This window comes from Marmota marmota, unplaced genomic scaffold (assembly GCF_001458135.2).
Source record: "Marmota marmota marmota unplaced genomic scaffold, marMar, whole genome shotgun sequence".
Taxonomy (NCBI): Eukaryota; Metazoa; Chordata; class Mammalia; order Rodentia; family Sciuridae; genus Marmota; species Marmota marmota.
The window spans coordinates 344077-416165 of record NW_025999875.1 but is presented as its reverse complement, the minus strand read 5'-3'; the positions used below and the strand labels follow the sequence as shown (position 1 = coordinate 416165).

Here is a 72089-nt window from a genome sequence, read left to right as displayed (position 1 = left end):
TGAATTTAAGATAAACTATGTACGATAAATGGATGTCAATTTCTCTTAAGTTGAAAATTTGAGGATACAGAAAAATAAACCAAGTATCAAAAGGAAAAGTATCCACGAACAGTTGCAAAACAAGTAATTCAAGAGAAACCCAGACCCTCCCCAACTGCCCCTGGCCCAATGGCCTTTCTAAAAGTAACCACAGGAGGGTAATGTGAAAGCACTGGAGAAACTGGCTTGAAGTCATGAAACCCTGCCTTGCCTCTATATCCAGTTCAGCCCCTAGTTACTGTCCCTCTATAAATATTAATACCCAAGACTAAGAGATCGCACTTTCTCTTTCTGGAGATGACTCACATTCTCCCTTGAATGTCCTTTGTTGCTTTGCCCCCAAAGTTTCTCACTCTCAAGATGACTGGTGTTGAAGCCAGTCCCGAAGGCACATGCCTATAATCTCAGCGGCTTGAGAAGTTGAGGCAGAAGATAGCAAGTTCAAAGCCAGCTTCAAAAATTTAGCAAAGTCCTAAGCAACTCAGCAACACCCTGTCTCAAAATCGAAAATATAAAAAGGGCTGGGGCTGGGGCTCAGTAGTTAAGTGCCCCTGGGTTTAATCCCCAGCATACACATAAGAAAAGTTGACTGATGTTCTCCCAAAATAAGACTCCCATTTCAGAAAAAGAAAAAAATAGGATTCAAGAATGTCCCCTAAGATGTTGGACAAAATTTCAGTTAGACAAGAGAAGTATGATTTAGTGATCTATTTCATAGCATGGTGACTAAGTTAATAAGTATTGTATAATTCTAAATTTCTATAAGTATAGATTTAAAATATTCTCACCACAAAAAATGATAAGTATGTTAGGTGATAGGTTTGTTAATCAGCTTCATCAAATCATATCATAATATCATATCAAGTATTATTTGTCAATTGAAAATAAATATATTTTTTAAATCCCTTAATAGAAATTGGAAAACTATCAGGTAAAGACAAAGAATATTGACACAGAAATGATAAGAGAGTATTTATGAACAGAAGGAAGCAGGAGTGAGATACCTAGGGGCCTACAGTCATGATCAGATTCTCAGATATGCTTATGTCTCTGGAAAACCTGGGAGTATGTTTACACATGCAGATTCATTGCTCTGCCCCCTGTCTCCCCCAAGGTTCTAGTTCACTGGATCTGGATGGGACTCTGCAGTTAGTTATTTTTTAAAAGCTCTTCATCCAGCAGTTCAGGAGGCTGAGGCATGAGGATTGTGAGTTCAAAGCCAGCCTAAGCAACTTAACGAAGGCTTAAGCAACTCAGTGAAACTCCGTCTCTAAATAAAATATTAAAAAGGGCTGTGGATATGGCTCAGTGGTTAAGCACCTCTGGGTTCAATCCCTGGAGGGGGGGGGGAGGAGGAGAAAAAAAGCTCCTTATGTAATCCTGATGGGCAAATAGACTCACATAATTGGTTCAGAGCAATGTGGGTACATAACTCTGTTCTCTTTTTGGCAGAGGTAAGGAAAGCTATCTGGAGTCAAAGATTGGAAACAAATATGAAAAAGTAGAGGACACAGACCCAACACATTTCCGAGATATGCTGGTAAATGGAGTCAGAGCAGGCAAAGAGGTAGAATCCAAGTTCAGCGTAGGCCAAAATGCATAGAACACGTGGCCAGGAGGCAACAGGCCTATCCACTGGACTTTGAAACTCAGTTCAGAGCCTGGAGAATGATGATAACAATTTGCCTAGGAAACTAAGATTAACATCTTCCTGGTTTCCAATTCTGACAACGTTTGTGAAGTCTCCATGTCCAGCCTGACACTCTCCAGAAAGCCTGAAGCTGAAGCTTCAAATCACCCTAATTCCTCCCAGTTCCAATCACCTTCAGACCGTCATCTGTCAGGTCCTCCCTCACCTCCTCAGTGTCTATCAATCTATTGATGTTCACCTTCTACTTTACCTCGCAAATCCTTGGCAATGTGTGAGCCAGTGGTGGCCTGGGGAAGGCTCCTTACGCACACTCTTCCCCCCAATTTCAGGGGCTCCAAGTACAAATTTATAGAAGTAACCATCCAAGATGTTCTGTTTCTTACAAAATTGATAATGAGCTCAGGTCCCAGGTTATACCTCCAGTTATAGGGCAGATGTCTTGGGACACCAAACACAACTCTTAATGAGCCTGGGGAATAAACAGACACTCTGCACCAAGAAGGAAATCAAAATAATGAATTGGCTTCAGGACAAAACTCATTCCCTATAGTCCTAACTCTGAAAACTACCCCATACTCCCATCTAAATGAAGAAAGAGACTCCCAGGGGACATCCCCCAACATAACCCTTGTACACTTCCCTAGGAGGTGTCTCCATTCTAACCTTACCCTAGGCACTGAGTGTTAGAGTGAATATCTTTTTATACTCTGGGAGTCTGGGGAGTTTTTTGTTTGTTTGTTTTTGTTGTTTTGTTTTGTTTTGCAGCACAGTGGATCTAACCCAGGGCTTTGCACATGCTTTGTGAGTGCTTTACCAATGAGCCCCACCCGAGCCCTACCCTGGGAGTTTTGCTAATGGATAACAGGAAGTGGAAACTGGTCAGGTATTACATGCCCTCAGTTTATGTCCTATACTTTTATACACTTAATCACTGGTTGATCATTGCTCATTCAACAAGTAATTATTGAGCAACGTGGAAATAAAGGAAAACCTACCGAATAAAATCAAAGCCTATGTACCCAGAGTTTTCTATAGCAAGGGAGTCGATCACTATCATTTGACCATTTGGTAGAGACTCAAAGACAGAGGAGTGGGAAAGTTTTCAATTAGCAAAAATCATGCCTCATATGAACTCACTGGTTTTGATATTGCCTCTGCAGAAACCTGGGATGGGAAAATTTTAAACTGGACAAAAAACAAGAGAAGGTGTGTTCTGACTGGAAGCTGTTGGCTTAGAGAAGCTAGAGAAAGGCTAACTAGAAGCAAGCTCTCCTATTCACAATTGAATATATATATATATATATATATATATATATATGTATGTATATATATATATATATATATATATATATATATATAGTCAATTGTGAAAAATATATATATATATGGCTTTCTCTGGTTGATCCTAAGTTGGAAGCAGAGGAATGAATTAGAAAAACAGCATTTATTAGTCAATTCCTGGCCATTTAGTGCCAGTTGTTGCAGAATTTATTCTTTAGCTTCCTACATTACTAAAGATAGCAATCTGATTTCCTACAAGTCAGATGCATAGCATTTGACTTCCTGAGCTTTTATTGTAGATATAGAGGTTGTTTTCCTGAGCAGGTTGCTGTAGACTGTGGTCAGAGTTTCATTTTTATACATGATCTATCCATTGTTTATATTTAAAGTTTCTCAGTGCCTATAAATGTGAACATCTAAAACTGATTATTTATTATTATTATTAGTAGTAGTAGTAGTAATAGTAGTAGTGGTAGTACCAGGGTTTGAACCCAGAAATACTGACCACATCCCAGCCCTTTTTATTTTTGATTTTGAGACAGGGTCTCACTAAATTGCTTAGGCCCTTGCTAAGTTGCTGAGGCTGGCTTTGAACTTGTGATCCTCCTGCCTCAGCGTCCTAAATCCCTGGGGTTATGGGCATTCACCATTGTACCCATCAAAGACTGACTTTAAAAATTTGTTTATTAGGGCATAACAATTATACAGAATATTGGGTTTCATTGTGGCATATTATTACATGCACATAACATAGGCTGACTTTTGTATAGTAAAACACTCACGAGTTTTATACTTACTTCTATACTGCTGGATTTGATTTACTAATGTTCAATTTGTGATTTCTGCTTCTTTTCATGTGGAGCTTGCCTGTTGTTTTCCTTTCCAGGAATATCCTTATTAGTTTATAATGTCAAGAAGAGGCTACTCTAATAAAATGAGTTGGAATTTCAGAAGATATGTTAGTCAGCTTTTCTTTACTATGACCAAAACCCCTAAGGAAAGCAAGTTAAAGAAAGGAAATTTTATTGTTGGCTGACAGTTTCAAAGATTTCAGTTCATGGTCAATCAGCTCTGTTGCTTTGGGTCTGAACATCATGGGAAAGGGGTGTGGCAGAGGAAAGTGGAGAGGGAAAGGAGCTGGGGAAAAGGTACAGTCCCCAAGGGCTGTGATCCTTCAGCCAGACCACACTGCCTGTGGTTTCTACCACCTCCCAAGAATGCCATCAAATAAGAGTCCCTCAGTGGATTAATCCATTGATGAGGTCAGAGTCCTCATGATCCAATCACTTTTCAAGAGCCTGGGAACAAGTGAATCTTTGGGGGAAACTTATATCCAAATCATAACAGAAGATTTTGCTCAAATTGGGATTGTAATTGTTTGGAAGAATCCCAGTGACACATTCTTGTACCTATTACATGCTTTCAAGTATATATTTCTACGATAAAAGTCTGAAGAGATGAAAATGCTAATTACTCTGATTTGATAATTGCCCATTGTATATATGTATATATATAATTATTAAACTACACCCATAAATATTTACAAATATGTCAATTAAAATGTTTTATTTTTATGTAAATTTTTTTATTTATATATGACAACAGAACGCAGTACAATTCTTATTACAATTACACATATAGAGCATGACTTTTCACATCTCTGGTTGTATACATAGTATATTCACACCAACTCATGTCTTCATACATGTACTTTGGATAACAATGCCCATCACATTCCACCATCATTTCTAACCCCATACCCCCTCCCTTCCCTTCCAACCCCTCTGCCCTATCTAAAGTTCCTCAAATCCTCCCATGCTCCCCCTCCAAACCCCACTATGAATCAGCCTTCTTATATCAGAAAAAACATTTGGCATTTGGTTTTTTGGGGATTGACTAACTTCACTTAGCATTATCTTCTCACTCCATCCATTTACCTGCAAATGCATGATTTTATTCTCTTTTATTGCTGAGTAATATTCCATTGTGTATATATGCCACATTTTCTTTATCCACACATCTATTGAAGGGCATCTAGGTTGGCTCCACAGTTTAGCTATTGTGAATTGTGCTACTATAAACATTAATATGGCTGTGCCCCTGTAGTGTGCTGTTTTTAAGACCAAGGAAAGGGATAGCTGGGTCAAATAGTGGTTCCATTCCCAATTTTCCAAGAAATCTCCATACTGCTTTCCATATTGGCTACACCAATTTGCAGTCCCACCAGCAGAGTAAGAGTATACCTTTTCCCCCACATCCTCACCAGCACTTATTGTTGTTTGTCTTCATAATAGCTGCCATTCTGACTGGAGTAAGATGAAATCTTAGGATGGTTTTGATTTGCATTTCTCTAATGCTAGAGATGATTAACATTTTTTCATATATTTGTTGGTTGATTGTATATCATCTTCTGAGAAGTGTCTGTTCAGGTCCTTGGCCCATTTATTGATTAGGTTATATGTTTTTTTTTTTGGTGTTTAGTTTTTTGAGTTCTTTATATACTCTAGAGATTAGTGCTCTATCTGATGTGTGAGGGGTAAAAATTTGCTCCCAAGATGTAGGCTCTCTATTCACCTCACAGATTGTTCCTTTTGCTGAGAAGAAACTTTTTAGTTTGAGTCCATCCCACTTATTGATTCTTGATTTTAATTCTTGTGACAAAGGAGTCTTATTAAGGAAGTTAGGTCCTAATCCCACATGATGGCAATTAGGGCCTACTTTTTCTTTCATTAGATGCAGGGTCTCTGGTTTTATTCCTAAGTCCTTGATCCATTTTGAGTTGAGTTTTGTGAATGATCAGAGATGGGGGTTTAATTTCATTTTGTTACATAAGGATTTTCATTTTTCCAGCACCACTTGTTGAAGAGGCTATCTTTTCTCCAATGCATATTTTTGGTGCCTTTTTCTAATAAAAGATAATTATAATTTTGTGGGTTAGTCTCCAATGCCGCAGTCTGGCTGGGCACAATCAGGAGCCATTTTTCAAAAGAAACTAACTTTATTTTTAGAACCACACACACCAAACAAAACAGCCTCTCAGGAAAAATCCTCAGAACCTCAACTGCCACCACCGGCTTTCCACAAGCCTCTCTCTCCCACACAAGCCTCTCTCCACCTCCCACAATCCTCCTGCTCTTGAGGCCGATTGGCTGGGTCACGTGGGCGGAGCCAAAAAAAGTCCCCCAATGAGCAGCTCCGTGGTCTGAAAGGGCAGGGAAACAGTCCAATGAGCATCACCGCAGAGGAGCCAATCAGCTAGATGTTGCTGGGGCCGAGGAGCCAATCAGCTAGATGTTGCTGGGGCCGCTGTGAGCCAATCATCAGCCGGCAGTTGGAAGTTTGCTGGCAGCTGGAAGTTTGCTGGGGCCCCTTTGGCTGTGGCTCTCAACACTCCATGTCCTCTGTTCTCTACCATTGGTCTACTACTCTGTTTGGGTGTCAAGACCATGATATTTTTGTTACTATTGCTCTATAGTATTGTTTAAGGTCTGGTATATTGATACCACCTGTTTCACTCCTCCTGCTAAGGATTGCTTTAGGTATTCTGGGTCTCTCATTTTTGTCTTTTCCAAAATCTTTCCCAGGCATGCCTGTAAGCCCAGTCCCTCAGGAGACTGTGGTAAGAGAATCACAAGTGCAAGGACAGCCTAGGAAAATTAGCAAGACCCTGTCCCTAAATTTGAAAGAAATAAAAAAAAAACACTGAGGTTGTAGCTCAGTAGTAAACAAGATATCTACATTGCATCAACATATCTGTACATAATTATATATTAAAGAAAGAAAGCATAGCATGAAGAAACCAGAGAACATTTTAAGTGATCAAAGATACTCTCAATAGTAAAGGAGAAAATGTAATCCACTCAGAATGCTCTTCTCTGAGAAGCAAACAACACTTAAATTTCAGTAAATTCAGCACTTCAGTATTCTAAGAAAGCTGCATTGTCTGAATATAATCATAAGGAATCAGAGAAACCTAAGTGGTGGGTACTTGGTAAACTATTTTTCAAAAAGCTTAACATCAGCTGGGCACAGTGGCACAGACACAGAAGCACACTCTTGTAATCCCAGTGAGTCGAGATTGAAACAGGAAGCTTGGAAGTTTGAGGCCAACCTCAGCAATTAGTGAGACCCTGCCTCAAATTTTAAAATAAAAAGGACTGGGGATGCAGCTCAGTGGTACAGCACCCCTGGGTTCAATTCTCAGAATTAAAAAAGAAAAACAAAATAAAACAAAAAAGATCAACACTAAGAAATTACAAAGAAATGCTAAGGAAGTTTGGGGTTGCTAAAAAGAAATTACTTGGGACAATTGAGGAAATTGGATTATAAACTGTAGATTAGAAAAAATATTGTGTTACATGATAAGTGCTCCAAAATAGTAAATCTGGGTAAAATACATAGTTCTGTGTTGCAGGAAGCCACCTGCGAATTACATGAGGGTATTCTCTTGGTATGGCAGCCAGGGAGATTTTAGGTTTAACCTTGGGAACTATCCATGGCTCTCCCGTGAAATAGATTGCCCAAGGCATATGAGCTTTATTTCGGCTCTACTAGGAAGATCTCTCACAGTAGCTCAGGAGATGGGTGTTGGGAACTGGACAATCACCTATAAGCTTTTTTGGTGAACAACAGTCTATGGAAGGCCTTTGATGTTGCCCAATATAAATAAAGCAAGTATGGGCTCCATTTTGCCCTTTTAGTCTAGAAGCTCGATCTGTATGAGCAATTAGTCCATCCTGTCCCCCCTTGTCCCTCCCCCCCACCCCCGCTTTCTGAAAATATTTTCTGTGTCCTGTGGTTTTTTTCATTGTTCTATTTTTCCTAGCTTTTATTTCTCAGCCAGCCCATTCCATGGAGAGGAACCCCATTTCTATTGCCTACATCCCAAGTCTTTGTATTATTCTTCCTTTTTTGTTTTTGTTTCTTGTTTTTGTCTTTTGCTTTTCTTTTACCTATGTTTGGTTGGTTGGGTTTTGTTTGTTTGTTTGTTTTGTTTTGTTTGTTTGTTACTAGTATTGAGCCCAAGGGACAGTTTACCACTGAGCTACATCCCCAGACTTTTTTCTTTTTTACTTTGAGACATGGTGTCCCAAAATTGCTTAGGGCTTCACTAATTTGCTGAGGCTGACTGGGAACTTGTGATCCTTCTGCCTCAACCTTCCATATCACTGGGTTTACAGGCATGTGCCACCACACTTAACCACTATTCTCCCAAATTTTCTTTAAAATTTGAAATTATTTCAGAAAAAAAAACAAACTTTTCTTTTTCTTGTACAGTTTCATTGTTAACACAAATTTCAGCTCCCAGATTCACTTGAAATTTTTGAAATTACGTGTGAGATTAAAAGTCTTACTTTGACTGGAGTGGCAGGGTAACACCCATAATCCCAGAGACTCTAGTGGCTGAGGCAAGAGGATAGCAAGTTCTGGAGCAGCCCCAGCAACTTAATGAGATCCTAAGCAACTCAGTGAGACCATGTCTCAAAATATTTAAAAAAAATTTTTTTAAAGGGCTGGGGATGTGGCTCAATGTGCAAACCCCCTGGTTTCAATCCCCAATACCAAAACAACTTTTGAACCATGACTCAAGGACCACTGACTCAAATTTTAAGTCAAATAAAGCAATCCTGTATTGCATTCACAAAAGCTGGCCAGCAACTGTCTCACCTGAAACCCCGGGCCAGAGAACAGCCCCCCAGCTCTCCAGGAAAAAAAAAAGGGTTTATATCACAAAAAGTTGCAAAGGGAGGTGTCTTGAGAATTTACAGCTACCAGGATTTTGACAAGCACAATACAAAGGCAGATAGTAGGTTAATGATCTACATGGTTTAACATTTCAAGGTAGGGAATAAATTCAGATCCCAACATCAGAATTTATGAGGTGCCGCTGAGGTTTCAGAGTGGGTTGTTTGTGTGGGCTCTCTCTCATCCAGCAAGGAGGTCCAAGGAACAGGGTAGAGGAGAGTGTGGCTGCACAGTAGCTAATCAAGACCTCCAGAGACCAAGCAGGAAGCAGGTCTGATTTTATTGTGCAGTTACCATGTATATATACTCAGGCAGTAGCTAAGCAAATTACAGGCAGCCACCAATGCAATTTCTGCTAACTGTTCTTGCAGAGACCAATCGAGGAGTGGGCCGTGGAGCAATTGTAGGGACTGCAACACATGGCCTCACCCCCAGGACTGTGCCTACGGGGTAAGCAGCCTGCCGCTCAGTGCCTAGCACAAGGGAATGGTTTGCCACTGAGAAGCCCTTAACATATGCCATGTATGCAGTACTCCATGCACTTGTCCCCACAATTGTTATCTGGTCAGGGGGAGCCAGAATTTATGAGGTGCCACTAAGGTTTTAGAGAGGGTTGTTATCTGGTCAGGGAAAGTCAGGCATGGGTGAGTTCAAGGCATGGGCAGGAATTCCAAACAAGTTTAGAAATCTCAATAATTGGGCTAGGGATGTGGCTCAAGCAGTAGCGTGCTCGCCTGGCATGTGAGGGGTGCTAGATTCTGTGGTGAAGCCCCTGGCCCTGGAATGGGAGTAAGTTTCCTGCTCTTTGTTCCGCATGTGGAGGCGAGTACCACTGAAGTATGAATCAGCCTTGTGGGCTTCCTGTCAGCCCTGTGGGCTTCCTGTCTATCTGCCCTCCTGAGAGCCTGGGACAGATTGTACTTGCTGATTAGTTGGCCCAGCTGGGCCTTGCATGACCGACCTGCAAAACCTGACCTAGTTTGCCTAAGGCTGCTCGAGACCGCTTCCTGTAAAGTGTGTGTGTGTGTGTGCTTAACCCTGAGGGTGGGAGGATATATAATAGGGGGGTAGAAAAAATAAAAGTTGTCTCCTGGATGAAGAACCTTGGTGTCCTGTGTCCTTTAACCTCGCCGTCCCTCGCCGGACTCGGCTCCTTTGGCCGGACGCGGCAAGATTCGATCCTCAGTACCATATAAAAAAATAAAGATGTTGTGTCCACCAAAACTGAAAAATAAATATTAAAAAATTCTCTCTCTCTCTCTCTCTCTTAAAAAAAATCTCAATAATTTATAGTAAAACAGGAAAGTTAATTTCATGACTTTGGCTCCCAATCTTAAAATGAAATTAGGCTGGGTTCAACAACAACAATAATCCAAAAAAATGCTAAATGAATTATAAAAAATATTTTTAACCCCCCTCCCCACCTTTTCTCTCTCTACTTTCTTTCTCTTTTTCTGGTGTTGCTGGAAGTGGAACCCTGAGACTCCCACATGCTAGCTCAAGGTTTTACCACTGAGCTACATCCCAGCTCTTTTCATTTTTTTTTCCTCTTATTTTTATATTTTTCTGTCACGCCTCTGTAGACACCAAATCTGCTAGAGAGAGAGAGAGAGAGAGAGAGAGAGAGAGAGATGCATGTGAGATCTTACTAGGTCCTATTAATGTTGTGTGAATTAAACCATTTATTCCTAGTTACAGGAGAGCCAGATATACACATGGGGAACCATGGCATAAGGCTAGGTCAGATTAAACTCAGAAATTTACCAATGCACATTGGAACTAAGAATAGTAGAAAAGCAGTTTTTTGTTTGCTTCTGCTGGGAATCAAACACAAACCTCATGGGTGTGCTAGGCAAGCACTCTATCACTGAGCCACAAACCACCACCACCACCCCATAAAAACAATTGCAACACCCATAGTAATGTTGTTTTGGACAAAACCTTAGTTCCCAAGTTTTGGATTTTCCCTGGAGGTCTGGTTCTCCTTAGATGTTGATTGTGCTGTTTTCTACGTCCTCTTTTGAGTGGAAATAGAATTGGAGACAATCTAAGCTTTGGGACTGATATAATGGAGGATAAAAGTCCTGAGTCCTCAAGAAAAGCTGACCACTTCCTCTTTCTGTTGCCCTGGTACGGACAAATGCCTACAGGATTGTGACATTGGATTGAAGAAATTAACATAGTCATGTGATCCTGGGACGGGCAGTCCTCCGTATTGTGTCCTCCTGGGGCACAGTGTCAGCCCCTCCAAGTCTCCTCCAGCCGCCTTGGCCTCCCGGGATGGCTGAAGCTCGGTGGACTCCATCTGGCATTGTCGCGCTAGGGAGGGAGCTCCAGCTCACCAGCTGGAAAGACAGCGCATGTGGGTCGGGCGGGCCACTGGTGCTTGGGAGCTGCGGCTTCTGTAAAGGTGGAGAACCAGGCCACCAAGGCCAGGATGGGTCTCAGGGCTTGTTATTGTCCTCCATTAGGAGGCGCCTTCCTGCCTAAACCCTGCAACCCCCCAGGATGGGGACCTGAGGTAACCACGTGGGGGTCTCTTATCCAACCCAACCCCAAGCTCCTCCCGGTAAGTGGGATGCCATATCTAGGAGATTGGATCTGTGCTGCCCTCAGCTGCAACTTAGGCCGTGGCTTTCCCAAAGGTGCTGGTCCAGCAGGCTGGGCGGCTTACTTGTTTTTTATTGCAGAGATTAGACAGAAATTATGCATCAAGAGGCTTCCCGGCTTCCCTACCACGGGAAACTCCCTATATTTCTTGTCTAATGTCACTCTGTCTTGGTGGGAAGGAGCTTTGATTAAGATAAGGCAGCTGGAGTAGGAAGAATTTGGGGCCTCCTTTTTTCTCTTTTCATTTCCACCTCATTTTCCAGATCTGAACCCCACTCTCTTCAGTTAGGGCAAGACATCATGATCATATGACCTTGGAGAAAAGGGGCTGCTGTCCTGGGACACCTATCTTCCCTCTGCTCTGGCTGTAGACAGACCTATCAGCCCCAAGTATGTATGTGTGCTGTGAGGTAGGTGAGGGTTCAGAAGTGGGTGTGGGAGAGTTTTTTACAAAGTTTTTACAAAATTTTAAAAAGTAAGCCAGACATCACCATAATTTTTCTTCACTACACATAACAGTACCATAGGTATTTATTGTCACCAGGACAACAGAAAAGCGAGCAGGAGTCACTTCAGGACTTTCTTTCTCAATTATTTCAGTTCCAGTACTAAACGTTGTCCTCAATTCTGTTTCAATTCAAAGAAGACAGTAAAAACAGAATCATTTATCTGATTCAAGATCAACATTTAAGGAAAGCAAATTTTCAAAAAAAGGAAGACCTCCATCCTCCCCCACAGGCCTCCAGGCAAAATTAAAAATCATCACCATAGTTGTCCAAAAAGAGGTCCATAAAATCATGCAAGACGTTTTCTTTAAATGAGGACTAGAAAATTAGAAAGTTCCCTTCCATCTTCTATTCTGAAAGTTGAAGAAGGGATGGCTGAACTCATTTTGCAAATTTAGCTTGTCCAGGAGACCAGAAACAGATAGTCCTGTTTCACAGATGGGCAGAGATTTTGGAGAGTTATCATAAGCCATGACTGTGCCACTTCTTAGAAAGTAACCATAAGCAGACAAACTTTAAAAATTGCCTTACCTCTATGAATCTTTGTTTCTCTTGTCTGTCAAATTGGGACTAAAAAGATGATGGAAAAATCTTCCATGATCTTAGATAGACAGAATTATGTCAAAATGGCCATACTCCCAAGACTTTTGTACAGATTTAATGCAACTCCTTTTAAAAATCACAATGACATTCTTCATATAACTAGAAAAAGCAATCATGAAATTCATTTGAAAAAATATGAGACCCAGAATAAACAAAGCAATCCTTAGCAAGAAGACTAAAGCAGGAGACATCACTATATACCAGAACTTAAATTATACGACAGAGCAATAGTATCAAAAACAGCATGGTATTGGCACCAAAATAGACATGTAGACTAATGGTACAAAATAGAAGACACAGAGAAAAACCCATATAAAATGGTTATCTCATACTACACAAAGGCACCAGAAACATACTTTGGAGAAAAGATAGCCTATTCAACAAATGGTGCTGGAAAAATTAGAAATCCATATGTAGCAAAATGAAATTAAACCTCTCTCTCTCACTTTGCACAAAAATGAACTCAAAGTAGATCAAAGACATGTTCATCATCTCTAGCAGTTAGAGAAATACAAATCAAAACTAAAATTTCATCTCACTCCAGTCAGAATGGCAATTATCAAGAATACAAGTAACAATAGGTGGTGGTGAGAATGTGGGGAAAACAATACACTCATACATTGCTGGTGGACTGCAAATTGTTGCTACCACTATGGAGATCAATATGGAGATTCCTCAGAAAACTTTAAATGAAACCACCATTTTACCCAGCTGTCCCAGTCTATACCCAAAGGACTTAAAATTAGTACTACAGTGATGCAGCCACATCAATATTTACAGGAGCTTAATTCACAATAAATTATGGAACCACCCTAGATGCCCTCCATCAGATGAATGGATAAAGAAAATGTGGTATATATACACAATTGAACATTACTCAGCCTTAAAGAATGAAATTATGGCATTTGCAGGTAAATGGATGGAGCTGAATATCATGCTAAGCCAAATAAACCAAAGGCTAAATGTTTTCTCTGATAAGCGGATGCTAATCCATAATGGTGGGATGGGTGGGGAAGAATGAAGGAACTTTGGATTGTGTAGGGAGTGAGGGAAGGAGAAGGGATATGGGGATGGAAAGGATCGTGCAATGAGATGGACATTATTACCTTATTTACATGTATGATTACACTACATGTATGATTACACTACCTTATATACATGTATGACACATGTGTCATAATTTCCTTGTGTGTATGGGAATGCTGGAGATCAAACCCAGGGCTTCATGCATGTTAGGTAAGTGCTCTTCCATGAAACTATATCTCCAGCTCCTCTCATCTGTTAAATTGAGTCAACAACCACTTATCATGGGATAATACTGATGAGTGTGTGAGATGAGATAAGGCACCAAGGAGACATATCCCTTCAGAGGTCTATTGGATTGGCGCTCATGACTTCACAGTCATTGGCTATAAATAATACCCCTCTCACAGTAGTGGGGGAACAAGGGAAAAACGGAGGAGCTTTGATGGGGCAAAGGGGAGTGAGGGTGGGGAGGGGACATGGGGGCAGGAAAGATGGTGGAATGAGATGGACATCATTACCCTAGGTACATGTATGACTGCACATATGGTGTTATGCGTTATCATATACAACCAGAGAAATGAAAAGTAGTGCTGCAATTGTGTACACTGATTCAAAATGCATTCTGCTGTCATATATACTTAATTAAAATAAATTAATTAATTTTTAAAAGTCCCTCTCATATTCCTTATACACATTTTATAACATTGAAAGGGGGGTTGGTCTATAAGGAGAAAGAAGTAAATCCTCCAAAAGAGGAGATCTTGGGATTGAAATTGACCAAATTATGTGTATATCTGAAAATATGACAATGAATCCCATTATTATGTAAAATAATAATGAATCAATTTTAAAAATTGAAAAAGAAGTTACCCTCCCAAAAATTTACCTTTTTGTATTCTCAGATAAAATGCAAGAAAAACTAGATGAACTATTAATGGCAATGTGGACTGGCATGTCAAATTAGAATCTAGAAGTCCCCCAATATGAATATAAGTATCTTGAATAATTCCTCCACAGAGAAATTTTGCTAATTGACAGTAGAGATGGCACTAAAAATAGAAGGGAGCTCTCCTAATCACACTTTAGCCAGGGCACTGGTAGAGGTGAATGCAGATGTGAATTTATAATGGAATTCAACCCCCTTCTAACTGAAATCCTAATATGAGTAAATAAATATCCTTAGTTGAGGGGCAATATAAGAAGTCAAAGTTTAGATTGGAGACCAATAGTCTCATATTAAAACAGAATTGAAATTGGCCAAGCCTCCAACTCAGCTCTGTTAATGGTGGGATCTAAATCTTATCTCAGCTGCCTGACAAAAGTAAGGGTATTCTCTCTCTCAGAAAAGAAAATAAACATAAAAAAATATCTAATTCAATCTGCAGTGTTTTCTTTTATTCAAAATGCCCAACAGGAAATTATAAAACATGAAAAAAGACCATAAAAATGTTACCTGTCAACAGAAAGCATTATTAATACAAATAGACATATAGATGACACAGATTTGGAAATAGATCATACTTTAATAAATTTAGAGGATAAGACAATGAGAATGGATGAACAGATGGAGAATTATAATATAGCAATGGAAACCTTAAGAATAAAATTGAAATTCTATACCTAAAAATGCAATATCTAAAATTATGAAATCATTGAATGGGATCAATAGTATCTTGAACATAAAACAAGAAACTCAGTGACCTAAAATGGAGGTAGACAAAACTTTTGTTAAAAAAAAAAAAAACTAGATAGTAATAGTTTAGGCTTAGTAAATCATATGCTCTCTGTCACAACTACTCAACTATTGCTGTTTTAGCACAAAAGCAGCCTTACACAATATATAAAACTATAGAATAAATAGTAAAACTATAAAAACAGCCAGTGAACCATATTTGATCTGTGGGTCATAGAATGCTGATCCCTGAATGGTAAACTAGTCAATAGAAATCCCAAAATCAAAGTACAAAAAGACAAATGAGTGGGAAAATAGAACTGTATCAGAGACAATGTCAATCTATCATTTGTGTCTATGAAAGAGAAAAGGAAAGATTAAAAAAACTTGGTAAACCTAAATTTTTTTTCCAAAATTATGACTATATCCCAACAGACAGATCAAACAATCTCAGGGAAATACAAGTAGAATGATAAAAAGAAAACTACACCAATGCACATCATTATCAAGTTTCTGAAATCAAAGATACAGACAAAATCTTTGAAGTAACTAAGAAAACAAAGTTACAAGGATATCCATTAAAATATACAGCTGACTTCTCATCAGAAATTACAGAGAAAAGAACCAATGGAATTACATTTTAAATACTGAAAGAAATAAAAACTGTCAACCAAAAATTTTATAACCAGAAAAAAAAATAATTCAAGAATGAAAAAAAAAAAGTGAGGCATGGTGGTGCATGCGTGTGATCTCAACAACTTGGGAGGTTGATGCAGAGGATCACAAGTTCAAGGTCAGCCTCATCAATATAGTAAGACCCTCAGCAATTTAGTAAGAACCTGTCTCAAAATTTTAAAAAAGGACTAGGTATGTATCTCAGTGGCAAAGCACCCTTGGGTTCAATCCCCAGTTCCAAAAATAAAAAGAAATTTAAAAATATATTTAAAAGTTAAAATAAATTTTTTAAAAGTTATATTTAAGAAATATATATTTTTTTAATTTTTAATATTTATTTTTCAGTTTTCGGCAGACACAACAGCTTTGTTTGTATGTGGTGCTGAGGATCGAACCCAGGCCGCATGCATGCCAGGCAAGCGTGCTACCGCTTGAGCCACATCCCCAGCCCAAGAAATATGTTTATAAATATATTTTAAATATGTTTAAAAATATATTTAAAAGTTAAAAATAAATTTAAAAGTTAATAAAGGACTGGGTGCAGAGGCCCACATCTGTAGTCCCAGTGACTTAGCATGTTGAGGCAGGAGTATTTCAAGCTTGAGGCTAGTCTTGGCAACTTAGACTCTGTCTCAAAATAAAAAAGGAAAAGGACTAGAGATGTAGCACATCCCTGGATTCAATCTCCAGTACCAGGAAAAATAAGTCAACAGAGTGATAAAATGGAATACCAAATAATTGTATTGATTAGTACAAAAGAATGGAAGCAGGAAAAAGTGTTGGAGACAAATACAGATAATAAAAGTGGAAACTTAAGAGTAAAATGGTAGAATTAAGTCCAATCAGAGAAATAGTTACACTAAATATAAATGGACTGAACACTTCAATTGAAAGAGGTTGACAGACCAAGTTATTTTTAAAAAACTATAATGTGCTATATTTCATAAAAACTCGCTTAAAAAATAATAGGATAGACAACAAAGATATACACTGCAAACATTAATCATAAAAAAATTCGGTGACACTTTTAATATCAGAAAAGTATTAGAAGTGGCTGGGGCTGGGGCTCAGTGGTAGAGTGCTCACCTAGCATGCATGAGGCACTGGGTTGGATCCTCAGCACCACATAAAAATAAAGATACTGTGTCCACCTAAAAAAATAAATAAATAAATAAATATTTTTTTAGAAAATAAATAAATAGATAGATAGATTCCACCAGGCATAGTGGTTTATGCCTGTAATTCCAGCTATTTAGGAAACTAAAGTAATGGAATGCAGAAAGACCCCAAAGAAGAGGGCAAGACTTGGGACAAGGTGGCTGTCCTCAGGCATGGGTATTTCCTGGAGAAGGACAAAACAGCTGTCACCTGCTGACTCTCCTGGTAGCTTCTGTCTTCTGCTCTTTGTAACCTGGTAGGCCCAGCCTTTCATACTGAGCGTGAGCATGATAGATTAAATTGATGTGTTAATTTGATTAACTCTGATCAGAAAGTTGTTTTTTCAGTAGGTCACATCTGTTTCTCTTCTAATCAAACTACAATTGGCTGATCCAGGTCACCTGGCTGCAGAGCCCACATCATCAGATGGCAGCATCAATTTAGTGCCCACAGGGGCACCTTCCCAGGAGTTTCCTCAAAGCCCGGGCCACTTCCTTGTTCCTCAGACTGTAGATGAGAGGATTGAGCATGGGGGTGATCATGGTGTAGAAGGCAGAGACCACTTTGTCCTGCTTGGAGGAGTGGTAGGCCTGGGGTCGCATGTAGGTAATCATGGCTGCCCCATAGAAGAGGGAGACCACGGTCATATGGGAGGAACAGGTAGCAAAAGCCTTCTGCCGGCCTTCCACAGAGCGCATGCGGAGCACTGCCACCAGGATCCTCAGGTAGGAGGCCGAGATGACAGAGAAAGGCAGGAGCAGCATGAGGACACAGCAGACATAGATCATGGTCTCATAGAGGGAGGTGTCAGCGCAGGCCAGCTTGAGCACTGCAGGGACCTCACAAAAGAAGTGGTCTATCTCCTGGGAACCACAGTAGGGGAAGCGGAGGGTGAAGACAGCCTGGATCAGCCCATCCACCAGTCCAAAGAGCCAGGACCCCACCACCATGAGCCAGCAGACTCGGCGACTCATAACCACTGAGTACCTCAGTGGGTTGCTGATGGCCACGTAGCGGTCGTAGGCCATGAAGGCCAACAGGAAGCATTCATCCCCCAAGAGGGTGAGGAAGAAGAGGATCTGGAGTCCACAGCCTGTAAAGGAGATGGAGCCACCGCCAAGCAGAAAGTCAGCGGCCATCCGTGGCACAATGGTGGAGATGAGCATGAGGTCCATGAGTGACAGCCAGCTGAGGAAAAAGTACATGGGGCTGTGGAGGCTGGAGTCGACATTGATGAGGAGGATCATGAGCCCATTGCCAGAAAGGGCCACCAGAAACATGATCATGATCATGGAGAAGAGGAAGAGGTGTAATGGCGAGTGGGTGAAGAGGCCCAGGAGGATGAAGTGGGAGATGAAAGTCTGGTTTCCCACCCAGGCCATTGTTCCTGCAAGGCACTGGAGAGATAGTAGGGATCTGGAAGCAGAAGGTTTACACTTAGTGTAACAATGCAAAGGACATTGCAACTTTGCCCAATGTGTTGTCCTTTTTAAATGTGACTTGGTTTAGGAAAAAAATGTGCGGGGCCTTAAAGAAAAATGCAGGTGATGGTGGTTGTTAAGTTTTAGGACCTTCTGTAATAGTTAAGAAATTAATTTTAAGCTCTTTAATATGTGGGAAACTGCTTCTGCCTCTGCTAGAAATTGTTCTTTTCTTTGGCACACAATCAAGAATGCGTTTGGTTTTTTGTTTGTTTGTTTTCAGGAAAAGTATTTAAGCAGCAAAATTTATTAACCACATGAACCGGGCAATTCAGTTTTATTGTCTTAAATTGAAATGACATATTATAATATAGGATGACAGAAGTAATTGAATTGAGAACATAAGCAATGCTTAGTAGTTTAAAATTGATAACAACTGACATTACTGGAGTATTTCTTACATGCCAGATATCAAGATGAACACATTGGTACATCCTCAGAAAGGGATGATCATTATCTTCAATTCACAAATGGGGAAACTTAGGCAGAGAGAAATTTATTTTTCAGATATGAAAGCTTAAAGTTTTTTTTAAAGAAACATAGTAAATGAAAAATTGGAGACAACCCAAATGCCCAACATAAAGAAATAACTAAGTAAATTATGATATAGTCACATGGTAAAACAATATTTAGTCAATTACATATTTATAACATTTTCATAGATCACAAAAAAATTTACCAAGTATTCTTAAGTGTTTCTAAAGGCTGGAAGAAAATATACTAAGTTATTAACAGTGTGATTTCTTCTAGGTAGTAAATAAAGGTTATCTCCTCTTAATTTCTTTGTACTTTACATATTTTCTGTAAAAATATAGAGGTATGGTTTAAATTTTAAAATAAAGTTACACTATACATAGGCTCAACACACAAAAATCATCTGCTTTCTCATAAATACTACCTACCAATTAGCAAATGTAACTGAAAAAGCAAGAATATTTTATTCACAATTGGAACAAAAGCTATATAAGTTATAATGAATGTAGGAAAGAACCCTAAAGTTAAACATTATGATACTTTAGTGAAAAACAATTTTAAAGGGCTCAACATTGTGTGCTTTTAAATTCTTCATAAAATTAATGTGTAAAATCCATGTGATCACATTTAAAATATTAGGGCTGGGGATATAGCTCAGTTGGTAGAGTGCTTGCTTCTCATGCACAAGGCCCTGGGTTCAATCCCCAGCACCACAAAAAATATTTTAAAACTGGAAGGATAGAATTGGGGTTCTTTCAGAAATCCCCCAAAAGCAGATTTATAGTTCTTGCTGCACAAAGTTTTAATACTTAAAACAGAAAACACAAACTATCTAGAAGGGACAAAACAAGTAAAGACTGGGCAGGGGTGAAGGAGAAAGTAGAAAAAGGACACCAGGACACCCTCTCCAAAGAGAGGGGCAAAATTAAAATTGTTATTTTATACTAGCAGATACAGATGCATAGGCTACTGCAAAGAATCTCTCGGGACGTGGTTTATTCCAAGCAGCAGAGAAGAAGAAATGGAGCAAAGAATCACACAGACAAAACCATATTTACAGAAAGAATTCTGTCTTCATGGCAGGGAAAGGAGAGACAATTTGCCTTAAGGATAACCCTAGAGTTTCTTAAGGATAGCCCATCTCATTAGCCTGAGAATTACAACAGTTAACCTAAATACTTAGAGACTAAAAAACTCCAATTCTGGGTTAAAATGAATGATTAGATATACCTGTCACTGTTACCTCCAAAAATCCCACTAGAATGACAGTAACCACAGATACAATGAAAGGATAATTAAAACATTCTTTTAGACACTAGAAGTGGTTGGACACATGATAACTTACTTGCAGACCTTAAAAGGCTAATTTCTACACTGACAGTGGTGAAAAAGAACAGTAACCACAGAACTGGTACAAGGGCTCAAGAATTGATGGCTTGAAAGCTATCCATATGGTCTCACCTTCACCTCAACTTATATTAGTGTCTCCAATAGAAACACACTAATGTAGAAATCTCTCCCCACTCCACCCAGGTGGATCTTGCCCCTCCCTTACCCTGGCAAAAAAACACAAGACAGATTCCCCAGGGAAGGTGATGGTGCCCTGAACATTAATAGAAAAAGTGATAAATGTGAAATGCCTGCCTTCTTCTCCCTGTTAGCTCTCATAACCATATTTATTCCCTTCAGAAGGGAAATTAAAAGAACCCCTCCCCACAGCTACAGATCTGGACCAGGAAATATCTAAAGATATTAATGTTGTAAAACTTTGTAAAAACCTTATATCACTCAAAGTGAAGGCTTAGTTAACATGCCCTACCCACATACTCAGGGAACCCTAGTTTTTTGATACCTCACAACCAAGCAGTAGACAACCAAAATATTTTCTACACTTAAGAAAAGGAAAATCAGCAAAGCAATATGAATTAAGAAAGAGACTCTTCAAGGAAACAAGTTTTTTAAAAATTATTTTCAACATGAATGAGATAAGAAAAATAATATCTAATAAAACAAGAATAAAATGCTATAGAAAAAGCTGCATTCAGAGGACAAAGAGCTCTTTTCAAAATAAAAATACATTTTGAGCAGTTTTACTTCTAGGAATTCATCTTATAGATATATATGCACATACGCAAAATATATCAGGCATAGATTTATTTTCTACTAGAAGTAGAAAAAACTGTAAAGGTCTAATCATCAGCAAAAAATGAATTTACAATGGAATGATGCAAATTAAAAACAGAATGAGATTACTTCTTATGTATTGATTTAGAATTTTAAATAATATTGCTTAAAAATATAATGAAAGAGGCAATACACAGAAGTGTGTGTAGCATGTATATATGTACAACTTACATAACATGTTATATCACATACTAGTTATATATCATAATTATAGATTACATGTTATACAAATTATAAATCAAAAAATCATGTAATTGTACTTGATTGGGAGTGTAGCTCAGTGATAGAATGTAAGAAGCATGAGGCCCTGGTTTCTATTCTCAGCACCACAAAAAAAGAGAATATAATTATATTAAATTACATATCTATTATATAATATTACATTTTACATATATGTTTGTAAAAAAGTGTGTGTGTGTGTGTGTGTGTGTGTTTGTGTGGCTTTTGAACACAGTAACTATTTTAATCTTCAGTAACTATACTTATAAATACATGTATCCATAAATAAAAAATTTCTGAAATAGAAGAAACTAATAATACTTCCCCAGAGTAAAAAAATCAGAAGAATCAGATTACTATGATAGGGTAGAAAAGAGAGTCTAGATGGTATGTACGTTTTCACCTTTAGAATTTTAATCTTTGTGGAACAATAATATAAATACAATGTTGAAATGATACACCCAATAAAATTTATTGTAAAAATTGATAAGGCAAGAACCAATGTGTATATACAGTACATTATAGTTACTTAGTAAATATCTACTGAACAAATGGTTAAAATAACTTTGGGGGAAATTACCTTCTAAAAATACAGTATATAATGCAACATTTATCTCTCTCCCTCTCTCTCTCTTTCTGGTTGGAGATAAAACCCAGGACCTTGCACAGGTTAGGAAAGTACTCTATAACACCCCAACCCTGTATTACAACATTTTTAAACACATAAACAAATAATGATTAGAAAATATTTTGAAAAAAAAGTAAAAGTAATAAGTTCATATTTTTCAGGAAAAGTTAACATTGATTGCATACTAATTCAATTTTCACCTCTGGAGTGTGGGGAGGTGATCCCTTTGTTGCCAAAGCCGCCTGGGCACACGCAACCAGTCATAGCTCCTAGAAGCAAATAAGAGTCCCATCCTAGGGAATAATGGTGAACCTCAGAGAGCAATGGGACAGAATGCAATTAAGAGAGAAAACACAAGAGAAAGAAGGGAGGAATCAGATTGGAAAAGAAAGAGGAGAAAAACTAACATTACCTCAAGAAGGGAAGGGAGAGGTAAAAGGAGTAAAAGGAAAAGGAGACAAGAGGAAAAGATGTGAAACAATGGAAAAAATGAAGAAAAGTTAGAATGTCAGAAATTACTTTTACCCAAAAGACATAGAAGGATAACAAGGAGACAGTGTAACAGAGTGCAAAGATGTAGGCATCATGCAAAAGGAGAACAAACATGCTGAGAAAGAAGGGTCAGAAGAAAGAACAACACAGATGGGATCAGAGACAAGAAGGGAACAAGGGTACCCTGTGAAGGGGCAGCCAGGCAGAGGGACAGAGCACTCCTCTCGCTAATATTATAAGGAGCCCTGGGACTTCAGAGATGCAGTAAGAGCTGGCAGCTCTCTGACTCTTCCCATCCTTCTGGGAAAGGCTATAGAGAAGCTTGCATTGCCTTCAAACCCTCTCACCCTCAACCGCTGATGTTGATGGGGAGGTGAATTGGACCGATGGACTGAGCAGAGGGTCTACACAGGGAGCCGTGGAGGGCAACTGGTACTGAATGCCAGGCTGAGGAGTTGGGACCTTACATGTTACCAGGAAATGGTTAAGAGCTAGGGCTTGACCAGTTATTAGATCTGAGGCCTTGAGCATGTGCTCACTGAGCTTTTCATCTCATCTGCTAAATGAAGACAAGAATAATCATTTTCTAGGGTAGTCGTGAAGACTAAAGAAGTTACTGTGTTCAAAAGCTCCAGACACTAGCTTCCCATACAAAAAGCTCAACAAACAGGGACCATTGTCTAAGACCATTCAACAGATGGCTGACAGACAAGGAGACTGAAGAAGAGGAGAAACCGTTAGGAAGCAGCCCTGATGTCCAAAGCAGGAGATGGCCACTCACTGTGTGACCAAAAGAAGGGAGAAAACACACCAAAGTATGTTTCTCCAAATAAGAGCAGAATACTGACTCTCCTTCAAGAAGAAGGGGTACATAAGAGAATGAGAAGAGGAAAAAAATACATGGGTGGCAGAGGAACAGAAAGCAGTAACTTGTTTCAGATTCCTTAACCATTCGGAGCTTCAGTTTCATCATCTATACAACTAGGGTGATAATTGAACATGAAATAGTTCCTTATATGCCAACTAAGGATAAAATAAAATAATGTATAGTAAAGCCCCTACTGCATGCCTGGTGCATAGTAAGTGCCCACTATATCATGGCAGATATTGTGTTGTCACAATCATTTATTAAGCTCTGAACAAAGGTGATAGTAGGAAGTTTGTAAAAGAGGAGGGTATTTTAAGCATGTTGCATGGGTAGTCAGAATTTCTGAATTGAAAGGGAACTTGGGCACTCTTTACTCTGACTTGCATCTATGAAGTGATTGGTTTTCAAAATGCTTTTAAATCAAGTGATCAGACAATCTAATCTTTATTAATAAAGAAAACCCCATTCTAATGTAATCTAAGCCCTTGCTTAGATCACCAACAAAGCTTTACCAGGTAACTACAACACATATACTTTCTGTTGGGCACCAATGGGAGATATTTTAGGGCAGAAAGGTCTTCCTGCATAATTTCCGGTCAGACCTTGCCACAGCCCACGGCTGTACATTAGAGATTCCTGAAGAAGCACAATTGAAAGTTTTGTTGGAGAGCTCTGCACCAGAGAGGAGGGAAATCAGATCCACAGGAGAACTGTACCACAAAGGGGAAAAAACCACAAAGTGGAAGAGAAGGAAGCAAAGACACCAAAGTATGTTTCTCCAAATAGGAGCAGAACACTGACTATCCTTCAAGAAGAAGGGGTACAAAAAAGAATATGAGAAGAGGAAAAAAGACATGAGTGGCAAAGGAACAGAAAGCAACAACTTGTTTCAGAGAATGAGAAATGTAGATGGATGGAGTAGGTGGACAGGGGTGAATTTGACTACTGTTTTTCAGACCAAATCTATTAACAGGGATAGATAACTCTCCCAGCACCCTGTGGAGTGAAGGAAAACATCCATCAGTTTTAGGGAATTCAGTCATTGTTCAATCCTCCCTATACTTGAAAAGACAAAATAGTGTTCACTCTTCCCAAAACCTATAATGAGACCCCAAGGAAGTCATTTCCTCTTGGTGCCCCCAGTTATAAAATGACTGGATGGGAAAAATAAAACTTAAATCTTCTCTAATTTTACTCAATGAATGAAAGATGAGGATAAAGAACTCAATGTTTTAGAAGCCAGATATAACCGTTCTAGAACTTTCTACCTCCAGAGAAATAATAAGCAAAAAAATATCAAGAATAGTTGTAGGGTGAGGAAACGTTACTAAGCATTTGGTAACAGAGAGAAGATATATGACACAAAGAGGGAGAGTATTACCTGAAATCACAGAACTGGTGACACCAGGATGGACTGGGGATCAGGAGATGGGCAGACTCCAGCACCACCCAAGATGGCTGCTCTGATCAATAAGTTAGGTCTGCAAGATCTCTCTGAGTCCAGGGAAGCTGATGTACCTCCATCTCCTTGAATGAAATTGATTTGAAAAGAAAGCAGGAGGAACCTAGGAGAAATAAGAGAAATTTGTAGGAAAAAGAAAATTTCATGTTCAAAACTACTCCAGAATCTCCTGTGTTGTGAAAATGGAGTTGATGGAGGTGTTTGAAGCACAATCCACACACAGGAAATACCGAATGCCTTCCATGAGGCCTGTAGAAAGATTTTGAGGAATTAATTGAGGTTGGTTAAAATGGGGGAGAACATGGATGGTAAGGAAAAAGAAAAATCTGGAAAAGAGAATTCCATTCTAAAACCTTGGCAGAATCATTAGGAATTAAAGAAAAGCTTTCCAGAAACAACCATTGTAGCACGGAGAGAATGTTCATTTCTCAACCCAAAAGACAGCAGAGTGGGAGTGAGCTGGACCCGGATGGGAGGAGACACTCTCTGGGAGCAAAGGTAGAGCATCTCACCTGCTGATGAGACCCTTTGCTGGGTCAGGTCCAGTGCCCAGCCAAGAAGTTTTATTCACTGTCACCCCTCACTACCACCCACTGTTGTCTCCTCTGCTGTGACTAAGGAAAGTCACTTCTGTTTTCACAAATCCTTGGAGACCCTTCCTTTGCCAAACCTTGTCCCCAGTCTCTGGCAATTAAACCTCCAAGGGAAGAGAGCTTCCTGAAAAGTTCTCTGATAATCTCAGCTACTTCAGCAAACAAAATCTTTCCCAGGGGAAGGTGGAAACAAAAACAAGTTTTCTTTGGGCCAATCTGGGAAGAATCAGCTTTGCCTCCATTCCAAAAGGAAACAGGAAATGTTAGCCTGAGGTCTGTGTTTGTGGTCTACCTTGGTGTGACAGCCATTAAGTGATATATATAGGTGAAGTCAACAGGACATCTTCTGGAATATTCCAGAACCACACCCCTCTGCATCCTTCTGCCTGTTCCCATTACCTAGACTAAATGAGAAAAGTCCCATCTAAGGTTACACTGACCCTTCTTAACTCTAAGAAATTCTCTCTGAGTTTAATTCTACTAAAATTTGGTTCAGTCCCTAAAAATATGTATGCTATGGTTTGGAGATGAGGTGTTCCCCCAAAGGCCCTGTGTTAATGCAGGAATGTTTGGAGGTGAAGTGATTGGATTGTGAGAGTGATATCCTAATCAGTCTATCTCAGTTTGAATGGACTGGGTGGTAACTATAGGCAGATGGGGTATGGCTGAAGCCCCGCCCCATCCTCTGCTTTTAGCTGCAATAAAGTGAGCAGCTTCGCTCTGCCATGCCCCTCCACCATGATGTTCTGCCTCACCTTGGGCCCAGAGCAGTGGAATTGGAAAACCATGGACTAAACCCCTGAAGCCATGAGCCAAAATAAACTTTCTCTTTCCTAAGTTGCTCTTGCCAGGTATTTTGGTCTGAGTGACAAAAATCTGACTACATAACAACTGAGTGACAAAAAAACTGACCACATACAACCAAACTCACCAAAAGGTTATTTGTCCCTGGTGCAGACCACCTTCTTCCCACTCTCCTGTCAGCTCTAAACCAAATGGGTTTCTCTCATACTAAGAATTTTTCAAAAATAAAGATAGCATAGCACAGAGATATTAGGCTTTGGAGTCAGACAAAGTTGGATGGGACTCTTATTTAGACTTGTCCTTGTTCAAGGGTCTAACCTATTCAAGTCCCAGTTTTCTTATCTGTAAAACAAAAAGGGTGCATCACAAAATGTTTGTTGTGAGAATTAAAATGAATGGACAATATAAAGCCATCTCATCATTATAGATCCTAAGAATTGTAGTTACTAGTGTCACTGTCCTTCATTCTCTACAAAGGCTGAAAACAGAAACAAAAATACACATTTGAGAAAAATAATCTATAAAACTCACAGAAAAAAAAAACACCTACAGGCTGCAGCAGCAACACAAAACAATTGCTGAGGAGGGAAAAGAATCTGATTTACAGAGTTACCACATTATAATATTCAAAATGTCCAGTTCTCAACAAAAACATTACAAAGCATGAAAGAATTAAGAAAGTGTAGCCCACTGCAGAAGAGACGAACAGAGGCCATCCCTGGGTAAACATTAGGCTTACTAGACAAAGACTTTAAATCCACTGACTTAAATATTCCCAAAGAGCTTAAGTAAACCATAGACAAAGAGGTAGAGGAAACAAGGACACCAATGTATAAATAAACAGAATGTCAATAAAGAGAAATTATAAAAATAACTCAAATTCTGGAGCTGAAAAGTACAATATCTGAAATACAGAATATTTCATGAGAGAGTTTTAGCAGGTTTTAAAAGGTAAAATAAAAATCAGCAAATGATTCAGATCAGAGTATCAACTCTGAGGAACAAAAAAAAAATGAAGAAAAATGAACAGATCTTGAGACTTGGAGGTCACCATCAAGCAATTGGAAATCCATAAAGAAGAAAAGAAAAAGTGGCTGTGAGAACATTTGAAGAAAAATGGCCCTAAATTGTTCAAATGATATTTAAAAAAATGAATCAATACATTCAAGAAATTCATGAAACTCCAAGAAGCACAAGCACAAAGATATCTACGTTGAAACACATTATACTTAAATTGGCTTTCTTTCTTTCTTTCTTTCTTTCTTTCTTTTTTGGTAAACAAAATTTTAATCCCAAGGATTCTTACAAAATATTACAAATGAAAATGACAGCATGAAGAAAAATATATTCTACAATATACCTTTAAACTAGAATTGGTATTTTGAATAATCTCAAATTTAGAATTAAAGAATGTTAAACAAAGATATGTATTCATATATATCAGTTACATAAGCACCTTGCATGATCTAAAGTAAACATAAACTTTCCTGAAGCTTTTCAAATTCTATATCAACTGGACAACATCAACCAAATATGAAGACTAGTTGGATTTTTCAAAAAGCTATAAGCTATTTTGATGGTATAGCTTTTATTCTAATCTCCTGGCTTGTGTTCACAGCAGCTTTTGAAGACTGCTTTATTCTTTTTTTCTTTCTATTACTCAAACCTAAGAGAGCAGAAAGAGAGAAATGACTTATCACATACATATACAGTTATAACTATAGCTATCTACCATATCCCATCTATGGAAAAAAGTAAATCTTAGTTCAGTGTTTGCCAGCTTTATTTCTATAATATTAAAACATCACACTTTAGTTGGGCAGAATGTAGAAGTTTAAAATTACTCTATGCAAGACTTTAGTTCAAAACAATTTCAATTTTGCTTAAGAGAACAGTATAAAATAACAATTCTTGGCATTACAGGTCTCATGATCCATTGTGAACTACAACTTATTTTTTCAACAAACAGCTGGATGTGGTGGCACATGCCTGTAATCTCAGTGGCTTGGAAAGCTGAAACAAGAGGATCACAAGTTCAAAGCCAGCTTCAGCAACTTAATGAGACCTGTCTCTAATAAAATATTAAAAAGGACTGGGGATGTGCCTCAGTGGTTAAGTACCCCCTGGGTTCATTCCCTATACCAAACAAAACAAACCCCAGACAAACATATGAACAGCTAAAACATCTTAAAAATACAGCAAGCTCATGAAATCTCAAACAAAACTTGAATTTTATATACATATATACTCCTGCCAAATTATTATTTCCTGTACACTACTCCTTTTGCAAATTGATCATTTCCTTTCATTTAACCTACATAGGCTGTGAGACCTCTAGAAGAACTGGGATGGCTTGTGATTTCCCTCTTAAGACAGTGATATCTTTCTTCTCTTTTTTTTTTAAATATTTTTTTTAGTTGTAGTTGGACACAATACCTTTACTCTTATTTATTTTTATGTGGTGCTGAGGATCTAACCCAGAGTCTCGCACTTGCTAGGTGAGCGCTCTACCGCTGAGCCAAAACCCCAGCCCCTCTTCTCTATGGAAAGGTACCTGCTTCAGCTTTGAAAGAAGTTTCTTATTCTTGGAATTCTACAGCAAAGTGAGGGACTTCTCTGATAGTCACCTCAAGAGGGAGGTGGGCCACAATTTTTACTTTTTTCCACCATTGATCTAGATCTTGAACAGCATCAATTGCAACTCAAGGATTTTAAACTAAACAGATGTGAAGTTGGAAGTGTTTCTAGCAACACACATAATTCAGAGTGTTCTATAATCACTAAAAGCCCATTTCAATTCAGTATTTTTTATTTATTTATTTATTTTTTATACCAGTGATTGAATTCAGAGATGCTTTACCACTGAGCCACATCTCCAGCCCTTTTTTATATTTTATTCAGAGACAGGTCTTGCTAAATTGCTGAGGTTGGTTTTGAACTTGTAATCCTTCTACCTCAGTCTCCTCAGCCACTGGAATTGTAGGCATGTGCCACCACACCACCCAATTCACTCTTATTACCACTGTTTACAAGATCATCTATATACATGTGTAGACCAATAGATAAAAATCATGACTCATTTTGAGATCTTGAGTAAGAAATGTAAAGAGTCAAATTCACACGTGTTTTATTGCTCCCTCTGGACTGACTCCCACAGATGCCCTAATTTACCTTGTTTCCACCTATTTAAAAAAAAGAGCCCAGGAGAAAAGAGAATCTTAAAAGCAGAAAGAGAAAAGTGATATCACATACATGAGATCAAAAGAATAACAGTAGGACCTACACAGTAGCCCAGGCCCAGGGTAGGCCCAGGTCCATCCCACCACTGGAAGACCTCTACTGGAGCTCAGGCCTCAGCCCAGATCCTCCTCCACCAACCTCTGCTGGAGCCCAGGACCAGTGTGGGCCCGCCCACACACCTGAGAGTCCAGATCTAACCATTTCACCTTAGGACACTGCAGCCATCGCCATAGCCTTCCTCACACAGTAGCCTTTACCTTGAAACAACAGACAAGGCCTAGAAGCAGCTGCATCTCGGAGCAGGCAGGCATCCCAAAGCCAGTATGAGGTCCATCCTTTCAGCCACATCTCTGAAAGACATTGCATACATCTTGGGGCACCTCCACTGCTATCTCAAGTTACCTCTGCTATTGCCACCACCGACTTTAGTTGCAGTAGCATCCATCGCAGGACACCAGCAGGGTCTGAAAGCCCAACACCTACATGAGGTTCAGATAAGCTGCACAGATACTACAAGAGTATGGGGTAGAAACTGTAATACCTCAGATACACACTACAAGAAAGGAAGACACATAGACAACATGAAAAAACAAGGGAGGAAAGTGCCTCAAACAAACCAGGATACTACAATAACAGAACCCATGGACAGCGCAGTTGATGAAATGTCAGAGAAGGAGTTCAGAATGTTCATAATTAAAACTATCTGTGAATTAAAGAATGACCTAAATGAGCAAAAAATGATACAGGCAAAAAAATGATCACTCTAACAAAGAGATAAGAGAGCAAATTCAAGCAACCATTGATGACACAATTAAACAGATAAGGGAGCAAATTCAGGCATCCATTGATCACACCAACAAAAAGATAAGGGAGCAAATAAAGGTAGCAAAAGATTACTTCAAGAAAGAGATAGAGATTCTGGGGGGAAAAAGAAAGGTAAACAATCAGAAATCCTTGAAATGAAGGAAACAATAAACCAAATAAAAAACTCAATAGAAAACATCACCAACAGAATAGATCACTTGGAAGACAGAATGGAAGATAATGAAGACAAAGTATACAATCTGAAAAATAAAGTTGACTACCCAGTGAAGATGGTAAGAAACCATGATCAGAACATCCAGGAATTATGGGATAGCATCAAAAGACAAATCTTAAAGAGTTATTGGGATAAAGAAAGGCACAGAGTCTCAAATAAAGGAATGCACAATCTCTTCAATGAGATAATATCATAAAATATCCCAAACATGAAGAATGAATTGGAAAATCAAATACAAGAGGCTTATAGAACACCAAATGTACAAAATTACAATAGATCTACACCAAGGCACATTATGATGAAAATGGCTATCATACAGACTGAGGATAAAAATCTTAAAGGCTTCAAGAGAAAGGAATCAGATCACATATAGAGGGAGACAATTCATATCTCAGCAGATTTTCCAACCCAGACCCTCAAAGCCAGGAGATCCTGGAACAACATATACCAAGCTCTGAAAGAAAATGGATACCAACCAAGAATCTTATATCCAGAAAAATTAAGCTTTAGATTTGATGATAATATAAAAACCTTCCATGATAAAGTTAAAAGAACTTACAACTAAAAAGCCTACACTACAGAACAACCTCAGCAAAATGTTCCATGAAGAGGAAATGGAAAACAAAAATGAAAATCAGCAAAGAGAGGTATTATACTAAAAGAAAAACTAATCAAAGGAGAAACCAGATCAAGTTACATACCAAAAATAAACAAAAATGGCTGGCAGGACAAATCATGTCTCAATAATAACCCTGAATGTTAATGGCCTAAACTCACCAATTAAAAGTCATAGGTAGGCAGATGAGATTTTTTTAAAAAAACCCAACAATATGCTTCCTTGCTACCTTCAAGAGACTCATCTCATAGGAAAAGATATCCACAGACTGAAGGTGAAAGGTTGGGAAAAATCATACCACCCATATGGACTGTGGAAGCAAGCAGGGGTTTCCATCCTCATATCAAATAAAGTAGACTTCAAGCTAAAGTTAATCAAAAGGGATAAAGAAGGACACTTCATACTGCTCAAGGCAACCATACCCCAACAAGACATAACAATTATAAATATATATGTCCCAAACAATGAAGCATCTACATTCACCAAACAAACTCTTGTCAAGTCAAATAGACCACAACACCATAATTCTGGGTGACTTTAACACACCTCTTTCACCACTGGATAGATCTTCCAAACAAAAGATGAACAAAAAAACTATAGAACTCAATAATACAATCAATAACTTAAACTTAATAGACATATATAGAATATTTCATCCTTCAACAAGCAAATACACTTTCTTCTCAGCAGCACATGGATCCATCTTCTAAAATAGACCATATACTATGCCACAAAGCAATTCATAGTAAATACATAAAAGTACAGATACTACCCTGAATTCTATCAGATCATAATAGAAATGAAATTAGAAATCAATGATAAAATTTAAAAACAAAAGCTACTCCAACACCTGGAGACTAAATAATATGCTACTGAATAAACAATGGGTTGCAAAAGACACCAAGGAAGAGATTAAGAAATTCTTAGAAGTAAATAAATTGTATCAAAATTTCTGGGACACTATGAAGGCAGTACTAGGAGGAAAGTTCAATGCATGGAGTTCATTCCTTAAAAGAAGAGGAAATGGAAAAGTCAACAAATAAGTGACCTAACATTACATCTCAAAGCCCTAGAAAAAGAAGAACAAATCAACACCAAAAGCAGTAGAAGACAGGAAATAATTAAAATCAGAGATGAAATCAATGAAATTGAAACAAAAGAAATAATTGAAAACAATGACAAAACAAAAAGCTGGTTCTTTGAAAAAATAAATAAAATTGACAAACCCTTAGCCATGCTAGTGAAGAGAAAGGAGAGAGAAAACTCACACATGATGAAAAAGGAAATATCACAACAAACATACAGAAGATAATTAGACATTCTGAAATATCACTACAGAAATACAGAAGATAATTAGAAATTATTTTGAAAACTTGTACTCCAATAAAATAAAAACTATTGAAGGCATCCACAAATTTCTAGAGTCATATGATTTGCCCAAATTGAATCAGGATGGAATACACAATTTAAACAGATCAATTTCAAGCAATGAAATAGAAGATGCCATCAAAAGCCTACCAACAAAGAAAAGCCCAGGACCGGATGAATACACAGCTGAATTCTACAAAACTTTTAAAGAAGAACTAATTTTGGCCATGCAATCACATATATATACACAGTAATAATAATGTCTGTTTCATTCTACTATCTTTCCTATCCCCCATCCCCTCCCCTCCCCTCCCATCACTTCTGTCTACTTATTGTACTGTCATGTATAACTAATTAAAACAGAAAAATTAATTTTAAAAAATATTTTTTAAAAAAATAACTAATACCAATACTCTTCAAATGATTTCGTGAAATAGAAAAAGAGGGAGCACTTCCAAACTCATTCTATGAGGCCAATATCACCCTGATTCCAAAACCAGGTAAAGACGCATCAAAGAAAAAACACTTCAGACCAATATTTCTAATGAACATAGGGTGCTAAAATTCTGGCAAATCAAATACAAAAATAGGCCTGGGAAGCCAGGTAAAGCATAGCAGGGTTGGAATCCCTACAGGCTGCCCCTGAGAGGACAGTGCATAAAGATGTCAGAAGGAATCCAAAGCTGCAGTGAAGACCCCTTAAAATTAAGAGATATCAGTAACATGGGATGTCTGTAGAGAAAAACTGCAAGAATCCAGCAGAGACAAGCCAAAAGAGAAGGCATATGACCTACAACCAGCAAAGCATATGGGAAGAGCTACAAAAACCCTTTGGAGATAAAATGACAATTCCACTTGCTCCATATGCCAGACTTGGAGCTATAGGGCTTATTTGCCCAGCTGGAGTTTGGTCTTGCTTTGGACCCAACCTTTTTTCTATGCCACTATTTCTCCCTTGTAGAATGGAAATGTTTACTCTGTGCCATTATGTAACTTACTTTGAATCTTCACAAGGCAAAATATCCATGAATTTGCCTTCAGTCTTAGATGAGATTTTGGACATGGACTTTGGGCAATGCTGGAACTGTTAAGACTATGGGGACTCTAGGAAATGTACTAAATGAACTAAATGTATTTTGCATCATGAGATGGCCATGAACTTTTGGGGGCTAAGAGTGTAATGTTATGCATTAGACATAAGATGTTCCCCAAAAGCTCATGTGTGAGAACAATGCAAGAAAAATTAGAGGTGAAATAGTTGGGTCATGTGCATTCACTTGAATGATTAACTAGATATATATCATTAACTAGATATTAACTGAGAATATGTAGGGCATGTCTGAAGGAGGTAGGTCAGTGGGGACATGCCTCTGGGATATACATATTTTTTTTGTCCACAATGGGTGAAGCTCTCTCTCTGCTCCTTTGTGGCCATACCTTGAGCTGCTTTTCCTTGTCTCATCCTTCTGCCATGATATTCTACCTCACCTCAGGTCCAGAGCTATGGAGGTGACTGAATCACAGTTGGCATAGAGAAAAGCTATTGATTTATGAGTGTTCATCTTTTTGCTACTTCTTTTCATAAATTTTCATCTCTCGCCTGATTCCTCTGGCTATAGTATGGAGAACTGTATTGAATCAAAGTGGTGAAAATGGACATCTTTGTCTCATTCATGATTTTAGAGAAAATGCTTTACATTTTTCTCTATTCAGAATGATGTTGGCTTTAGGTTTGTCATAAATAGTCCTGTAATTTTTAGGTAAGTTCCTTTTATCCCTACTTTCCCACCCTTTTTAACATGAATGAGAGTTGAATTTTATCAATGATATTTTCCACATCTATTGAGATGATCATACAATTCCTCTTAATTCCATTTAAGTGGTAAATTGCATTTATTGGTTTGCATATGTTGAACCGACCTTGCATCCTGAGATGAAGCCCGCCTGATCATGGTATATTATCTGTTTGATGTATTTCTAAATTTAGTTTGCTAATATTTTTAAGAAATTTTGAATTTATGTTTATTAGTGATATTTGTTTGTAGTTTTTTTTTCCTTGATGTGTCTTTGCCTGGGTTTTTAGTATCAGAGTTACACTGGCTTCATAGAATGTTTTTGGGAGTGTTGTCTCCCCTTCAAATTTATGGAATAATTTGAGAAAGACTTGTGTTAGTTCTTCTTTAAAGTTCTAGTAGGCTCTCTCCTCCTGTCCACCAAAATGCCGAAGGGAAAGAAAGCCAAGGGAAAGAAGGTGGCCCCGGCCCCAGCTGAGGTCAAGAAGCAGGAGGCCAAGAAGGTGGTGAACCCGCTGTTCAAGAAGAGGCAGAAGAACTTCGTCATCAGACAGGACATCCAGCCCAAAAGGGACCTTACCCGCTTTGTAAAATGGCCCCGCTACATCTGGCTGCAGCAGCAAAGGGCTATTCTCTATAAGCGGCTGAAAGTGCCTCCTGTGATTAACCAGTTCACCCAGGCCTTGGACTGCCAAACAGCCACCCAGCTGCTTAAGCTTGCTCACAAGTACAGACCCAAGACCAAGCAGGAAGCAGAGGCTGTTGGCCCGGGCTGAGAAGAAGGCTGCTGGCAAAGGGGTTGTCCCCACAAAGAGACCACCTGTCCTTCGAGCAGGAGTCAATACTGTCATCACCTTGGTGGAGAACGAGAAGGCTCAGCTGGTGGAGATCGCACATAATGTGGATACCATGGAGCTGGTTGGTTGTCTTCCTGCCTGCCCTGTGTCGCAAGATGGGAGTCCCTTACTGCATCATCAAGGGGAAGGCGAGGCTGGGACATCTGGTTCACAGGAAGACGTGCACCACTGTTGCCTTCACACAGGTTAACTCGGAAGACAAAGGAGCCCTGGCTAAGTTGGTGGAAGCTATCAGAACCAACTACAATGACGGATATGAGAGATCCCTTGCCACTGGGGAGGCAACGTCCTGGGTCCAAAATCTGTGACTCGCATTGCCAAGCTGGAACTAAACTGGGATAAATGTACCTGTTGCATTTCTGTACATAAAAATAATAAATTGCCCTTCATCCAGTGGGAAAAAAAATAATAATAAAGTTCTGGTAGAACTAAACGGAGAATCCATCTGGTCCTGGGCTTTTCTTTGATGTCAGAATTTTAATTGCTGTTTCAATTTCTTTACTTGACATTGGTTTGTGTAGGTTTCTGTATCTTCCTGTTTGGGGCAGGTCATAGAAATTTCTCAATCTTTTCTAGATTTTCCAGTTTATTGAAGTATAAATTTTCAAAGTAGCTTCTGATGATTGTGTGGATTTCAGAAGTGTCTGTGGTCTTTTTCATCACTAATTTTGTTAATTTGAGTCTTCTTTCTCTTTATTTTGGTTAATATGGCTAATGGTTTATCTGTTTAAGGAACTAACTCTTTGTTGCATTGATCCCATGTATTGTTTTTCTATCCCCATTTCATTAATTTCAGCTCTTAATTATTTCCTGTCTTCTATGAGTTTTGAATCAGTTTATTCTTCATTTTATAAGGACTTGAGTTGGAGCATAGGCTTATTTATTTAGGATACCCAATGCATAAATTTTCCTGTTAGAACTGCTCTTATACTGCTTCAAAGATTCTGATGTTGTACCTCTGTTCTTATTTGTTTCTAAGAATTTATTGGTTCCTTCTCTCACTTCTTTTATGATCCATTCTTCATTTAAAAGAGTTTTGTCAAATCTCTGTGTATTTATGTGATTTATATTATTTTTTCTTGCTATTTATTTCTAATTTCATTTCATTATGATCTAATAGGGTACATTACATTATACCAATTTTTTGTTTTTGTTAGATTTACATTGTAATCTAGAATATGGTCTGTTTTGGAAATGTTTCTATGAGCTGCTGGTAAAAAGGTGAATTTAGCTGTTTGGGGGTGAAATATTCTTTTGTGTCTATCAGGTCCATTTCATTTGCAATATTATTAAGGTTAGAAATATATTTATTGATTTTATGTTTAGATGACCTGACTATTGATTATAAAGGTGTGTTAAAATTATCCAGTATTAAAGTGTTGAGGTCTATCTGGGATTTAATGTCAAGAGGTATTTTTGATGTAATTAAGTGCACTGACATTTGGAGAATATGTGTTCGTATCATTATATCTTTTTGTTGTATTGTTTACGAGGATGTAGTATCCTTCTTTGTCTCTTTCAATTAATTTTTGCTTGAAATCTGCTTTGTCAGATATGAGAAGAGCTACTCCTGCTTGTTTTCAGGCTTCATTTGCATGGAATATTTTTTCCCATCTTTTACCTTCAGTCTGTGAGTGTCTGTCTATGAGATGAGTCTCTTTAAAACAGCATAAAGGTGGATCTTGTTTTTTGATCCATTCTGCTAATCTATATCTTTTAATTGGGAAGTTGAGACCATTTACATTTCATATTATTATGGATGTTTATAGTTTCTTGCCATTTTTGTTTGTTTGCTATATTTCATTCTGTCTTAATTATCATTTATTTATATGTTCTTCTAGTGATATTCCTCTATTTGGGAGCTTTGGGGTTTGTGCACAGTTTATATTTGAACATTCTTTGTAGTTCTGGATTAATGGTCATTAATTCTTTGAGTTTATCCTTGTCATGGAAAGTTTTTAGTTCCTTATTTATTGAAAGAGAGCTTTGCTAGATATAGCAATCTTGTCTGGAAATTGTTTTCTTTTATAGCTTGTGATATTGCATTGTATGTGCATGCACTCCTTGATTTTAGTGTCTGAGAAGTCCGAAGTGAAACTTAACTGGCTTTCCTCTAAATGTGACCTAAAATTTTTCTCTTATAGCATTCAATAAAGGGAAAAAGTAAAATACCATCATCAGAATATAATTTTTTATTTTCTATATTAAGCATTTCGATTATGATATGTCTTGGATAGGTTTTGTTCTGATCTTATTTATTAGGGGTCCTATGTGCTTTCTGTATGTGGATATCTCTCTCATTTCTGATATGGGGAAAGATGTCTGTTACTATTTCTTTGAAAATATTTTCAATACTTGTGCCTCCATCTTCTTTTCTACCCCAATAACTTTTATATTTGTTCGGTTGATGATGTTCCAAAAAAAATTTTTTTATATTCTGATGGTGGTATTTAACTTTTTCCCTTTATTGCATACTGAGTATTCAAATTCATATAACCTATCTTCAAAGCCTAAAGTTCTATCTTCAAAGTCTGAAGTTTTATTTTCTATGCAATCTAATCTGTTCCTGATACTCTCAAGTGATTTTTTTTTTTGGAGGGGGATACTGGAAATTGAACACAGCAGCACTTAACCACTGAGCTTGATCTCCAAACCTTTTTATGTTTTATTTTGAGACAGGGTCTCACTAAGTTGCTTAGGGCCTCACTACATTGCTGAGGCTGACTTTGAACTTACTATCCTCCTACTTCAGACTCCCAACTCGCTGTCAACTCAACCAGGCATTAAACAACAGTTGTGTACTTACATCATCCACTGTAATAATAACTAAAACAATATGAATGAGCTAAGAAATACATAAACTATAGTTCTATTAGATAGTTGGGTTACAATTTCTTAAGTGAAGATAAAATAGTATAGGGAGGCCAGAAAAAGTATGAAATTTTAAAAATTGAACAGAGGAGAAGCAGGAGGTAGGTAGCAGATGTCAGTTGCTAGGGAGGAGGAATAAAAATTTAACTAAAAATAATTCTTAAATGAAAGAGAAGAAAAGGACGCTATGGGTGGGGGAAGAGAGTGAAGAAGGATAAATTAGAGGGACAAAAACCAACATACAGATAAATGTAAGATCAAACAACTCAAACCCACATGTAATTTTACCTCACCTAAGTCAAACCAAGGATAAATAATAGACAGATATATACAAAATCAATTAATGTGAAAGTAAAATTATATGATTTATATATTTTTAACCATTCTGTGCTGTGAGAACACACCCATACACATGGCATGCACACACGCCACATCTTGCAGAATAAAAAAGAAATTTTAAAAAGAAATAATATTTGAAAAAAGTTGAAATTTTTAAAAAGAGTAAAAAACAGGGAGAGAATATGGAGAAAAAAGAAAAATAAATGAGGAAAAAAGAATAAAAACACAGAACAAATCTTAATGAGAAATAAAGTCTTATTTCAGCTGAGGTGGTTAAAACTGTTGGCAGCAATGGATTTTAATGCTTGATATTTATTTTTGGCTCTATAAGCCTTGGTTCAAGGGATGGGGGTTGCTGAGTCCAATGTCTTTTTTTTTCTCACCTAGCTGCCAGCCATTGTGACTAGGAGTAGTTTTCAACTTCCAGTTTCTCAGGATAGGGTGGGATAGACTGGGGCATGTTGATGGGTATTCTGTGTATTTCTGTAGTGGGGATGGGTGAGAGTTTTAAATTTGAAGTTCCAGTTCCAGGATGAACTTTGGAAACTCTGTGGTGGGTATTTGAGATTTGATCCATGACTGCTATTGCTGGTCTCTGCAGGATGTCTGGCTCTCTAAGATCTCCAGTAGAATCCACTTTTGGAGTGTGTGAACTAAACCTCCACATTCACATGCACCACTATTAATATGAATTACCAGGTATTTGCCCTAAAGTACAGAAGTTCCTGTGTAGTCATTATTGACATCATCCCAGTAGCTCTTACAGGGCACCAGGAACAAAGGGAGCTGTCTTTTTGATATCAGGAGGCTATATGTTTCAAGTATAATTTTCTTTGTGTCTCTTCTTCAGGCACGCTCTGGGAGTCATATTAGGCAACAGTTAACAACTTCCTTTGTGAGTTCCCAATCTTCTGTCTCTGATGCTCACTGCCACACTGATTATAGATGATTTCTGCACTGATGACTGGCTTGCATGTCAGTGATCCCTGATTTCCACTGAACTATCTACCCATGGTTTGAACAATTTTTGGTTAGATTTCACTGAACCACTTCTCCCCTACCCCATGCCACTGACTCTAAGTTCGTTAAGATCAGACTTTTTCTCGATTAGAAGGTTTTTCCACACCAATTTTAAAATATTTTTTTTATCTGCATGCTGTCCTGTCCCTTTGCCTGTATTCACCCTTCCCCTCACTACTACTGCTGCCACAGTTGACCCCAGTGAAGCAGGCACATCTCTAACATACTATTTCTTATATTGTGTTCAAAGTTTCTGTGTCTCTAGGGTTTCTTTTAAAGTCCAGTATTAAGTTTCAGTGAGTTCTCTCCATTACCCATATCACTGAGAAGCAGTCTTCTGCCTTGTAAATCGGGTGCTAAGGAACTGTTGGGAAGAGCATCTTCCCTCTAATCCATCATCTTCCAGTTTTACTTTGTTTCTTTTGGGTAAATACCCAATTTAATTATATATGTTATATATAATCCAAACACAGATCCAAACACAGAAATAATTTGAAAATGAAAGAATGAGAAAACTTACATCTTGCATATATAATCAAAACAGAACCAAGATGGCAACACTAATATTGGGGGGGAAAAAAGACTTTAGTGGAAAATATTACAAGACAAAAAGGACATTACATACTGCTATAAGTGGTAATCCATCATAAAGATATAACAATTATAAATATGCACCAAACAAAGCTCCCCAAGATATAAAGCAAACTTTAACAGTACTGAAGGGAGAAAGAAGTTCTTATTGTTATCCTAATACCCCACTTTCAATAATGGACAGAACATCTAGACAGAGGATAAATAAGAAAGAGAGGATTTGATAAACAATCAAACTATAGCTAATAAATACATCCAAAGCACTCTACTTACCAACAGCAGAACACACATTCTTCTCATGTGCATATTAACATTAAATCACATATTAGTCCATCAATATGTTTTGAAAGATTTAAGTAATACATTTTGAAAGATTTATGTTTCTGAAAACCTAAAAATGAATCATTAAAAACTGCAAATTTTTAAATATATAGAAATTAAACAACATGCTTATGAAGAACAAATGGCTGAAGAAAGATACCACAAGGGAAATTAGAAAATAACTTGAAACAAATGAAGATAAAAACAAAGAATACCAAACTAGGACAATAGGGAAAAACATGCTCAGAGGGAAATTAATAGTTATAAAAGTCTACAATTAAAAAAAGGAAAAGATGTCAAAAAATAACAAATTTTTATATGTAAAAACTTTAAATAACTGGACAACTAGAAAGAGTGAAACAAGCCAAGGGTTTAGTTTGGTGGTAGAGTTCTTGCTTACCATGCATGAAGCTCTGAATTCAATCCCAAGCACAAAAAGGAAGAAACAAAAAAAAATTAAGCAAAATAAAAATTGGTTCTTCAAAAGATTAACTAAAATGAGCAAAATTTTAGCTAGGTTAATGAACCAAAAAAGAGAAAGAATATACAAACAACTAAAATCAAAAATGAAAATAAGGACATTATCACTGACTTTGCAGAGATAAAATGGTCAATAAAATAATGCCATGAGACTAAACACAACAAAGAGAGGACAACTTGCATGATTTTCTCAATTAATGCAGAAAAAACATGTGACAAAAATGTGATACCCTTTGATGATGAAAAAAGAGAAACACTCTGTGAACTACAAATAGAAAGAAACTTCCTCAGCCTAATGGAGTCCTAGCTAGAGTAATTAAGCAAAAGTAGTAAATAAATAAATAAATGGTATTCAAATAGGAAAGAATAAAGCAGGATACATACATAGATATCATGATCCCCATATACAGAAAATTACAGATAATCCACACACAAAAAAAAATACCAGAACAGTTTTAGACCATTTATATTGCTACAAGAAAATGGCTCAATATGAAGAATGTGAAATTGCAAATGTGTGGTCAAAATGAGCACTAGCACCAATGAGCCGAAATGAAATGCTGAACATTTACCAATCCCTTTCTGTGGATGAAGTGAGTACCAGCATCTGGAACTATCCAGCCACTAGCAATTCACTGCTGCTCCTCTAAGCCATTTTCAAAATGCTCATAACCAGCCATAATGAGCCCTGGCCTTAACGGGATGATAAGAAGAATGTGAACCTGTTGCTGTCATGGTGGACAATTCCCAATGCCCTTTCTTTTTTTCTATAGTACTTTCTGTTATTTGTACTTTCAGTTATATATGACAATAGAATGTATTTTGATGTATCAGTCATACATGGAATATAACTTCCCATTCGTCTGGTTGTATATGATTGGAGTTTCATTGGTCATGTATTCATATATGAACATGGGAAAGTTATGTTTGATTCATTCTACTTTCTTTTTCATTCCCATCCCTCCTCTCTTCTCTCCATTTCCCTGTCTAATTCAGTGAACCTCCACTCCTCCCTCCCTATACCCTGCCTATTGTGAGCCAACATCTGCATATCAGAGAGAACATTCAGCCTTTGTTGTTGTTTTTTTGGTTTTTTTTTTTTTAGGATTGGCTTCTTTCACTTAGCATAATAGTCTCCAGTTTCACCCATTTATTGGCAAATGCTATAATTTCATTCTTCTTTATGGCTGAGTAATATTCCATTGTGTATATGTACCACATTTTCTTTATCCATTCATCAATTGAAGGGCATTTACATTGGTTCCATAGCTTATCTACCCAATTCCCTTTCTGTGCATTAAGTAAGAACCTGCCTCTAGAAAGGCCCTGCCACTTCCATTTAGTAGTAACTGCTCCTATAAGCCATTTTCAAATGACCTCTGTTTGGCCACATTAAGAAATGGTACTAACATAACAGTGTAAAACTGGTGTTGTACCATGGGACAATTGTTGTTGTTGTTGTTGTTGTTGTTCTTCATAGCATCTTTATTCAAATTGCCAAAACTTGGAAGTAATCAAGATGTCTCTCTGTAAGTGAATGAATACATTGATTATTATACATTTAGACAATGGGTTATTAGCACTAGGTAAAAGTGCCATAAGGCAAATCTTAATGCCATTTCTGTAAATTAAGTGAGAACTGCTGTCTGTAACCTCCCTGACAACTGCATTTCACTGCTACTCTACAAGCCAGTTTTCATATTGCACATATTCAGCCATAATAAGCACTGACACTAATGGACACATAGGAAGAATGTGAACCTGGTGCTACAATGGAACACAATTGAATAAGGCCCCATTGTGAACTGTGTTTGAAACGTCCTCTGGAACCCCCTTACAACAACCCTTTCACTTCTTTGCTGCTACAAGCTATTTATAAATTGCAAATGTGTGGTCAAAATGAGCACTAGCACCAATGAGCCGAAATGAAAAATGTAAAGCTGGTACTGCAACAAATGACAATTTCCAACGATTTCTTTGAGAGTCAGATTTATTCCTTCCTCTGGAACCTTTCTGTCACTTGCATTTTGCTGTTGCTTCTATAGGCCATTTTCAAATTGCACACACTTGGCAAAAATGAGCATTTTACTTCTTGTGCTTTAGGAGTTTTGTTAACAAAGTCAGTGCCTATGCACTATGTTGGAGTATGGCAGTTGCAGATTTTCTGACCTGATTTCTATGTCCTTGATTCACTTCATAATGACTAATGTACAGGGTAAGTATATTAATCAACAATATAACTGCTGTGATCAAAAGACATGACAGAACAATTGGAGGAGGAAACACTTATTCTGGGGGCTCACAGTTTCCAAGGTCTCAGTCCATAGATGGCCAACTCCATTGCTCTGGGCCAGAGGGCACAAGATCATGGCAGAAGGATGTGGCAGAGGAAAGAAGCTCGGGATGTAGCACCGGGAAACAGAGAGAAAGCATTCCTCAACAGGAACAAAATATGTATCCCAAAGACATACCCCCAATGACCAACCTTCTTCAGTCACACTTTATCAGGCTACAGATACCACCCAGTTAATCCCTGTCAGTGAATTAACATGCTGATTAGGTTAAGGCTCTTATAACCCACTAATTACACCTCTGAATGTTGTAGTATTGTCTCACACATGAGCTTTTGAGGGACACCTTGTATATAAACCATAATGGTGAGACATAGGGATTGAGTCTTATTTTCTACATCTGAATATTATTTATTTAAAAGGCTATCTTTTCTACAATGTATATTTTGGCACCTTTGTCAAGTATCAAATGTCTGTCTTTATGTGGACTTGCCTCTGTGCCTTATATTCAATTCTGTTGGTTTTCATGTCTGATTAGGTGCCAATACTATGCTGCTTTTATTACCTCAGCTGTGTAGTATAATTTGAGATTCTAGTTTTGTGATGCCTCCAGCATCATTCTTCTTGCTTAGGATTGCTTTGATTATTCTAGATCTTATTCTTCCAAGTGTGCCACAGTCTGGCTGGGCAGAAATCATGAGCCACTGAAGCAGGAACAAACTTTATTTCTGAACTCCACCAGCACACTCAACACACGCTCCCAGGAACTCCTCCCGAAGGCCACGTGGCTCCTCCAGGAACCAGCAGCCGGAAATATCCTCCGGAAATCCCTCCTCCTGCACTTCCCCAACCAATGGGAACTCTCCTGGAATCCCCTGGAATCCCCATGAGAACTCCAAGTAGCGTGAGAACTGCAAAGTAGCAGCCAAGGCGGATAGTAATGCCTCGCCTGTCAATCAACACTATTGGCAAAATGCCAGGGGCCATCCCGACTCAGCTGTGGCTCTCAGCACAAGTGAATTTTAGGACTGTTTTATCTAGTTCTGTTGAAGAACGTCATTAGAATTTTGATGGGAACTGCAGTGAATCTATATATTGCTTTTTGTAGTATGGCCATTTTGATAATATTAATTATGTGTATCCAAGAACATGGGAATGCTTTCCATTTTCTAAGAACTTCTTCAATTTCTTTCTTCAGTGTTGTATAGTTTTCTTTGTACAGGTCTTTGATCTCTCCTTCATTAGATTAATTCCCAAGTTCTTTTAGGTTATTGTAAATGGGATAGTTTTCCTAATTTTTTAATCTGATTTATTATCAGAATATATCAAGTGATTTATTTATGCATGTTGATCTTGTATCCTTTTACTTTACTAAATTCATTTATCAGCTCTAGAAGTCTTCTGGTGGAGTCTTTGGATCTTCTAGATATAGGATCATGTCATCAGCAAACAGAAATAATTTGGCTTTTTCTTTCCCTATTTGTATTCCTTTAATTTCCTTCTATTGCCTGATTGCTCTGGCTAGAATTTCAAGAACTATTTTAATAGGAGTGGTGAGAGTCAACACCCTTATCTTATTCCTGATTTCTGAAAAAATGCTTTCAGTTTATCTCCATTCAGTATGCTGTTGCCCTTTACAATGTTGGAGTTAGATCCTTCTATCTAACTAGTTTCTCTAGTCTTTTTTTTTTTTTAACCTTAATTGGTGCTGGATTTTGTCAAATGTTTTTCTGCGTCTGTTGAGATGATTATGTGACTCTTGTCCCTAACTCTACTTGTGTGGTAAGTTACATTTATTCATTTGCTTATATTGAACCAACCTTGCATCCCTGGAATAAAATCCAGTTGATGATAGTGCACTGTCTTCTTAATGTGTTTCTGATTGTGATTTCTCAATATTTATTAGGGATTTTTTTATCATATATATTCATCTGAAATTTTATTTTCTTGATGTGTTTTTATCTGGTTTTGTTAACAGGGTAATACTGGTTTCCTGGAAGGAATTTGGCAGAGTTCCTTCCTTTTCTAATTCTTCCAATAATTTGAGGAGAATTGGAATTAGTTTTTTAAAAGTTCTAACAGAATTTAGCTGAGAATCCATGTGGTCTTGGGCTTTTCTTTGTTGAAAGACTTTTAGCTGCTTCAGTTTCATTGCTTGATATTGGTATGTTTAGGTTTCTATATCTTCCTGGTTCAATTTGGGCAGGTCATAGGTCTCTGGGAATTTGTCAATTTTTCAAAATTTTCTAGAATACTTTCTACTCATACTCTGTACTTCAGAAGTGTCTATGGTGATGTTTTTAATCCCTAGTTTTGTTTATTTGGATCTTCTCTCTTTTGGTTAGTTTGGTTAAGAGTTTATCAATCTTGTTTATCTTTACAAGCACCAACTCTTTGTTGCACTGATCCTATGCATTTTTTTACTTTCAATTTCATTGATTTTGAAATTGACCTTAATTATTTTCTGTTTCCTACTGATTTTGGTAATAGGTTATTCTAGAGCCTTAAGGTGTAATGATAGATTATTTATTTGGAACCTATTTTTTTTTTGATAGGAGCTTAGTGCTATAAACTTTCCTTTTAGAATTGCCTTCAAATTGTCCCAGTGATTTTGAAATGTTGTATCTTAATTTTAATTTTTTCTAATAGTTTTTTATTTCTCCTTGATTTATGTTTTACAACCTAAAATATGATATATTTTAAAGAAATTCCTTGTGCTGTTGTGAAGAAAGTGAATTTTGTTGTCAATGGATGAAATATTCTGTAGATGTCTGTTAGGTTCATTTAATTAATAGCATTTTTTAGGCTTAGTGGCTATGAATTCTTTTCGTTCCTGTTTATCAGGAAAGTTTTTATTTCATTTTCGATTCTGAAAGATAGTTTTTCTGGATATAGTAATCTTTGTTGGGCACTCATTTTTTTCAGGGCTTGGTATATAGCGTTTCATATTCTCCTGGTGTTTAAGTTCTGACTAATAAATCAGTTGAAATCTGAATTTGGCCTACTCGGTACAGTGACTGTGGGAGGGCTGGGTGCACATTGGCTGATCTGCAGACCTCAAGGGATATGGATGGCTGGCCTCGAGGGGACCCAGGGTGAGGGCCCTGGCTTCTCTCCTGAGACACCTATTTTTTAAAGACTATGGAATGTTTGTCTTTCCCGTTTTTTAAATGATCATAAAACCAAAAAGAGACTGATCTTCCAGGCTCAGCTGGCCCCTCCTGGAACCCTGTCCAAGGAGGGCCAAGGGATGAAGAGCCCAGTCCTGGGCCTGCCTTGTCCCTCAGCGTCTCAAGCATGAACTTGCGGGAGGGTGGGGTTGGCCTCCCGGTGATGTGGGCGAAGGCCTGGCCTCTGGCCTGGAGAGGCAGCTCCTCCGGACATGGGGTCCACGTTGGACACTAGATGACACACATGAGGCCAATAATAAAGCCATTTCCTACCTGAAAAAAAAAAGGAAGAAATCTGAATTTGGCTTACTTCTAAATATGACCTGCAATTTTCCTATTGTGGCTTTCAAAATTTTATTCTTATTCTGAATACTAGGCATTTTCATTATAATGTGTCTTGGAGATGATCTGTTTTTATCTTCTCATATTTGGGGTTCTACGTGTATTTTCATCTTATTTGTAAGATTTGGAAATTTTTATTATTATTTCATTGAAAATATTGTGCATTATTTTAGTTTGTATTTCAGAACCTTATTCTGCCCCAGTTATTCTTAAATTTGTCCTCTAAATGTTATTCCAGACTTCTTGAATATTATGGTGATAGTCTATTAGCATCTTCTCTTTATTATTTACTTTATTTTCAAGATTATTTATCTTTAAGGCCAAGAATCTATAGTCAAGTGGTCTAATCTACTGGGATACTTTCTATTAAAGTTTTAATTTGATTTGAGTCTTTCACTGCCAGGATTTCCATATGGTTCTTCTTCAGAATCTCTATTAAAATCATCTTTCATTCCCTGTATTTTCTAAGTTCATTCCTTACATCTTCTTTTAGCTCACTGCACATTTTAACTATCATCTTTCTAAGTTCTTTCTCTGACGTTTTCTCCACTTTGGAGTCAATGATATCAATTGTTTAAGTGTTGTGGGCAATTTGGGGTGGTTTGTTCTCTTACTTTTTCATGCTTCTTGTATGAATACCCTCATGTTTGGATCATTTCTACTTTTATTTAGTGAGCTTCTTTTCCTTACGAACCCCAGGCTAGGCAAATATCCAGGTGTTGATATTTTCATTCAGTGTGTGTGCTCTGCTGTTGCAGTAATTCACTCGAAGTTCAGCATGAGAAAGAAAGAAGAAGCAGAGCAAGCAAAGCAGAAGAAGAAAAAAAGTCCTTTATTGTATATAGCAATCTTTTTATAGTATTGTGAACAAAGAAGGCAGCCTTCCAACAGCAATAAATCAGATCTTTCAGCTAATTAAACATAGCATACAGAAGTTTTACTTTTTAATCAGAAGTGACCCGCTTCTCATGGCTAATTTACTCTCACCCTGGAGCATGTTAAGTTCTGCTCTTTGTTAAGAACAGATAAAAAAAAATTTCTTAGGGCCCTCTTAGCCCAATTGGCAGAACATCCCGTTTGCAGGCAAGTCCTCCCAAGGACAGTAGACACCTCGTTTTCAAGCATGTCCACTGTTACCTTATCTAACTTTTGAAGGAACCCCTCGTTTGCAAGTAAGCCCCAACAAAGACAACAAAACATCTTGTATGCAAGCATGGTTTGCTGTCACCTTAATTAGACCTTGACAGAATATCCCATATGCAGACAGACTCCATCAAGGGCAATAATAATTACGTTTTCAAGCTCACAGTCACATCTGATTCTCTATACTCTGCTATTCCCACCACTTGAAAGAAGAGATTAAACCCTATTTATAAAAATCATTTTAGAACAAAGATATGTACTAATGAATGTTAGAAAATGCAAAAACTTGTTGATAGCATTCTCCAAAGTTCCTCTAATTCAGATATAAACTTACAGTAATGTTTGGAATAGGTTGAAAAATAGTTAATAAAGAAAGTAAAATTGCTATTACTTTGTATAGGGACTGAAAATAGAAAGAGAAAAAAATGGAAAAAGAAAATAGAAAAAAAATAACCAAATAAAATAAAATAAAGAATAATACAAACCAAGGCAAGAAAGAAAGAAAGAAAGAAAGAAAAGAAAAGATGGATGAGAAAGGGATTTGAGGCAGTAGCAGGTAATGTAAGAGGGGTAAGAGTAGGTAAGAGGAGCAATGTAAACCTGAGCTAGGAAAACAAAGAGCTAATGATTCAAATTAATGCTTTAAAACATTAGAAGAAATAAAATCAATGGCACAATACCAAACACTGTAGCAACAGCTATCAAATCAAAATAGTATAATATATATGTATGTATCAAATCAAAATAGTATTTTATATATATATATATAAAAGTTGACGTTAGAGCTATTTATAGTAAACCATACCATGATGTAGAAAATTCTTTTTGAGTCTTCCTAGGTTGGATTTCATCAGAATTTGGGACTTTTATAAGTTGTTCATCACTCTTCAGCTTTGGATCCCCCCAGAGGTGCCAGGACACAGAAACATTCCCCTGGTTGCTGTGGACTTCCAACCAGCCAGCTCTCATTTGTCAGCCCAGGCACCTGAGACTGGGTGTTTGAAGGGTGCTGTGCTGCATCTGCTGGCTGTTTCTATTATATGAGAAGCAGAAGATACAGGGCTCAGGGCTGTTGCTCTAATTGCAGTGGGATTTGAGGCAGTAGCAGATAATGTAAGAGGGGAAAGAGTGGGTAATGTAAGAGGGGAAAGAGCTATTGCACACTAGCTCTTCTCCATGGGGCCTCCTTCTAAGTGGCATAGAGCCTCATGGCTATCTGCAAGTATGAGATATGGCTGTGGGCTCTCCATGGGTGGTATGCAATGCAGAGCCATCATCCTGACTAATGCAGATTACCAAGGCACAATCTATTCGATAGGGAAAGACACTCCAACAGTCCGCCTGCACCCAAGCCCCCATTGCCTGCAGATGTGAACTGCCAGCACCACTCCCTTCTGGGACCAAGACAGATGTGTGTGTGTGTGTGTGTGTGTGTGTGTATCTTACAGGGGTAAAGTGAAATTGGTCTTATACATATAAATGTAATTGCTCCCATATTCTTTGCTTCTGGGGATTATTCTACCTTTAGTTAGAGTCTGAATTTCTCTTCAAGGTATTTTCTGTGAAGAAATGAGAGTGAGGGCTTCCCACTATGCTGTATTGTGGATATCATTCCTTGATAATTGTTGACACAGTTTTATGATCAAGTACACACTCAGTATTCATAAATGTAGAAGACAATGTGTATTCTGTGATTGTTAAATGTGTTGTAGTACATGTGTATTAATTAGTTCAAGTGTACCAGTCAGTTATTCCAGTCTTCTGTAAACTTACTTACTTTGTTCTTCTTATTCAATCAGTTACTGAGAGATTAAAATATTCTGTTATACTAAAGATTTTTCTATTTCTCTGTTTCTGTCAACTTTTTATTTTATATTTTAAGGTGATTATATTAATACAAATTTAATGTGTTATATTTTCCTGGTGAATTAGTCTTTAACTATTTCAAAATATCCCTACTTACCTTTAGTAATGTTTCTTATCTTAAAATCTCTTTTGCCTAGTATTAGAAAAACTGCTCAAAACTTCTTTTGGTTAGTGTTTGTATGGCATATCAGTATATAAAACTACATGCTGTAATGTATATACAAACTTCCTGTATCCTTATTTATTATTTATTTATTATTTTCAATATGTTCTTGGTTTGTTATTATTTTTAAAACCCTGCTCAATAATCTCTGATTCTAATTGGTATATATGTTTTAATTTCCAGTTAACATGATGTCTGAAATATTTGTGTTCAGGTTTATCATCTTGATATTTACTATTTGTCCCAATTTTTTAAAATATATTTTTAGTTGTCAATGAAACTTTATTTTATTTATTTATATGTGGTGCTAAGGATCAAACCCAGGGCCTCACACATGCTAGGCAAGAGCTCTATCACTGAGCCACAACCCCAACCCCTGTCCCACATTTTTAGTGCTCCTGTTTTTTATTTTTCTGTACTTCTTTTGGATTAAGTATTTTATTTTTCCATTTTCTTTTTTTAAATTTTTTTATTGTTGGTTGTTCAAAACATTACATAGTTCTTGATATATCATATTTCACACTTTGATTAAAGTGGGTTATGAACTCCCATTTTTACCCCGTATACAAATTGCAGAATCACATCAGTTACACATCCATTGATTTACATATTGCCATACTAGTGTCTGTTGTATTCTGCTGCCTTTCCTATCCTCTACTATCCCCCCTCCCCTCCCCTCACCTCCCCTCTTCTCTCTCTACCCCCTCTACTGTCATTCATTTCTCCCCCTTGTATTATTTTCCCCTTTCCCCTCACTTCCTCTTGTATGAAATTTTGTATAACCCTGAGGGTCTCCTTCCACTTCCATGCAATTTCCCTTCTCTCTCCCTTTCCCTCCCACCTCTCATCCCATCCATTTTCTTTTGAGAAATTTATTAGTTACACATATTGTAACTCTTCTATTTATTTCATAAGAAATTACAATATGCATACTAGATTCTAATGTAAATAAGTACTTTTGATACTTCCAGGAAACCCTATTTATCTGATCCCCCTTGGGAGATATTATTTTTGTGCATAAATTATACATATTTTAAAACCCACATTACACAATTACTATTGTTTTGTACAATCTTCATCATTTATATTTATTTGTACATTTATTCTTTCTGTTGTCCTTCATTTTTTCTGAAATTTCTTGCTTCCCTGTGGTATTATTTTTTTCATGTGAACAGCTTTCTTTGGTATTTCTTTAGTGAAGAAGTGCTGGTCAAAAATTATCTTCTTTTTTTCTTAGAAATATCTTTATTTTGCCTTTTGGGGGAAGATATTTTCTGGATATCAATTTTAAGTTGGAATTGTTTTCTTTCAGTAATTTAAATATGTTATTTAATCATCTTCTCTTTTCCAGCATATATAAAAGTAGTAAGCCATCAGTCTGAAGACCTATGAGTGTTTTCTAATGATAACTATCCTGTCTTCAACTATGTCTAAACTATAAGTAAATTCATTTATTTACCTACAGATTAGTTTTAGTTTATGTATTTTAGGTAAAAATTAGTCTATGTATTTTTCAGTTCTAATATGTCCTCCAACTTTTTAAAAATAGATTCCAATTCTCTCATAGAAAAGTCAATCAACTCCCAAGACTTTTAGTCTTTGTTTTATATTCAGTTAATCACTTCATGAATCCCTTGCTAAGTTTTTTTGTGTTTTGATTTGTTTGTTTTGCTTTTCAGTGCTGAGCATCAGACCCCGGACCTCATGCATTCTAGAAAAGTGCTCTACCTCTGAGTTATACTCTAGCCCGTATGCTAGTCATTTATCAACAGATATTTCAAAGGGAAATCAAAAATAAGGTTGATCTCACCTTAGTACACTTCTCTCAATAGTTCTGGCTCCTACCTCCTGCCTATCTTGATATCTTTCTGATGCTTTCAAATCAGCTTTTCTTATAGTTCATTTTCAAACTAGAAAATTTCATAGATGCAAAAAAAATTTGATTCAATTTCCCCTATTTATGTAAAACATTTATTTGATATCAAAGTCAAGAGTATCATTGATATATGTTATGGATAGAATGTTTATGTCTCTCCCAAATTCATGTTGAAGCTCTAACAACCAGCATGACTGTATTTGGGGTAAGATAGTAAATAAAGTTAAATGAGCTCACAAAGGTGGGGCCCTGACATACAAGGATTAGTCTTTTAGAAATAGAGACACAAGAGAGAGATTTGTATATCAGGTGAGATATTTTATACATGTCATAAAAATAAAATGAAAACCAGTCAAATAAAACTAAAATTCAAGTTAAGAGGAAAACATAAATTGTCAATTTAACCACTTTTTTTTCTAATGAATTCATCATTATAAAGAGATTTGCTTCCATGGAACATAAAGCTAACACCAGGGTGACCATAAAATTTATTGTCCAACCTGGGACACTAAGAGTAAAACGGGGTGCTATTCATCACTATACCAGGTTGATAGGCATAACTGCAGCACACCAAGTTATGAAGGGTACTAACTGACCATACAGAAATATTTGAAACAGCATGAGATGACAGCAGTCCCCCTGGTACCATCTTGTGAATATGGGTGCTATTCTTTCTCTCCCACTAGGTTATAAACTCTTCAGAACTAGGATTGTGCTCAGTGTCAGCATTTCACTCTAGCACACCACCTCACCCAGTTCTCTGAATATCACAGGCAATCAACAGATATAGGCTGAGTTCTAGAGGACAGGCAAAAGACAAGTGTGAATTGTCGTTTCAGGAAGGACCCAAGGGGGCAGCCATAAGTGAAGACCCTATGAGGGCCCTTGATGTTATAAGGAAAGTGCTGTAATGGGCACGACATATAGGGTATAGGGTACCAAGAAACTCCTTGCACATTCCTTTGCCCTGGTTGTCCCTTTGGCCCTTCCTGGTGGATTCCTTCACTTTGTCCCAGCTAGCCCTTCTCCTTATCTTATCTCTAAATTCCTTCTTTGGGTCTTTTTAATTCAAAGCTTGGGAGTTCCTCTTCCAGGGCTGCAGATTATAGGCTCCCCTGGGAATCATCAGCTTCAACTCCTCACTCAGTCTCTGCGTTAAGAACCTGTGTGGATGTAGGAGTTAGTTCGGCATCTCAGGTGAGAGGCTGGTGCATTGTGGAAGGCAGCCAGGCATCAATGAGTGCATGCAGATGCACAGATGGTGGCTCTGACTCCACCTTCCCACCACTATCTCCTTAACTAGGCCTTCTTTTCTCATTTTCCCCTTTTGCTGAAAGCTGTTGTTTATCTGAATCCTGATGTCTGCACTAGAGAGTCCACAGATGATGTGCTTTGCCTGAGGAGGTAGGGTAGAACTGAGGAAGGGGGTCAGAGTTAGGGAGCAGCTGTTCTATGTCCCCTCTCAAGTAGTAAGTGCAAATGCAGAGGAAAGAGGATGAAGTTATTCTGATGCAAGAAACTATTTCACAGGGTATCACTCCTGAATTTCTTTTCCTGAAGGACTCCTGCCCAAAGGTGCGTGAAGGTATTTCCCTGTCACCCTCCCACCCCACTTCTCTCCTCCTTGCTAGTTATAATGCTAGTTATTGGTTAATTTCTTCATTCCTGTCTATTTAGCAACCTTTTCCTTTCCTCCATCCTTTGCTTCTATCAGGATTTTTTTCCCTTAGGGGGTGTTTGCCTTCTTATAGTCCTCTTCCTTTGATCTATTTCTTTCTTTTCTATTTTTGTTTTTACATTTTGGTTCTAGGGATTGAACTCAGGGCCACTTTATCATTCTTTTTATTTTTTATTTTGAGGCATAGTCTCATTAAGTTTCCAAGAGTCACTGGGATTACAGGCAGCACTACTGTGCCCAGCTACTTCTCTCTTTTTCTTTCCTTAATTTCTTACTAATTTTTTTCTCTCTTCTTTCCCTCTGTGTGGCTCAGCTAGGGGTTCCCAGATTGTAGAATGGCCTATAGCAGGAAGAGAAAAAACAACTGAGGAGAAGTGAAGATGAAGGGGCAAGTAGTAAAGACTGATCTGGGGCAAAAGCCTTTCCATTCTCTAAAGAATACTATACAATAAGGTGGTTTCTTTTGGGTTGTTATTTATAAAAGAAAAAAATGAAATTACTGAACACCTAGCAAAAAAAGTCTGAAATTAGGAATAAGAATAGCATGTGAGATGCTAGAAGAAATTTCTGAGTTCTTTGCACAATACCATTATTACTTCAACAAATATTTACTGAGAATATAGTGTATTCAAGTCACTGTTGTAGGGGCTCAGGATCACACTATCCACAAAAGTGCCATCAAGGAGTATAGGTTCTAGTTGGAAAGACAGAAAACAAACAAATCCATACAAATAAAAGGCAGTATACCTTATGGCCTCACATGCTATGGGAAAATGAAGGCTGGAAAGTGATCAGGGATAGAAGAAGGTTTTCAGTTCTAAATAGGGCATTGAGGGATGGCTTTGCTGAGGAGATAAAAAGGAAATTAGTGAACCAGGCAAAGCATATCTAGAAAGAGCCTTCTGTGAGGAGCCAAGAGCAAGTGCCAAGGTGCCCAAGGCTGGTGTCTCCCTATAGTGTGGGAGCAAATTCAGGAAGAATGTTGAGACTGGAGCCAGAAATTCTGGGGAAAGCAGAAGGAAAAGGGGTCTGGGTGGTGTGAAAGGGCCCACTGATGAAAATCTCACATTTATTCAGGCATCATTTTGGCTTTTATTCTAATATAGACAATTCACTCTAGTGTTGTGAGTCAGCAGAGTGGGGTGGGGGTAAATGAGGAACTGGGAGGCAAATCCAGTCATGGAACGTTTCTATTATCCAGGGAGCAATGATGATGGCATAGCTAAATAGGAGTAGGCAGGAGTGAGAAGTGTTCTGGGGTGGGTATATGTTGGAAGAAGAGCCAGCAGTGGTTTTGGATATTTGGGATGTATGCTTGAGAAACAGAGGAGTCAAGGATGACTGACGTGATGTGGCTGGGGCACCTGGACAGACACACTATTAACTGAGCTGAGAAGGAGGTGAGGATAGGTATTTCTTCAGAGTAGAAAAAGAGCTCCACTTTTCCACTTTAGGGAGGGCAACCCCATTGGACACACAAGGAGAGGCGTTGAACACACAGTGAATGTGACCATAGGAACTCAAGAGGGCCACCCAGGATGGAGCAAGAAATGTCCTTCATCAAAAAATGGTATTCTCATATAAGACAGTGGGTAGGAAAGAGCAGTGGGAGAGCATGTCCTTGAAGGTGCACACAGCTGAGTGTCTCTGTGTCCTGTTGGACACATCCTTAGACAGAGGGGTAACTTCTGCTGTGAGGGATAGGGAAAACCTGGGTTGTTCTGTTGGTTGATTGAGACTGAAGTCAGTATGACTAAGATGGTGCTTTAAGGCTATGGAAACAATGATTTGCTCCTTCCAATAGCATATCTGGGTGTTATTGTTTGGAAGGACACTTGGGCACATCCTTTTGAGCATAAATCAGTACATGCTCTGTTCTATAGGGAAACAGGCCCTATGGCTAATTCCCTGGTCATTGATCTAGCTTGTTCCATCCTCATTTAGGAAATTACTCTGGATCTTTGCACAGACAGCCTTGTGTCCTGTGTAATTGCATCACTTCATCTTTGCAGTGAGGTAAGGTAGACATGAATAAACCAGCTTACAAATATGTCAGAGGTGTAATTTCATTCTTTGTGGAGAACCTTCTTATAACCTGAGGGTATTTCCTGTATTATCACTAATTGTCCTGCATTGAAAGGAATCTAATAATAAACTCTTATGTTTTGGTTTATATATGAAGTGTCCCCCCAAGAGCTCATGTGTTAAACAATGCAAGAAAGTTTTGGGCTAAAATTATTGGGTTTGGGAGTCTTAAGCTAATCAGTGCATAAATCAATTTGAATGCATTAACTGAGTGGTAACTGTAGGCAGGTATGTATACAGCTGAAGGAGTTGCTGGCGGTGTCACTAGGAGTGTGCCTTTGGGGCTTATATTTTTTCCTGGTTGAGAGGAGCTCTCTCTTTGCTTCCTAATGGTCATATCTTGAGCTGTTTTCCCTTTGGCACACCCTTCTGCCAAGGTGTTCTTCCAAACCTTGTGGCTCTGAGTAATAGAGTTGGATGTCCATGGACTTAGACTTCTGAAATCATGGCACCCAAATAAATTTTTCCTCCTCTAAAATTGTTCTTCTCAGGTCTTTTTGTCACAGTGGCAAAAAAAAAGCTGACTAAAACATCCTACTATATTCAGGTCAAGAACAAGATATCCTACAATTTAAGAAGGAGTTTTTTTTTTTCTTTTCTTTCTTTTTAGTTGTCCATGGATTTTTATTTTATTTACTTATATTATATGAGGTGCCAAGAATCATACCCAGTGCCTCACACATGCTAGGTAAGTTTCTATCACCAAGATATAACCCCAGCCTAAGAAGGGGGTTTTCAGTTTCAAAAAATGAATCTTGCAACTATATAGCACCTACTCATAAGTTATTTTATTTGTTCAAACCGTATGTATTGAGGTCATAAGATAAACTAAGTACCATTCTAAGGCTGCCAGATGTCAAGGTGAAAAATAAATGATGCTTATTATATTCCAGTGGAATGAAGCAGACAGTAGAGATCCAAAAATATCAGAATACATGTGATTAAATGGTATAAGTTCTGTGAAGAAAGCTAAATCATCAAAAGAACTTGAGAGTCCAAAATAGTTTTAATATGGCTATTTAACTCAAAAAGTTGGCATTTATGTAAAGGTATGAGACAGGTAAGAGATAAAATTCTGGGAAAATATTATGCTATAGAGATAAAAATACAAAGAACCAATGATGGGAATGTGTCTAGTTTGTCTTAGGAAATTTAAGAAAGCACAGTGAGCAAAAGGAGCATGGTAAAATGAGCTCAGAAGTCGTGGTGTGTGTGTGTGTGTGTGTGTGTGTGTGTGTGTGTGTGTTACCCCTCAGCACAGAGGAGTAACTTCTGCTGTGAGGGATAGAGCAAACCCTCGGTTGTTCTGTTGGTTGATTGAGACTGAGGTCAATATGGCTAAGATGGTGCTTTAAGGCTGTGGAAACAATGATTTGCTCCTACCAATAGCCTATCTGGGTGTTATTGTTTGGAAGGACACTTGGGCACATCCTTTTGAGAGGTCAGTACATGTATATGTGCATGCACATGCAATGGAAGGCCTTACTTGTCACCACATGGATTTGGCCTTAATTTGAAGTAATTTGGGAAACCACTGACATACTTTCCCAAGGCAATTTACATCATATGACTTACATGTCAGCAGAATCAGATTTTATGATGTTCAAAGAGAGAAATTGGGAAACTACAGAGGAACATAAAATAATCCAATAGTGAGAGGATGGTGTCTAGGATCAGAAAGTTGCAGTGGGGATAGTAAGAACTAATTCAATTTTAAAAAAACTGACTCTATAACCAAGAGGTTCTCTGGTGCATTCAATCGATGAATGAAAGAAATATTGGAATAAAAATGGTTTCAAGATTTTGGGCCAGAACAAAATCAATAATAAGGAACATCTCAAGTCCCTTTACCTTGCTTTAATAGCATATGTAAGTTATCTTACTCATAGTCCATTACTATTAAATCTAATTTACCAAATCCATGTGATACCAGTTAAAAAGTCGTGCCTTATGGGAAAGCCAAGATTTTATCTGCTGAAAGAGGATTGACCAATAGTTTTGTGACACAAAAATTCAGTTTCTAGTCTTTTGGGTATAAGAAAAAATATATAGACACAATATCCAATCCTATGTACTGGCAGAGATCCTTTTATCTGTATCAAGGGAATATCAAAGAACATTCTCTTGCATGTCCCAAAGCCATGTGTTGTTAAAACCTAATGAATTACAAAAGACTTATCTGAATGAGGAAGAATTCAGAATTTCTCTATCCATATTTGCAGGTGACTGTGAATAACTAAACCATGGGAATGTGCTTGAACCAATCATCCATAGATGGATTCATCCTCTTGGGCATCTTCTCCCACAGCCAGACTGACCTTGTCCTCTTCTCTGCAGTCATGATGGTCTTCATGGTCGCCCTCTGTGGGAATGTTCTCCTCATCTCCCTCATCTACATAGATCCTCGACTTCATACACCCATGTACTTCTTCCTCAGTCAGCTCTCCCTCATGGACCTCATGTTGGTCTGTAACATTGTACCAAAGATGGCAGTCAACTTCTTGACTGGGAGGAAGTCCATCTCTTTTGTGGGATGTGGTATACAAATTGGATTTTTTGTATCTCTTGTGGGGTCAGAAGGGCTCTTGCTTGGACTCATGGCTTATGACCGCTATGTGGCCATTAGCCACCCACTTCATTATCCTGTGCTCATGAGTCAGAGGGTCTGTCTCCAGATTGCTGGGAGTTCCTGGGCTTTTGGAATACTGGATGGAATGATTCAGATGGTGGCAGCCATGAGCTTACCTTACTGTGGCTCAAGGACTTTGGATCACTTCTTCTGTGAGGTGACAGCTTTACTGAAACTAGCCTGTGCAAACACATCCCTTTTTGACACCCTGCTCTTTGCTTGCTGTGTCTTCATGCTGTTCCTTCCCTTCTCCATCATTGTGGCCTCCTATGCTCGCATCCTGGGGGCTGTGCTCCATATGCGCTCTGTTCAGGCCCGTAAAAAGGCCCTGGCCACCTGTTCTTCCCATCTGACAGCAGTCTCTCTTTTCTATGGGGCAGCCATGTTCATCTATCTGAGGCCAAAGAGACACAGGGTCCCTAGCCATGACAAAGTGGTCTCTATGTTCTACACAGTTCTTACTCCTATGCTCAATCCCCTCATTTACAGCCTGAGGAACCGGGAGGTAATAGGGGCACTAAGGAAAGGGCTGGGCCATTGCAGGATTGACAGCCAGCACTGAAGAGCCAGGGTCTTCAGTGTGCTATCTCCTGAATGGGTAGCATCAGTAATTCACTTACCCTTTGTGAATGTCTGTGTCCTCTTCATTAACTAAGAATCATAACATCTGCCCTACCCCACTGGGATTTTGTACATGTAAATCTAAAACCTCATGATTGAGCAATGCATTGCTTTTATTGTCATTATTAATTATTTATAACATCCTTGAACTAAATTCACTCTACTTTTAAAATCCTCTCAGTAATGCCTGTGTCTTATTGAGTGCTTTCTATTCCCATTACATACCTTCTATATGAAAGTTATATTAAATGATTCAAGTTCATAAATATAAATATCGTCAATGGAAACTTTCCAGATGGTAGAAATTGAGTTTCTATAATTCTTCATGAATTGTACTAAACCTTCTCCCATGCTCCATTTTAGACAATTTGAAGCTTCCTTTAAGAAATAAAAATATATTTCTACTGTTTAAATGTTAACTATGTAGGGCTCATGTCTTGTTCATTTGTTCATTACTAATATTTGGCTCTGTGTCTTAAAAACCAAGAAGAAATTATCAAATGGAGTAATATCTATGAAGGATTTTTTTTCTGATACTGGGGATTAAACCCAAGGATGCTTTACCACAGTCTCCTGCTGTTTTTATCTTAATTTGAAACAGAGTCTCCATAAGTTGCCCAGGCTGGCCCCAAACTTGTAATCCTCCTACCTCAGCCTCCTGAGTCACTGGAATTACAAGTATAATGCCACCACACCCAACTCTTTTCAGTATTTCAAGTTCTGCAACTATAAAACTAAACCTGTTTTGGAAGAAGAAGTTTAGAAATGGAAATAAAGATAGAATTTGAAACATTAAGACTTATGTACCAGTCAAAATCTAATCAGGAATTAAATCACATTAATTATTTCAACAGATAAATTTTGATGTAAAGAACTGCTAACCAAATAGTGGAGAGTTGAATGGGAAAACAGAGGGAAAAAATAAAGTATGTAATTTCCATCACTAGGATACAGAAAACGAAGGTAGAAGGTTGGATGTAGTTTGTTGTTGTTGTTGTTGTTTGGTAGTGGGAATATGACCCAAGAGTGCTTTTACAACTGAGCTACACCACAAGTCCTTTTTATTTTATATCTTAAATCAGGGTCTCGCTAAGTAGGTGAAGTTGAAATCAAATTTCCCATCCTCCTGCTTCAGCCTCTCAAGTTGCTGGGATTACAAGCATGTGCTACCCATGTCTGCCATTGGTTAGGATTGTTGAAACCTGAGTTCTTGGAGTTTAAACATATGAGGAGTGTACACTGACCACCTGGTATTCATATTTCACAGTGGGACCGGTAAGGTTTCACTCTACAAGCCTATAAGAAGGCTGACTTACCCTGATTTGTGCTGGTACCTCAAGAGCAAAGAGGAAGCAAAAAGCTTCCAAAGCTGGGACCTAGACTAGGTGCTGTATGGTTGGTTCTGGTACACTAAGAATTTAGAGGAAAACCTCTAGTATGAGACTGCTGAGAAACAGATGCTGGACACTTAGAACTTATTCCTCTGAAAAGGAGGATGGTAATGGTTCTGAGAGTGTGAAAATCCTAGGTTAATAAGGTGCATACCAGGCATAAAGGGCTAAATTGAATTCTTCCAATAAGGACAACAACATCAGTAACATACACTGTGATCAGAGTTTTCTTGTAACTAATTTCACATAATCTATAGCAATTTTCTAAGATATATTTGCTTTTTGTACAAGTAAAAAAGTATGTGCGCATTTTAAGTTTATGATGGCACTAATACCTTAATTCCCAGCAGGGATGCAATATTGATTTTAGTTTACTATCCTGGCAGGGAATAGAAGTTCTTGAGTTTCCATTTGTCTTTCTACCATAATGAAACTTACTCAGGGAGCAAATATGGGTTTCCTACCAGTTGCTTATTACATCTATTCCAAATATACATTAAGGATTTGGAAAATAACCACACGGGATCTCAGACATACTGAGATCATTGTGATTTGAACTTGGGACAAAACAACACTAATCATATCATCATAAGCCCCCACTTTGTGTGGTAGACCAGAGTTGTGGTTTTGGTCAAAAGGAATTAGTATCAATTTAGAGGCAGTGTCTAGAGAAAACTAAGACCATCTGCATGCACATGGCTAATTATCAGGACTCAACAAGGCCTCCACATCAAAAAGACTACTACTCAGGAAATTTTTGCCCAGAACACAAAGCTATACATCAGAACATAACTTCATTGTTAGATTTATCTGAAGAATAGACAGTTCATTCAGTCCATTTTGCAGGACAATAGTGATTCAGTTGTCCAAATTTAGCTGCTTATCAAACAATTGCTTTCAAGATTCCTTCATGTCACTGGACACACTGATACATACCTATAATCCCAGTAACTCAGGCAGCTGAGGCAAGATGAATTCAAGTTCAAGGTAGACCCTAGCAATTTAGTGATGCCCTAAGCAACTTGGTGAGATCTTGTCTCAAACTAAAAAATTCAAAGAGCCAGGTATATTGCTCAGTGGTAAAGCACCCCTGTCCTAAATCTCTAGTTCCAAGGGGGAAAAAAAAAGATTCCTTCATAACTTATGCTCACTATGCCCACCAATTCTGTGGTATCTTAGAATTTTCACAAATTCCAGTCAGATCCCTGCATTGTGAGAGCCATTTCAAGTCTTTCCAATTCAGATGGTGGAATACAGGCACAGCTCAGTGGCAGAACACATGCAAGCCCTGGCTTCATTCCCCAGTACAACAATAACAACAACAAAACCCATATTCTAAAACTCTATACACACTTACTCTTGTATGCTTGATCTTTCTCTTCTGAAATGCCAATGAGATTCTGAAATGCCAATGAAATGCCAATATCAAGAGGATATTTACCTTTACTGTGTAAGTAATAAACTTGACTTCATTTCATCAGCAGAGTATTTCCATGTTCTTTTTTAAGGAAGTCAAAGGACAATATTTATAGCTGGGCAAATTGATGTACACCTGTAATCCCAACAACTCTGGAGGCAGAAGGAGGTTGAGGCAGGATTATCACAAATTTGAGGACAGCCTGGATAACTTAGTGAGACCCCCATCTCAAAAAAGTTTTTTGATACTAATATATTTTTTGTTTCAACTTTTTTGTTTATTTTTTTACATGACAGTAGAGTATATTTGAAATATTATACATACATAGAATAAGTATAATTAGAATCCCATTATTGTGGTTGTACATGATCTAGAGTTATATTGTTGTATATTTATATATGAGGATAGGAAAAAATATTTCCAATTCATTCTGTCTTTCTTATTACCCTCCCTTCCCCTTATTACCCTTTGTCTAGTCCAATGAACTTCTAATCTTCCCCTCTCTTTTTGTGGGTTAGCATCCACGTAAGAAAATTTGACATATGAAAAAGTATATTACAGGAATAGATTATGAACAATTGGCAGTAGTCTGTAAGATCTGGAGAATTTTCACAGTTATTAGCTATACTTTAAAATCTTATATCACTTTGAATAGCTGCTTTTTTTTCTTAGGACATGGCTTTCATGTCTAATATGTTAACATAAATTTTCTACATGGTGTATCTACTTTTTAAATTCTTCTGTGATATTTGATCTACAGTGACATGAGCATTAACCTATTAAATTTTCCCTGTGCCAGTTGTTTTGGGTACATGGTGATCTGTTTTTCATGAACTCATGTATACAATACAAATAGGGCAGAAGCAATACTGGTAATCAAACAGCAAATTGCTGTATAAATGTCTTTTTTTCCTACCATGAGCATAATCATTTTTATACTAATCAGTAACATCACTTGCTTCTTCAAGCAACTGCTGCTTCAATTCATTAAAAATTCCTGAAAATTTTGTGACTTGGGAGGCTGAGGCAGGAGGATCACAAGTTCAAAGCCAGCCTTAGCACTCAGCGAGGCCCTAAGCAACTTAGTGATATCCTGTCTCAAAATAAAAAAGGAAAAAGGCTGGGGATGTAGCTCAGTAGTTAAGCAACCTTGAGTTCAATCCCTAGTTACCGCCCCCGCCCCCCCCAAAAAAAAGGTAAACACACATACACACCCCCCCAAAAAAAACCCTCCTAGAATTTCTCCAGCTGGGAAGAATACCAATGAAGACAAATGATACATTTTTAAACTGAAGTTTTCATCATTGTCCTTCCCCAAGATTCAACTTTCCACTCCTGTTATGTAGGGTTTTTTCATGCCAATTGTGGTTTGGGGGATTTGGGCTTTCAGAGTTTTAACATTACACTGCTACAAGAAAATATATTAAGTTGGGTATTTTATACAAATCAAAAATTTACTTTCCTGGGTTCTAGAGGCTGGGAAGTCCAAGTCCAAGGCTCTAGCACTTGATGAGGGTTGCTCCTTGCTTCCTACCTGGAACCTCAAATGCTTTATCCGTCAGAGGGAAACAAAGTTATATCCTCATATTACAGAAACCCAAACAGCAAAAAGAAATAAACTCCGTCTTTCAGGTCCTCTTAATTTTTTTTTAATTAATCAATATTTATGTTAATTTATTTTGCCCACATTTGTATTGGTACATTATAGTGGTTTACAATGGTGAGATGTGTTGTTGCATATTCATATATACATACAACATAACAATATAATTTGGCCAATATCACCTCCTAGCACTCCCCCCTCCCCTCTTCCCACCCCATCCCATGGTTCTTTTCCTTTATTCTATTGTTTTCCTTTTGATTTTCATGATATCCCCCACCCTTCTTTTCCTTTTTCTCTGTAGCTACCACAAATGAGAGAAAAACATATGACCTTTGATTTTCTGAGTTTGTTGTGAAGCCCTCTTATGAGGACACCTAATCCCATTCAGAAAAGAGTAACTATTATGGCCTAATCACTTCTTAAAGGCCCTATCTTTTTAAACTGTCACACTGGCAAAACCTGAATTTTGGAAAGGACACCATCAAACCATAGCAAGAATTAATAGAAAAATTCTGCAATGTTATAATTATAGGACCAACACACAAAAATTATTTGTTTCAATAAACCAGCAATGAACAATCTAAACAGTGAAATTAAGAAAAAAATTCTATTTGCAGAAGCATCAAATAGAATAAAATACCGACAAGTAAGTTTAACCAAAGAACTAAAAGACTTAGACCTTGAAAACTATAAAATATTGCTTAAAGAAATTAAAGAATACCCAAATAAAAGAACATCTTATGGTCACATATTGGGATATTTAATATTGTTAAGATGGCAAACCCACCTACACTAATTCACAGATTCAATGCAACTGCTATCAAATTTCCAATGGCCTTTTTTTTCTTTTGACAAAATGTAGAAGCCAATTCTTAAATTTATGTAAAATTGCAAAGAGACCCAAATAGCCAAAGCAATATTGAAAAGAAGAACAAAGTTGGAAGATTCAAAAAATTAATTTAAAAATTTTCTACAAAGCTATAAAGATCAAAACAGTATTGGTATAAAGAGAGATATACAGAAAAATTGTAAGAGAATTTTGAGTCTAGAAATAAACCCACATGTCTATGGCCAACTGATTTTTGACAAAGATGCTAAGACTATGCAATGGGGAAATGATAGTATTTTTAACAAATGCTGGTACAATTGGATATCCATGTGTAAAAAGAATGAAGTTGAATGCCTACACCACAGCATATACAATAATGAATTGAAGAAAAATCATTGGACTAAACATAAAAGCTGAAAACTATAAAAATCTTTGTGTGTATGTGGTACTGGGGATCAAACATAACACTTTGTGTTTGCTAGGCAAAGACTCTACCAATGAGCTACACCCCCACCTGAAACCATAAAACTCTTAAAAGAAAACAGAAGTTAGGCTGGGGTTGTGGCTCAGTGGTAGAGCACTCGCCTAGCACATGTGTGGCACTGGGCTTGATCCTCAGCACCACACAAAAAATAAATAAATAAAATAAAGGTATTGTGTCCCTCTCAAACAAAAAAAAAATATTTTGTAAAAAAATGAAAAGAAAGAAAGAAATGTTATGCCAGATTTGTGGGACCCCAGTAGGGTCCAAATCCGATGCAAGCACACAGGAGTCTTTATTGCAGGCTTGAACCTGGACTCACAACCACTCCAACACAGTGGTTCCAGGGAGTGAGTCCCGGTCCTTTGTTCAGTGAGATTTTATAGGTTGGAGGGGATACTCTATGCGTCACAACGTCACACAGAAAATCATTTCATACCACGGGAAAAATCAAACAATAACTCTTAACATTGATTAACACATTCAGTGGCGGGAACAAGTTGGGTAGGGGTGATTGGTTAATACAATAGGGGGTTTAGGCCACGAGGGGTGTATGTGCTAAACTACATGGTTTCCCAACATGTTATCAACCACCATAAACTATTTGGGGGTCATCTGGCATTCCAGGTATTTTCCCTGTCTCATGCTGATTGGAGGTTGCTAGGGGGGTTGCTAAGGGTCCTCACCTAGCCTAACTGACCTCTCCTGTTATTTACAGACAAACAACTCAGCAGGGTGGGTATGTGCTTAGGAGTGCTCTGTGGGTTTTTCCAAGGACAAGGGTCACGCCCCTTCCTTAGGACAGGCCTTGAGGTAGAAGCTGCTGTTATTTATTTATTTTTAAAAATTGAGTCACATTAGTTTCAAAGGAAGGAAGGAAGGAAGGAAGGAAGGAAGGAAGGAAGGAAGGAAGGAAGGGAAAACAGAAGTCAATATTCATGATCTTACTGGGTGTGATGGCACAGGCCAATAACTTGGGAGGCTGAGGCAGTAGGATCACAGGTTTGAGGTCAGCCCTAGCAACTTAAGAAGCACTAAGCAACTTAGACCCTGCTTCAAATTTTAAAAATCAAAATGGTTGGTGATGTATCTCAGTGGTGAAAGCACCCCTGGTTTAAATCCCCACTACCAAAAAAATTTATATTTATATCTATCTTTATATGTATATTTATAATCTTAGATTTGGCAATGGATTCTTAGTTATGACACCAAAACCACAAGTAACAAGAGAAAAAAATAAATTAGACTTCACAAAAACTTGAAAACTTTTGGGCATCAAAAGACACTATCCAAAAGTAAAAGGACAGCCCGCAGAATAGAATAAAATATTTCCACCTTACATATTTGAGAAGGGCATAGTATCCACAGTATATAATTAACTCCCACAACTCATGAAAAGTATAAAAATCCAATATAAAGATGGGCAAAAAGCACATGAAGCTGCTCAATATCATTAGTTATCAGGGAAGTGCAAATCAAAATCACAATGAACCAGGCTTAGTTGTGCATGCCTGTAATCCCAGCAGCTTGGGAGGCTGAGACAGGAGGATTTGAAATTCAAAGCCAGCCTCAGCAATTTAGTGAGGCTCTAAGTAACTTAGTGAAACCCTGACTCAAAATAAAATATAAAAAGAGCTGAGGATGTGGCTCAATGGTGAAATGCCCCTGGATTCAATCCCTGGTACAAAAAAGAAATCCACAAAAAGATAACACTTCATATCCACTGAAGGACAGCTAGAAACAAAAAGGAAAAAATTTTGGCAACAATGTGGAGAAATTGAAACCCTCACATGGTTGCTGGTGATACTGTAAAATATTGTACCCACTATGAAAAAAAGTTAGATGGTTCCTCAAAAAGTTAAACAGAATGACCATAGGGCCTAGCAATTTCACTCTCAATAGAACTGAAAACAGCTATTCAAATACTTGTACTCATAGCAGCATTATTCACAATAGACAACAGGCGGAAACAACCCAATGTCTAACAACAGATGAATGGGTAAACAAGTTGTAGTAATTATATACAATAGCCCATACCTTGAAGGGAATGAAATACTGACAAATGCTACAGTGCAGGTAAATCTTGAAAACATGCTAGAAGAAAGAAGCCAGATACAAAAGATCACATATCATATGATTACATTTCCAAAAAATATCCAGAGTAGGTAAACCCATAGAGTCAGAAAGTAGGGTGCTGTTGCTAAAGACTGGGCAGATTAAGGGAACAGGGAGTCATTGCTAATAATTGTAGCCCATAAATTTGTACAATTAAAATTACAGTTGCAGGGTTTCCTTTTGGAGTGATAGATATATTTTGGAAGTAGAGGTGGTGGTTGCGATTTACTGTAAATTATTCATTTTAAATTAGTTTTATTATTACTTTGTATTTTAAATCTTTGAGCATCTCTCTTTTAGTTATTCATATAACAGGTTGTTGTGAACTGTAGTCTTCCTGCTGTTTGTAGAACACTAGAATTTATGGAAACATTATCCTGATTTGAGCAGTGCATATTTTGTACATGCATTGAAATATCCCACTGCACACCATGCACATGTACAATTATTATAGTAAATAATAAAAATTTAAATCAAGCAAATTTTAAAAATTTTGATGTTGAAGGAGACAGAGATATTGACTATTCTAAAGTGATCATTACACACTTACTATACACATGTATCAGATTATTACATTGGGGTTAAAGTGTAGCTCAGTGGAAAAGTGCTTAGTATTCACGCCCTGTGATCAATTCCAGCACAAATCAGAAGGAAAGAGAGGGAGAAAATGGAAAGAGAGTGGAAAAAAGGGAGAGAGAAAGAAAGAAAGATTGTAGCCCATAAATTTGTACAATTAAAATTACAATTAATTTTCTGCTATATAAATTTCACTGAAATTAAAATAAGAGACAAGATTCCAAGGCAGAACTTAAGTGAATGGATACAGGAAAGAACTGAAACCTTTGAGGAAGGCCCTACTATGAGGTCCCCTAGATTATTTGCCTATTCTCTTCTAGATCTACCCAAAATATTCTTATGTTGTTTTTAGACTCTTAACTACTATTGGTTCTCAGTATACTTCAAGGGGACAAATACAAAGTCCTACCCAAGAGAAAACAGCTTATACATCAAAAGAATCACATGATTTTACTAATTTATGCTTGCAAAAAAAAATGATAAATATTGTGGAAATGAATTCTATGAGCGCTATACCAAAGATGACAGAATGTAGCTATGAATTTACTGACAAAAAATGAAATTAATATGTAAACACCAGTGTTTATAACCCACCACAGTTTGCTTGGTCAGTTGGCTCGGCTAAAATTTAGACTCAGTTGTAGGCTAAATTCAATGAAGTTTTGAAACTAAAACTTCCCTATGATTTTGAAAGAAAAAACTTCAAAAGTTTGGGAAGGAAAGAATTTTGGTGGTGCTGATTATGATTCCAAAAGACACAATCCTGAATGCCATAATTCCAATAATTGAAATCCCCAAAATCAAAATCCTCAAACTCTAATATCTTGAAAATCATAATCCTGAAAGACTAAAATCTCTAATGTTAAAACCATGAAAGCCCAAATCCCAAAAGTACAACTGGCATTAAAAAAACAGGAGTGGAAAATTGAATTCTGAGGAAGGACAATGATGAAAATTTCAATTCTAAAATGCATCATTTGTCTTCATTGTTATTCTTTCTAGTTGGTGAAATTCCTTGAGTTCTTTAGAAAGATTTTAATCTGTAGCTAATGATCATGAAAATCCTCTAGATCTTAGAGACTACTTCCATGCAATTGTTCATAATCTATCCCTGTGATACACTTTTTCATATGTCAAATTTTCTTTTTCGTCTTTTGGGTTTTGCTTGCTTTACTTTCTTTCTTTCTCTCTCTCATTTTTTTAAGTTTTTAGTTTTTTTCCCCACTATTTTGAATTGCCAGCCTTTTGTTTTTTTTTAACGGTTTGCTATGCTATGTGTATTTCATCTTTACATCATTTGCAATACTAGAAGAACAGATTATGGAAAGACATTCAGAGCATTCTAATTGATTTGTACATTTTTTACAAATTTGACTCCATACGGGTATATTAGCACAATATTCATTTTGTGTGTAGTGTTGTGCATATATGTACAGTTATTGAAACTTCCTCAATAAGAGGGGTGTATATATACCACATTTTGTTTATCTGTTCTTCTGCTGAAGGACATCTAGATTGGCTCCATAGGTTAGCTATTGTGAGTAGAGCTGCTATAAACATTGATGTGGCTGCATCACTGCAGTATGCTAATTTTAAGTCCTTTGGGTATAGACCATGGAGCAGGATAGCCTGGTCAAATGGTGGTTCCATTCCAAGTTTTCTAAAGAATCTCCATTCAACTTTCCATAATGGTTGTACCAATTTGCTGTCCCACCAGCAATGTATGAGTGTACCTTTCTCTCCATATCCTCGCCAAAATTTATTGTTATTTATATTCTTGATAATTGCCCTTCTGGCTGGAGTGAGATGGAATCTCAGTGTAGTTTTAATTTGTGCATTTCTCTAATTGCTAGAAATGTTGAACATTTGCTCATATATTTGTTGATCAATGGTATTTCTTCTTCTGTGAAGTGTTTATTCGGTTTCTTAGCCCATTTATTGATTGGGTTATTTGTTTTTTGGTGTTAAGTTTTTTTAAGTTCTTTATATATCCTGGAGATTAGTGCTCTATCTGAGGTGCATATGGTAATGATTTTCTCCCAGAAATTCTGTAGGCTATCTCTTCATGTTTTTGTTTCCTTTCCTGAGAAGAAACTTTTTAGGTTGAATCCATCACATTTATTGATTCTTGATTTTACTTCTTATGCTTTAGGAATTTTGTTAAGGAAGTCAGATCCTAGGGTAGACACGGTGAAGATTTGGGCCAACTTTTTCTTCTATTGGGTGCAAGGTCTCTGTCCTATTGCCAAAGTCTTTGATCCACTTTGAGTTGAGTTTTGTGCAGGATGAGAGATAGGGGTTTGATTTCATTTTGTAACATGTAGCTGTCCAATTTTCCCAGCACCATTTGAAGAGGCTATCTTTTCTTCAATGAATGTTTTTGGTACCTTTGTCTAGGATGAAATAACTGTATGTATATGGATTTGTCCCTGTGGCTTCTACCATTGGTCTACGTGTCTGTTTTGGTGCCAATCCCATGCCGTTTTATACACACACACACACACACACACACACACCTTTATTTATTTATTTGTTTGTTTATTTATTTATTTTTATGTGGTGCTGAGGATTAAACCCAGGGCCTTGCACGTGCTAGGTGAGCACTCTACCACAAATCCAGACCCTACATGCTGTTTTTGTTACTATGGCTCTGTAGTATAGTTTAAGGTCTGGTATTGTGATGCATCCAACTTCATTCTTCTTGCTAAGGATTGCTTTAGCTATTCTGGGTCTCTTATTTTTCCAAATGAATTTCATGATTGCTTTTTCTAGTTCTACAAGGAGCATCATTGGGATTTTAATAGAAATTGCATTAAATCTGAGTATCACTTTGGGTAGTATGGTCATTTTAACAATATTAATTCTGCCTGTCCAGGAGCAGGGGAGATCTTTCCATCTTTTAAGATCTTCTTCAATTTCTTTCCTTAGTGTTCTGTAGTTTACATTGTAGAGATCTTTCACCTCTTTTGTTAGATTAATTCCCAAGTATTTTTTGAGACTCTTTTGAATGAGTTGTTCTCCTAATTTCTCTTCAGTAGATCCTAAAATGTGCTCACATTTTTTTTAACCTGTACAGAAAGTAAATGTAATTTTGAAAATTACTGTGGATTATGTGAAGTTAATCAAATGATGACTCTAATCACAGTATATGTTACTGATGTTGTCATCCTTACTGGAAGAATTCAATTTAGCCCTTCATGCCTGGTATTCACCTTATTCACCTGGAAATATTTTTCTCTATAACAGCTTACAAAGGCCATTAAAAGCAGATTTTAGTACCAACAGTATGACTCTATGATCTTGTCTCAGGACTGCATTAATTTGTCTATTCCCTAATAAAATCTACAATGATCATAATTTCTCTAACATTTCATAAAACATCATGTTCTGAAGACAACAACTCTTGTTTTGTTTAATGGGATATATATGCAATGTGGCTCCTGTAGTACAGACAAGAGTTTATGTGATAGGCATACCAACGTGTAGATGTCCTCAGCAAGCTGACCTGCTTACTACTCCTGAGTACCTCATCTTCCACCAGTAGAACCTAATTCTGAGTTCCAACATGGCACCTCTCCTTTGGGGAATCAGCGAGCCTCCTAGTGGCAGGTTGATTTTATTGGATCCCTTTCACTATGAATAGAGTAGCAATTTAATCTCACTGGAACAGACATCTATTCTAGATATAGATTTGATTTCCTTGCCTGTAATGCTTTTGATAAGCATCACCATCTATGTACCTACATAATTCCTCAGATACATTAAGATAGTTTGCCAAACATTGCTTCTGATCAAGGAATTTGTTGAGTGGCGAAAGAAAAACAAAAGGCGACAATAAACTTGTCCATGTAACTGACTGGTCTCAGGTACATTCCATCACCTACAAGCAGTTGACCAACTCATTTTCAAAGCCAGTTCATAAACTACTCTAAAAAGATGGGGAGCTATCTCATAGAATTCACTGTGTGCTTTGATTTAGTGGCATTTCTCTCATATCCATTCACCAATGACCCCATCAAGTGAAATTTGAAAGTTTACCTAATAATTTTGGATTTCTCATGCTAGAAAACCAAGAGGCAAAGGAGTCAGCAGCTCTATTATAGTGGGGGTGATTAACACTGACTACCAGGGAGAAAGGATTTCTGCTTAAAACAGGTATAACAAGGGCCATCTCCTGAGGTGAGAGTTTTTAGGGTATCTGCTAGTATTTCCATGTCCAATAGTAAAAGATAACAAAAAATACAACCATCAACCAGGGGCAGAACAATTGAGTATTCAGACCTCTTCAGATTAAGGTCTATATTACACCACTAGATAAAGTCATAACTAAGGATAGATTAAGTTGTAGTTAAGGAAACAAGAAATGGAAAGTAGAAGAAGAAAGTTTAAATATCAATTGGCAGGTTCATATGTAAGGGAGCGTGTACGTGTGTAGGCTGATTTGTTTTCTTTCTTCATATGTATGTATATTAAATCTGAATATCACTTTGGTTAGCATGGTCATTTTAGCAATATTAATATATCAATGGTTGTTGGTGACTAACATTCAAAGGAGATTGTGACAGAATATGAGAGAAAACTAACAGTGTCCACACATGGATGCCCGAGTGTTGAAAGACAACATATATGAGTAGTTATACATTCTTAGGCAAAAATAAATGTTGATATTTGACAGAAGTTCAAATATTATAAAATGGTATGTATGGATGCTGAGTAGCCATGGGGAAGATGTTGCCAGTTATAAAGCCACTGCCAAAGCTTCACTCTTTGATGTGCCATTTATGATCCAGGAACGACTTTATCACCCAGACTCACTGCCAATAGGAGCACTAGAAGGAGATCATAAGCCAGGAAGAAAGGAAAATATATCTACTTCTTCATGATTTCTTATTTTTCCTGTCAAAATAATTCCCACACTGTTTCTTTATCCTAACGCTTGGTTTTGCTTTGTAGGTTTTATTTTCACACTCTCAGAACCATTACAATCTTGACCTTCAGAGGAAAAAAACACTAATTAACCAATATCTGTTTATCATTAGTCTAGGACCAGAGACTCTTCTCCAAACTCTTAGGATACCAGAACCAACCACATAGCACCCAGCCCACG

The 72089-nt window shown here is 37.6% G+C and overlaps 3 protein-coding genes across 3 annotated transcripts; 2 read left to right on the top strand and 1 right to left on the bottom strand.

The window, feature by feature from the left end:
• Nucleotides 1-17406: 17406 nt before the first annotated feature.
• LOC107160542 (olfactory receptor 56-like) lies at nt 17407-18348 on the bottom strand. Its single transcript, XM_015507214.1, has one exon. It carries the CDS (start codon nt 18346-18348, stop codon nt 17407-17409), a length of 942 nt encoding a protein of 313 aa, XP_015362700.1.
• A 16304-nt stretch (nt 18349-34652) lies between these two features.
• LOC107160541 (60S ribosomal protein L7a-like) lies at nt 34653-48793 on the top strand. Its single transcript, XM_048786878.1, has 5 exons — nt 34653-34963; nt 35341-35349; nt 39685-39695; nt 43570-43574; nt 48773-48793. The coding sequence occupies exons 1-5, from the start codon at nt 34653-34655 to the stop codon at nt 48791-48793; spliced, it is 357 nt and encodes a 118-aa protein (XP_048642835.1).
• An 8744-nt stretch (nt 48794-57537) lies between these two features.
• LOC107160554 (olfactory receptor 56-like) lies at nt 57538-58590 on the top strand. Its single transcript, XM_015507228.2, has one exon. It carries the CDS (start codon nt 57564-57566, stop codon nt 58509-58511), a length of 948 nt encoding a protein of 315 aa, XP_015362714.1. The 5' UTR covers nt 57538-57563; the 3' UTR covers nt 58512-58590.
• Nucleotides 58591-72089: the final 13499 nt, after the last annotated feature.

Excerpts from the sequence above, each read along its gene's own strand:
- LOC107160554 (XM_015507228.2), top strand. The coding sequence starts at position 57,564 with ATGGGAATGTGCTTGAACCAATCATCCATAGATGGATTCATCCTCTTG.
- LOC107160541 (XM_048786878.1), top strand. The coding sequence starts at position 34,653 with ATGCCGAAGGGAAAGAAAGCCAAGGGAAAGAAGGTGGCCCCGGCCCCA.
- LOC107160542 (XM_015507214.1), bottom strand. The coding sequence starts at position 18,348 with ATGGCCTGGGTGGGAAACCAGACTTTCATCTCCCACTTCATCCTCCTG.